At 31.8% G+C, this 65817-nt stretch overlaps 1 protein-coding gene across 2 annotated transcripts; it reads left to right on the top strand.

Moving 5' to 3' along the window:
* Positions 1-9030: 9030 nt before the first annotated feature.
* Positions 9031-39826, top strand: LOC148629526 (QRFP-like peptide receptor). Of its 2 annotated transcripts, XM_088552996.1 has the most exons (7): positions 9049-9164; positions 10332-10361; positions 12780-13316; positions 15363-15973; positions 37213-37308; positions 37896-38608; positions 39017-39826. In XM_088552996.1, exons 4-7 carry the CDS (start codon positions 15586-15588, stop codon positions 39311-39313), a joined length of 1494 nt encoding a protein of 497 aa, XP_088409122.1. In that variant the 5' UTR covers positions 9049-9164; positions 10332-10361; positions 12780-13316; positions 15363-15585; the 3' UTR covers positions 39314-39826. The 2 variants fall into 2 exon arrangements, with proteins under 2 accessions (XP_088409115.1, XP_088409122.1); XM_088552989.1 differs by lacking the exon at positions 10332-10361 and having other exon boundaries at positions 9031-9164.
* The last annotated feature ends 25991 nt before the right edge of the window (positions 39827-65817 follow it).

The following is a 65817-nucleotide window of genomic DNA, read 5'->3' as shown; positions in this document are numbered from 1 at the left end:
AAAATGGTATGAAATAACTCGTTAAGTTGTAATTTACAGAAAATAATACACTTTCTGAGAAGTGTACACCTTACAGAATAACCCACTTACACAATAACGAAATTCAATATATTGATTACTTCAAAATACAATACAGTTTTCTTTATTGAAGTTAATAGTTTTGAAATGTATCTATTTGAGCAAAAATAATGAAGTAAAATAAATTGGATAAGAAAGGATTTTATTCTTACGATGGATATCATTAAGATTGGACGTTTTAAAACCCACCAGCTTGACATTTACAGGATTTACTCACTTGCAAGGTTATGGGTACCCCTAGTGAAACAAGAAATTATGACCTTCAGGAGAACCTGATTTAACTCATGGTTTTCTATGATAGCTCACATTGAAATTGCAAGTGTTATGTGTGCTTTCTTCATATTCTTATCTTTACTTCTCATTTGTAAAGGCATCTCTGTTTCCTATTTTTTTGTCGATTTTGATGTTGGCGTTGGAATCTGATGTCTCTTAATTGTCGTTTTGTTTGGACGCTTAAGTATTTTCTGCCGATATCCTGAAGTTATATAGTGCAACAAATCAATCTAAACAGGATAAAATAGTTTATTTTTCTATTTAGATTTAAACGGATTTTACATAGCAAACACTATTTCTCAAGAAACCAACGTTTGGTCTTGATCAACCAATGCTCCTTAAGAACACTGGAAGTTTATCATGTATCAATAACTCACAATGAGAGATCTTTTAAAATGTAAAAGCACCACACATTCTGTAATGACTACATATAAAAGTGTATTTTTCAATCATTCATTAAATTTTAATAGCCACGAGGTTTGTTAGCGATGCTACAGGTTAACGAACCATTGTCGGCAAGCGATATTTTTTTGAAAATAAAAAATGGCGCGAAAATAAACCAGGTTCGAAGTCCATACTTAGCAGAACAATATAAAATTGGCAAGTAACAAAAGAACCAGTAATAACCTTGGTAGGTGTTTCTGGAAAAGCACAAGATTTACCTGGCTCATGTTCTAGTTGCATCCGGGTTGTTGATTTACTTTTGTTCATTGTTCGTTTAATTTTTTTTATTTCATTTTTTGTTGTTTATGTATTTTCCTTGTCCATTCTTAATCTTTGGACTATCTTTCTTGATTACTCAGACATTCAAGAAAAAATATGATTAAATAATATCAAATAGAGGAATAAGCTAGAGGGCGAAATAAAAATGGAATTGTCTGAAATAGTTATATCGTTATCGATGGCACAATTTAATAAGACATAAGACATTTTTGTTTTTTAGATACATACACAATAAAAACGTTTGAAAAATATGACATATTATTCATGCCTTGTAACTTTAATAAGCATTTATCATGCTTTACATGAATTAACAATTGCAGATTTTTTTTTTTCTCATATGACAATTTTTAAAATCTGAACAGAAATTATTACAGGCATTTTTTAAATCAAAGTTATTCCTCATAACGAACCATTTATTTTTATTTATAGAAACCATGTTTTTTTTATTTTTTCCCTTGATGACAAGAAATATGACTTGGCTTACTTTGAAATGAATAATCCATTAAATAGGCTAATTTGTATATCATTTGTATAAGATAGTGAAAATGCTTGTTTATAAAAGTCATCAATTCTGGCAAGAGGTACTCTAGGTTTAATGTTGTAAAATATTTAGATTTCTACACGTGATTCTTTATGTCGATTTTAGAGGACAGGTGTTCCAACAGATTATTGAAACATCTTTTGGAACGAATTGCGCGCCACTCTTGGACAATGTTGTCTAATGTTATTATTCCTACTCTTTGCAGGGGCTACTACAGGGATGAAAAATTATTGATAAGCTCAGTCCATCGATTTCCATTCCCGTTGTACTGGTAACTTATGATCTCTTGATACTCCTAACTTCAACAATAAGTAATAAATTCAAATTCACTTGAAATTAACCTCAAGTGGGCCGATTTGATAATATCACCGTTCAGCGCTAAGAATCGACCATTGACCTTTCAAAATCAAAGACAAAACAATGACTCTTGACGTCACAATTTTCTTACCGAACGTTCCCCAAAGACAAATCTGATGAGTAAAAATCGTTTACTTTAGACGAAAGTGTTACGATAGCAGCAACAAATGTAACACCTCATAATAGGGGGGGGGATTGTTTAACAAAGATATCTTAATTTCTTTTAAAAGTATTAACGTTGGGTTAACAAATAATCTGACTTAAACTGATCAGTCTGAACAAAAAATATATATTTAAAAAGGCATAATATATACATAGATCGCATATATTAAACAATTTCGTGGTAGTGTATCACCTTTGACAACCGAGTGATATCAAAAGCGAATTTATCTGTTAAGATTTAAAATCATCTATAAATAAAATGGATTCCTTTGCTTGCACATGCCGAACATATGAATTTACCATCAATAACTAAAGTTCCATTTTATATAACTACAACACGTAGTTCAGTCAAGATAACTTAAAAGAAATACGTTACGAAGTTCAGTTAAGAATTACTTATAAGTCCATTCATTTACTTCACATTATGATACTATTCTGTACTGTGAAAGTACTTTTATTCCTGGGTACCAGTTTTCGTTGTGACGGGAAAAGGTATCAGTTCGTAGATTCTTGAACTCGTGTATTTGAGAACTGTCACACAAAGAGTAATTAGGGGAACCAGGATTCTAGCGGCAATCAAAAGCATGTTATCGGGGACAAAGACCAGACACGGAAAACAGACATACACAACAACGAACATAAAGTTACTGAAATATTACATACAAAGGAACAAAAGTAAATGAGCTACTCGGACTCTACTAAAAACTGGGAGCATGGTCCAGGTGCACCGGTAGGGTAAGCGTTCTCTGTTTATATTAAAAAAAAACCCGCCGAGTTGTCCATAAAAAGTCAAGCCCATGCCCTCTTTCGTCTGAAAGAGGAAAGGAAATTGTTAAACGTTGAACAAATCAGTTTTCATGGTCCAGATGGATACGCCATAACGATCCTTGAGTTTATGATGACGACCTTAAAACTTATGTAGTGATGACTTCAATCTTGTGGTATAACTCCGTTCAAGAAGCCTAATTGTAAGAAGTCTAGCGCGATACAAAAAGTCGTATGAAAGAGTAATCAAGGGAACCAAGGTTCTAGCGGAAATAAAAAAAAAGTAATCCAAAGACAAAGACCAAACATAGAAAACTGACATATACAACAAAGAACATTACTAAAATAATACATGCTAAGTAACAAAAACAAATGAGCAACTCGCATTCCACTAAAAACTGGGAGCATGAACCAGGTGCACTGGTAGGGTTAGCGTCCTCTGTTTTTTTTCTTCTAAAAACACCCGCCAAGTTGCTCAAAAGTCAAGTCGGGGTTGTATGAGTTGTGATATAAAAACTCCATAGGGATGTTGCCACCGACAAATGGAAAGTTGGGAATTCTGAATGACGTTTGTCGTAAAGTTTTTCTTTATCATCGATCTCTAAGTGGAGGTCAAGATATGAGACTGACTTAACAGTGTATGTAGTATTCTTTATCTCAAACTCTTTGGGGTAGATGCAATGTATCAAATTCCCGAAACTGGGGATGTTTAAAGATAATAACGAGTTCATGATGACGACCATTAAACTTCTGTAATGATGACTTCAAAGGAATGGAATATTTCCTTTTCGTTGGGAAAAAATTTCGTAGTTTACCAAACCTATGAAAACCACCAAAATTGGAACCTAACGAACAATAATACATTCGCAGTACGTTGTATACATTGGGTAACTCGTGTACATGTATCGGGTAATAAAGTTATTTCTAAATATCTTCACACAAACGAAAAGTTCAGAATAATAAAAAAAATAATGAACTACCGTATGTTAGGTAATTATGCATGTATGTACCTGAAAACTTTTCTTATATACACGGTATCACCAAGTTAAATAATAATGATTTAATTACAATCATGTAATTGGAAAAAAACCCGATTTTAGTCAAAACAATAAAAACTTCGACCTTGCTCATTTAAAATTCTACTCAGCGAAGCAAACATTTTGGGCAAGCGATGATACGCACATTTAACTAAAGTATACCACATCAGCAAAATATGATGGATACATTCCTTGTGGTATGACCAAAAAGGATTTTATTTCTTAAAATGAATTCAAAGTCAAAAACGTGCACCGACTTGGAACGAACAAAAAAAAAGATGGTCATATAAAGAGTTTAACAGTGCTCGACTTGCACAAACATAGACAAAAAGAATTTATTTTGTTAAGAATTCGAAATATAAACATGAGTAGTAAGATAATGAACTTTAATAGTCGCAAAGCGTCGTCCTATTAATGTAGAAGTATGAAATAAAAATAGTTCATGATGAACCGCTATAATTTAACAGTAAAAAAACATTTATATTACAGACTTTAAAAAGCTTATTACCACAAATTGCGTGTATCTGCTTGTAGTGATGTCTTTGACATTGTTTTAAAGTTTCGTGAATATACGTTTTTGTAGCACGCTCCAAAACCGAACTTTTATTTGCTTACATTGATTTTTTGTAATTTCTTTAATTAAGTTGAAAGTCAATAACGTTTACTGACTCGAAACAAACAGAAAAAAATCAAGACTTATACAAAACATAGACAAAAAACATTTTAATTTATTAAGAATTTACAACAAAAACATGAGTAGTAAGATAAGGAAATTTAATAGAAGCAGAACTTAGCGACGTCCTATTAATGTAGGATTGTGAAATTTGAACGATTCAATAAAACCTTTTTTTCGGATGTAAAGAACGTAAATCGGAAGTGACTTTTGGTCACCCGAATCAAGGAAATTATGAACATCATCGAAATATGCATTCATCCATCTGTAAGAAAGAGTCATTAAAGTACGAATAGTACTTATAATAATTAGAGAAGTAGCAAATCCTAAGTAAATATTGGACATAATCTCGCCATCGGTCTTTATATAAACGTGTTGAACAATAGATTGAAAAAGAATCATATGGTTTTTATCTATTTATTTTAACCAAAGAGGCATAACTCCAAGCGTAAGATTTTGTGGGATATTTTGAAAAGTAGTCATGGATGATACAAATTTAAAAGATGAAATTAATAACAGTACCAGATGAAATCATCGCTCTTCCTTTTTATTTGAATGCTTATATTTTGGGTAGTGTTCAGAACGATGTAAAATATCGAAAATATAACGAAAAAGGGAATGTATGGTGAATGTGAAAAAGAAAACAACACCTCCTGGATTTTGCAATGGTTTTCACGGTACTGTAATTTAAACACTTTTACGGTTGTCCAGTAGAAATCATGCATACTAGATTTGTTTATTAAAGTTTCAAAATGACCGTTTATTTTACATTTTGACGAAATGTTTAGTGTTAAAATTTAATTTTCATCTGAGTAAGTTTACTTTTTTCAAACGCAAACTTTCCCTGTTGGCATATTCATATACTTTGCCATTTAGATATATAGGCAGATTACCGCGCTATATCTATTGATCTGAACACAAAACCCAGTCTTAACAAACATGTTTTTTGACTGTTAACGATAAGAATAACTTTTTTAATATGAAAAAAAGTATCTGTAGCATATTTCGAAATAGGGTAATGTATTTATTCAAGCATTACGTATTCAGTTTACAAACCTGCATCTAAAAATGTAGCAACGTAGCATTCCTTTGTTAAAATATTTATTTGCGTAGAGCGAGTAGGTTTTCAGGATGTCAATAAAATTTTTCTATATTTATAACAGGTTTATACTATTGGTTATCAGATGATTCCAAATCATCCAATTTTTTCCAACATAATAAAAAAAGTCGGCATTCCATTGGGAAACAACTGTGCACCTCTACTAGCTGAACTATTCTTTTAATCATATGAGGCTGACCTCATAGCTGATCTGATCCAAAGAATAGATCACCCTATCCTTTTATCTCAGTATTATCGTTAAATAGTCTTAGATGCGGGGATTTTATTCATCGCATCTACATCAAAAACTTTTTATAAAGGATACTACAGACACTGTATGGTGGACCTCATATATACACTGAGAAACTATTGACCAAATATACAACAAATGCGATGACTTTGTATTTTGTATTGTCAATTTTCCATTCATCTACGGCAGCATCCCTTTAGTATTCAGTACCTGAATATGGAGTCTTCATATCACAACTCATACGTTATGCCAGAGCTTACTGTAACTATGCAGACTTTGTTCCGGACTAGACTTCTTACAATAAGGCTTCTGGAACAAGTTGCTACAAGATTGAAGTCATCACTACAGAAGTTTTATTGTCGTCATTGTAAACCTGTGGATCGTTACTGTACATCCATCTGCAACATGAGAACCGATTTGTTCAAAGTGTCATAGTTTTCCTTTCCTCTTTCGTGTACCCCGGACTTGACTTCTGGGCAACTCGGCGAGTGTTTCTAGAAAAGCAGAGGACGCTTATCCTACCAGTCCACCTGGTCCATGCTCCCAGCTTTTCGTGGAATTGAAGTTTCTCATATACTTTTTGTTTAGCTTGTACAGAATTCTTTGATTATTTTATATTCTTTGTTTTGTTTGTCTGTTTTCCATGTCTGGTCTTTATCCCTAGACTACATTCTGTCGATTTCCACTTCAATCTTGGTTCCCTTGAGTACTTATTCATGATAATAGTAATTTTATTGAGCCAAACACTATGAAGGCGTTTAACATGTTAGTGACATATGTATAGACAAGTATTTTTACATCTCATACATTGTTATTTTCCTGGAGTCGTGATGTTAATTTTCCTTCTTGAAAACGAATTTCAAAAGAACATTATGACTTGACTGACTTTATAGGTGATTTGATCCGAAAGAAAGAATATTGTTTGGCTAGATCCTTTAATCTCAGTTTCCGCTATATAACTGACGAATTATCTTTAAACAATCCTAATTTCGGGGATTTGATACATCGCATATACCCCCAAAGAACTTGAAATAAAGGATACTACAGATACTGTAAAGTCAGCCTCATATCTTGACCTACACTTAGAAATCGATGATAAAATAAAACTATTGACCAAATTTTACGACAAACGTGATGACTTTTCACCCAGAATTGTTAACTTTCCTTTCATCTGTGACAACATCCCTTCAGCACCTGCGTATGGAGTGTTCATATCACAACTCATACGTTATGTCAGAGCTTGCCGAAACTACGCAGACTTTTTGTATCGCGCTAGAACTCTAACAAATAGGCTATTGGAACAGGGTTATGTTGCTACAAAATTGAAGTCATCACAACAGAAGTTTTATGGCCGTGGATCGTTATGGTGTATCCATTAGCATCATGAAAACTGATTTATTCAACGGTTCATAGTTTTCCTTCCCTCGTTTGTCTACCCCGGACTTGACTTTTTATGAGCAACCCGGCGGGTATTTCTAGAAAAGCAGAGGACGCTTACCCTACCGGTGCACCTGGTCCATGCTCCCTTTTATAGTGGAAGAGTAATCAAGTGAACCAAGGTAAGAGCGGTAATCAAAAGAATTTAATCCAGGGACAAAGACCAGACATGGAAAGAAAACAGACATACACAACAAAGAACATAAAGTAACTAAAATCATACATACAAAGTAACAAAAGTAAATGAGTCCGAGTTGCTCATTTACTTTTGTTACTTTGTATGAAATTCGTTTCTTTTAACAACACGCGCAATTTTAAATTAATTAAATAAACAAATCAAACCATAAAGAGTGCCGACAAATTATTTCTAATAGCCACGCTAATTGTTGTTAAAGACACTTCGATCATGGATTGTAATAAAACAATCAGTTTTCTGACTGATTAGTTGACTTCGAGACATTAGGGTTAATTAACCTCGAAGTCGTATCGAGGGGACTGATTGATTACCTCGTGTTATCCGAGGTTTCGATTCATCCGAGTTCGAGTCATCCGAGGTAAAATTGTATTGGAGTAAGGGGAGTTTTGTTGGGACTTCGTAATTAGTTCGAGTTATCCGAGATTTCGACTAATCCGAGTTCGACACATCGAGGTTCGACTGTACTTTTTCGATTTTACATACATGTACCATATCATTATTGTTTTTCACTTAAAAGATTAAAAAATCAATCACCTTAAGCGGTTGAGACCGAAAGCTGAAAATTTAATTAGATGATTATCAAACGATTATCAAATGTTTGATCTGATAAATATCCGTTTTTTTTATTTAGCATCCCGTCATTTCACATCATAAAGATAACCAACCAATATCGTTTTTTTCCCTAGGTTGTAAACTTAGATAAGTTAAAATCGTTCCATCTTTTTATATAACAATTGTAAACTTTTCACAAGATAAATTGGTTCATGCATAAAATTGATTTGGATGCATTAACGCAAGTTATATTAAACCAATTCCTGAGAATTCTATAATGCATTTGTTTATGTGTTGTTTAGGTGTTATGTATCAAAATTAAAACTGAGTTATCTATCTTTAGTAAGATTGTCACAAATATCACATTTAAGCTGAAGATATTCATCAAAAGTTGTCTTGTTACTTAAAATAGATAAAATAGTGATCTGGTAAATTTATTTTTCAGAAATCATTTCGTACATATGCATTTGTGATTTTTGAATAATTTGTATTATTTCTGTTACAGCACAGCCTCATTGTATGAACATTGCAATGGTTTCTGTGTACTTTAAAAGGAGGGCAGTGAGTCAAACTTGATATTTACAAATGATTATACCTTTACCGATTGTGTTTGTTATGATTATTATGTGTAAGGTGTATTTAAAAAAATATAACCAGTATAGACGATGAAAAACAGAATTCCAATACACATGATATAGTTACAATTCAGGATGATTTTGAAAACAAAAGGATCGATATTTTATTGTTCACTTTATATTCATATTTTAATAACTTCATCTATGAATTGTTACACGATAAGCGATCTTCAAGCCAAGAAAATTACTGTATTACTGATAAAAATTTCTGATAAGTGCATTGAGTATGCTATAAATAAGACTAATAACGTTTACGTGATTTATTAAGTATTTCTTTTTTTAGGATTTGTTTAGGATTATTCGTATTATGTTGACAAAACGTATGCCTTTTTATTTCAATTTCAGTGAGTATTACAACGCAACTGCAGTAAGATGTCGTCTGACCTGTAAGTATAATGAATTGTTACCTATGTGCACCTTTTAATGGGCACAATGATTTGTGAGAATTGCAAAAACGACTGTTTATGTCTTTTCTAAAGTAAGAATTTTATACCTATAATTTATTTGGACGACTTACCTATTGACATATAATACTATAGTCATAATCGTGTTATATAGATGACTGGATCAAATATGTTCCCTGGGTCGATACATACAGGAGATATGTCGCGCCTTAACTCCTCACTGGTGAATTTAACGTAAGATTCAATAAACAAGATTTATTCAATGACTTTACTTTAGAATAAGAAAAAGAGCATCTGTGTGCACTTGATTGCAAAATGTACTTTTGCATATACGTAGTTTGAAGCATATAATTTCCTACACATTGATGTTCATGTTTAAATTTATTAATTCTGAAAGAAATAATCTAAATGGAAATCCTAATGACTGTTTCATAAAGATACATATTGCTTCGAATTTAGAATTTTAAGGCAACGACTGTATTTCAAAATGACACCTTTGGAACTACTCCTCCATCTGACATGTAAAAATGTCTACCAGACTCGCCAAAATGATTAAGTTTTGCTCAAAGTAGACGTCTTTGTATGAAATACAATCGTTATCAAATTTGGCATAAGATATAAAACCGTCAAATGACGAAGGCAGATGTGATAAATATCTGTTCCTAGCTTGATATTATGTAATATCCCGCAACGAGTTTGACAAACAATCCTTTCAGATTGATATAAATGCATGGCACCAGGTGGTGATGTCATCAGCATTAAAAATAAAATCGGAACTGACTTGTGATAATTTTATGATGTCATGTCAGTTGCTTAAAACAGACGTTATAAGACATTGATCACAAAAGAATGTTTTTTTTTTCATTAACTACTGTCCATACAATGAATTTGAAAAAAATAATGTACAATTCTTCTCTTTTCAATCGAATTATTCACATTCTTCAAATTTTCAAATTTTATGCTACCGTTGCACCTGATCAAAACTACAAGAGCTGTCCCAGTTACGCTCTCAAGAGCATTTTTCGTGTTTTTTTTTTTGTTTTTTTTTTTATATATATCTATATATTGTCTTTTGGCCTTAAACTTAAAAAAAAACTTAAACTTTGTCAACATTCCAGCTACGAAACTTAAATGCATTTTATTGTACAGAGTTCTGAGATTTAGAGACTGCCAAACTGCGTAAGTTAACATATTAAAAGTTAAGTGAAAGCTAGAATAATGCTAACATTCCAAATATTTAAAGAAGCATAAATCAGTGCATTAAGTGCAGATGGTTTTTGTGATAGATATTATAAAAACGAAATTGTTTAAACGTCCTTGACAATACCATGAAATATATAGAGGTAAATGCTCTATGTATTTACAAAAGCAAAGTCGTTATATCTACGCTTTTGTACTTTAAACGCCCCAGGTGGAATATAAATATAGGTACGAAATAATTTTATATTCATAAACAAACATAAATAAATAATTAAGCATAACCGCAAGAAATGAAACGTTAATCGACTTTTGATGAGGACACACTTATTAAATATTGTTTGCAGTCACTTCCTTACACACTAATCTGTCTATTTGTATATTAATTTTTGATGGATATAATGCTTGAACAAATTCCGATATTTCAAGATTTTATACATGTTTCAACATTTTACTTTCATAAATGTTTAGCTCTTCGGAACTTGTTCATCTTTGTTCATATATATAATAATCCTATATTTGAATCCTACGTAAGAATCCTACATAATAAGACCTAAATGAGCTGTCCCGTACTACCATACATCGTATACTAAGTAACAACCCTAGATTAATTCTACGAGAAATTACCTGGTCAGCGAAAGCTATATTTTTTTAAAATCCTAGCCGAGTGGTCTAGGGCCCTGGATTTAGTACAGGCGTTGTTGCCATAGATACCACAGCGGTACGAGTTCGAGTTCCGCGGAGGGAACGAACAAAACTTTACTTCGCAAATTTGAAAGTTCTGACATCGTTGGGAATGTTTCAGACCCGGCAACGCTTACATTATCTTTCCTCTCTATTTGCGACACTGCTCCATCGGATCAAATTGATACAGGGAAGATATATAAACGTATAGAAAGGTCTGAACAATTCCCAACGATGTTAGAACTGTCAAATTTGCGATGCAAATTTTTGGTCGTTCCCTCCGCGGGACTCGAACTCGTACTGCTGTGACATACGTAGGATAGAGGATCAAATTAATGATGCATGTCACAAAATTTGATCCTCTATCCTACATATTAACATCTAAATGAACTGTCCCGTACCAACATACATCGTGTACTAAGTTACAGCCCTAGATTAATCCTACGAGGAGGAATGACTCGGCCAGCGGAAACTATTTTTTATATAGCCTAGTTGGCCGAGTGGTCTAGGTCGCTGGACTTTGTGCAGGCGGTGTTGCCATAGATGTCACAGCAGTACGAGTTCGAGTCCCGCGGAGGGAACGACCAAAAATTTGCATCGCAAAATTGACAGTTCTAACATCGTTGGGAATTTTTCAGACCTATATATATACTCACTGATTTTAGAATAAATATGATTGATAAATTGAAAAGATTGATTGATAAATAATGGGGAAAAAACTCTGCATTATGTCTTATACACATAATTGCATACCTTTTTAAGACTTTAAACGAGAATTGTTATTACAGTACATGCAAAGATTGTGTTCAGGGGATAGAGATAATCTTGGAAATATAACAATCCTGATGAACTTCTCTTTAAGTAGTTTACTCGACAATTGAGGAGAAGGTGAATTGTTTCTATCAATGTCTGATAGCAATCGAACTTAAAAAGGTCGAAAACCAACTCTATCTTCTGAATATGATTATTATATGCGCTAAAAAAAACGAACGACTGTTTCATTAGTCAGTCCTTTATTTTCTTCTTTCGTACAGTGCGTGTATTGGTAAACTTCTATTCTGTGATATATGAAGATTGAGGAAGGGGGATGGGGATAATGTTAAGAGGGTTGGCGGAGAATGAGTTAATTGGTTTAAAACGTATTTATTTACTTCATATAATTTCAAAGCAAAAGTTTCAATGTTGACAATTTAAATTTTAAAATCAAAGTTAATAATGTAATAATTAGATAAAGATATGCAATGGGGGTTCTTTGAGGGATGGCGATATTTTATTGGAAATGTGAACGATTAGAAATGGAAGTTGGTGTTGTATATGGTGCTAATGAAACAATGAAAAAACTAAACCATTGAAGAATTGCATAATGCCATACATGTCCCGAACAACACTTCGGAAATCAAATGAAAGTTGCGATTCGAACTTTTAAAGTATGTATACCCCTTATTCGGCAAAGTTCATGACTCTTACTCCTAAGAATTTACATGACAAAAACTTAAATAAAGCATCAGTATTAAGACTTTCTATTACATTATTAGATTATTATTCTCATCATTATATATGTACATGTACTAATATCTTTATGACAATTTCTTTACATTTATCAATTCGTTTTTTTATCAATTCATTTATTTTATGTACTCATTGAAACAAATTTAATTCGGTCTGCATAGTGCACAATTCAACCCTTTTGAAATCTGTGTACCACTTTACTTACAGCATTGAAAGATTGACTCTACAGTAACTATAATAGCGTTTCTACAAATGGCGTTAAACAGATGTGGATTCTCAAAAGTGTAAAAAAACCCTAAAGAAGTGTCATTCCTTTAGAAGCGTTATGACAAGTTTTGATTTTGCTACCTTGTATTCCACACTTACTTGCGAGGAAATAAAATTTGGAGAACAAGTGATTCTCCTGGCCATTGGAATACCTATGGAAATAAAGCAGATCTACTAAGAAAGATTTTTTATCCAATCACCAAATTTAAGTGTAATGAAAATTAACATCACCAAAAAGACATTCAGTTAAACTCTCAGTGTAAAAAATGATTATGGAATCGGTGGTAATCATATCCATCTGATGTTTGTCGGCAAATATTATACCAATTTATATGAGACAAGTAATTATTTTGATTGAATTCATGTTCTTCGGATTTTTTAGCGTGACAAATGTGTCGCTCATTTAATGAATATAGAAGGGTTGGAAGCTACTAGGTGGAATACTTGCACTTTCTGTACCAGTTATTATGAACAAAGGTTGGTACAATTAACTGAAGAATTTGTATTTAGCCCTCATATTTCTCTTTTGAGTTTTGCCTTTTGTATAATATCGTATAGTATAACGGACGCTTTGTAAACCAAATCAATCAGAAGAAAAGGTTTTTGAATTATACAAAATAAAAAAAAAGAACATTTTGAGTTTTCAGTCGATGGGAGTTTTTGAATTTGTCTCAAAACATGAAATACGTAACGATATTAAAGACGTACAGACAAAAATAATGTACCCTTCATGTATAAAAATAACCAAGAATAGAAACTTTTGACACGTGATGTCAGTTAACATGCATAGTAAGGTCACATTGGACAAATTAGCCTATTATTAAATAGGCATGTTCATATTTAGCAGCAATAAAATCTAAAACAACTCAGATTGTACAAAGGTGTGACATAAGTCTCTCTTTGATTTAAAATTTACTTAGCTTAGTATATAGTGCATGTTGGCACGCTATTTGCTTCCAATGTCGTTATATAAAGTTGATCTTTACGTAAAGGGCTGCAGCTTAAAGCAAAAGTGTCTTTGACTCGATCAAATGTATCTTGAAACTTTAATTCATTATATGACTTTTATTTTTTATCTCACGTACAAATCAGTGCTTCTTATTGCAATGAAATTTCTAAATTTCTGTATAGAATTGAAACCATGATACATTTCAAAACCAGAAGTTCTTAGAAATATCTACAATTTTGCAATTTAAAAATACAAAATAAGACTGCTTAGTATGACAATACCGTTGTTATTGAGTTGCCAGTATCGCAGTAAGTCATCGTGAATCGAAGAAATAACAACACATTCGCATTCCTCATGTAGTGATTTTTTTTCAAAATGTTGATTAACTAATGTCAAACTTACAATATTCAAATATTCAAAAACCTACCATGACATTTTATGCATACACACATTAATATCTTTACATTAATGTTCAATCTGGTAGAAAACAAAACCGGTTATAACACAAATTTCTTTAAAAGGGGAAGACAGCAAGCAAAAGCACTGCCTGACTCTTGATAGTCTTTTCTTAAACTAAATCTAAACAAGTTTTCATAGACCAAACGCTCCCAAATAAAGTTCGTTTGGTATTCTTGTAAATACTGTCACTACCTATCTATGTGGGTTGAAATGGCATTAAGAGCCTGTGTGTCAGCTCTTATCACTTGTCCATATAATTGAGTGTAATTGTCATAACCCTAGAGACCAATAATACTGTCTCAATCTGTACCACCGTAAAAAACTATATACTGTTAGAAAGGAAATTGAATTGTATGACTTTATTACGACAGGGGTGTAATTCTAAAGACTCACTTATTCGTAGAGTTGAGGAAGAATGATAAGACTTGACACTTTATAAAAAAAATTCAATCTTTATTAAGTACAATTTAATTTATCTGCCAAAACCAAACAAGAAACATGAAATGAATTGTTGAAATTCCCTAAGATGTCTTGGTCAAAACGGAGTATCACATTATTATTTATTAGGAAATAATTTTGTGCATAGAAAAAAGCTAGGGAACTTAATTCAACCAATCAACACCCTAGAAAAAAAAAGCATCTATGCAAGAAAATGTTACTACACCGGGTTGTGAAAAATCGTATTTTACTTCTCTGGTCTTATTATTAAAATAATATGACGAAGCAAACTAAAAAACATATTGCAATAAATATACAACAACAACAGCAACAACAAAAATAAAACCAAACCAATCCACTAATTAGAAAAAAAGCTGCAGTTGTTCTTAGGATTTCACTACATTTAGAAGTTTGTACTTGGCGTACCTATAGCATATAAAATCACTGTTTTCTCTAATAGAAACAATCGTCTATCGTCATCATTCATCGATAAGATACTAGTGCATGAATATAACGTGCTTTCAAATTACGTACATAATTATTTAACAAATTACATGCAGGGCCGCACAGACTAACGATAAAAATATCATGTACTAAATCAAAAACTCTTTACGGACGGCTTGGCAATATTTACCAAGTTCAATACATTTATAAGGAATATCGCATTCATTTTTCAGGTCGTAGTAGCTACATATGACAACTATACGTTTGATCTTTGACACAACGTCTACGTACATAGTATCTCAGGTGAAATGCCGTTATTATTAAACTAGTTGATTAGCTTTGTTGGGAGATTTCTCCTTCACTTCTCCAATAAAATATAAAAAGTACGAATCGTTGGTTTTTCATATCGATCTGTGACAGTTGACGGATGATTAACTATCTTATAAACAGTATATAATGTTAACAACTGCTGACAAAACTCTCCAAAATGTCACTGGAGAAGATGTTGGGAAAAGTTTATATACGTTTATGATGGAAAATAAAACAATGATTTTCAACGCCGATGAAAGTCTTCTTGGTGCAGAATCTACGACATTTTGGACTCATGATATGAATAATTCAGATTTTCTTATATCGGATTTAAATGGAGTTATCGAAGCTTGGAAAAGGAGTTTGATAACTTTAAACCAGCCCAACACAATAGTTCTTATATCTCTTTATGTGCCTATTCTATTAACAGCAATCATAGGAAACTTAACAGTGCTACTTGTTATTATTCCAAATCGGCGGATGTGGAGTGTTACGAATAATTTTCTGCTTAACTTGGCCATATCAGATTTACTAAGTAAGTAATGTACTGATATTACAAAAATGCATACTGAATATTGTTTCAATTTCGAAATGTTATCTGTTCATAGCACTCCATCAATTAATAGTTTAAGACATTGAGGGTCATATATCAGTATTTTGACCAGTTAGTTGCCAAAAAGACTATAAAAAAATATGCAGCTGAGGTCTATACATATTTGGCAATGAACTTCTTCATATATTGACATTTGACCCGAATTCTTATGGAAGTTTTCTTAAACCGTACATTGAAAAAGTTTTATCTAACGTTCCTAAATTCAGTAGAGTACGTGTAAATAAATAGCATATTGAAAACCATGTAAAATTCCACAAAGACGTCACGTTTCAGGTTTGAGGAGGTCAATTTTCTACCGGTCAATGTAACATTATATGGACCGACTGAGAGTATCGAACAAATGAAGAAATAAAACTTCTTTATGATGTTTAATTAATCTAATGCAATGCTTTTCTTCATTCCATTGAAAAATAAAAAATAAAAACTATGATAATTTATTAACTACATAGCAAACTACGAACGTTAAGTGATAAATACATCCAATGGTGTCTATCATTTTCACAAAGTAATTAGGTCTCGAAAGTACAACATATAATATTACTATAAGAAGTCTTCTCTTTTTGTTAAGTAATATATCCTGTTCTCTACAAAAGAATAAGTTGTCTACAACCTGTTGCAAGATGTTATCTTATTATTTCACAATATTTGTGCTTTGACATATGCATGTTAAGACCAATTACCGCACATTCTTTTTTTCTTAAGAGGATTTTATTGTAATAATCAGAGTTCCATAAGAAAGAAGGTTATTTCACATAAAGGAAATTTTTGAAACCTGGCCGTTGCCATTTTGTAATACTTCCCCATTTCATAGCCTTCATCGACCAAATACTTTGGTGGTGCTTTAAAAGAGGTGAGGTGTTCGTAGTTCTTCTGTTACTATTGTGTATAAGTTGCAATGAATTCGTTATTTGAACACTTAATTTAGTAACTATTTCGGTCTGCTTAAAAGAGTTCTCGGATTCTTCATTATAAGTGTAAGAAAATAAACGCTTATGAAAAACTCTTTCAATTAAAAAAAAAGCTTCATTATTTTAACTATTTTCAAAAATTGCAAATAGACTGATTTTCACTATTTCTTACTACGTCGAACGATTTTTAGAGAATTCATTTCAGTTTGAAATTGCACAAATGATTAGCCAAATTGTTGTCACAACTATTATTCATGATACATTGATTAATACAATTTTATACCTTTTCTTCATTGGAATATTTATTGTACGTTTAATACCATTAATAGATGCATATCTTATGCGACTTACAATTTCTGACAAATTGACTTCACAATATTTACACTAACCATGGAACGTGCACCGTTATTCTACAGAAATAATGTTCTTTCTCAATTTTCTAAGCCGAGAAAAGGAAATGTCATTATATAAGATAAAAATAATCTTTAAAAAAAGTGTCTACAGTTTAGAAACAAAGTAGAAATTTCAAAGCTGTAATTGTTTACTACTTACATAAAACGTATATTTTAAAACGTGTCTACCAGTTCTCGGATAGCAATAATTAAGAAAATATCACATTTTAGTGATAGTTTCAGGGCTTTCTTAAAGATGTGTTTACACTTGTTGACAGAGTAATCTAGAGAACCAAGATTCTAGGATACTATAGTAGAGATGTGTTACATTGCATGTCTATTAAGTATACATCAGAATTGATAAGTTAAATCAAAAGAATGAAATCCAGGGACAAGACCAGACATGGAAAACAGACGCACACAGCAAAGAACATGAAATAACCAAAATAATACATACAAAGTAACAAAAGTAAATGAGCAACTCGGACTCCACTAAAACTTTGGAGCATGGACCAGGTGCACCAGTAGGTTTAGCGTCCTCTCGCTTTTCTAGAAACAAACGCCAAGTTGCTCATAAAAAGGTAGACGAAAGAGGAATGTAAAACTATGACACGTTTAACAAATCAGTTTTCATGGTGCAGATGGAAAGCTTTTGGAAATCTCTGAAGGTATTTTCTGTTTTGTGTTTAGGTTTTACGTTGATATATGTGTTGCGTTTCATATTTGGTGCCATATCCGTTCGTTTTTTTTTCTAATTGGCTTTTTCATTCCCATTCACCTTACAAGCTGATTCAAAGGTTTTATAAAATGGTAGCTTCTTGCTCATTTGAATTTACATACCTACTGCATCAAATTGCGCAAAATTATCCTTAGGTATATGCCAGCACTAGTTTGACTCAAACTTTCAATGAATACGAATGATAATTATTTTACTCAATTTATCTTGTAACCTGTCGAAATAGAGTTGCTCATACCGACTCTATCAACAACCCAGGCATATGTACACTGCATATGATGTATATTTATCACAAGTCTTTTTTAAGGTGTCATTATTTAATTCAGTAATGAAAGACATCTCCGGTCGTTTGTCGGTGTTTCAATTCCCATATCTTGACTTGGGAAGAACCTATAGAGAACAGATTAAAAATTAAAAAACAAAAACAAAAAATAAAACAAAAAATATATACTGATCATATTCAACTTATCATTTCATGATTTCTTTGTAACATTTATTTAAAAGATCATCGAGTGAAATATAGAATGTAGAAAAAGTAGAAAAAGAAAGCGAAACAAAAAAAAACAAAAAAAACAAAAAAACAAAACAAAAAAAAAAAAAACAAAAAAAAACCAAATATTTTTTGTTGTACCTGATGGAAAATTCAATTGTCAATATATTTCATCCATGTCTATTGAATATGCATAAAAATGATAAGTCGAAAAAAAATAGCGGTAAAGGTTGCTCGGCAGTTAAATTGAACAGACACATATGAATTATGACATTCTTCCATTTTTACACTACGTTGTATGTAAGTCGTTTGTGGACAAACGATATGATATAGATCTATTATATAAATCTTTCATATTTTCATTACATAACATATTTATATCAACACTTTGTTGTCGTAGTATTAATCGATACTTTTATTGATTGTAACGTCTACAATCTTATTAAGTCGAGAGAAGATTATTAATTTTAATTAACTATAGCATAGAAAATAATTGAATTTCCCATTACACACTCGATTGTTGAATCCTCAAAGTTTGAATTTAGCGTGTGTGTGTGTGTGTGACTTTTTATTTTTTATATTAAGATTTAATATTTTTCACATTTGCACAAACATGGATAATGGCCAAACGCACTGAGTCACATGATGTCTAAATATGCTTGGTTAAGAACTAAAGTGATTGTCAAAGCCCTATAAAACAATTTCTTTGGTAAATGCATGCCAATTTGTTTCGAATAGATTTGGTAAATAACACACACACACAAACACATGAATGGGTTCCCGCAACTTACGGATAGATGATATTTTGTACTTGATAGTTTATTATGAATAAATGTTTGAATCAATATCCGAATCTCGAATGCCATTGAAAAAGACAATATTAGCCCATATTAAAACTTCAACAATCGTCTGCGCTTCACATTTAAACCGGAAATTTAACGAGTACACTGAAAGCATTTTTTTTCTTTTTTACGTTGATAACTCATGGTACCACAACAGCCCCCGAACACGAATTGACCCCCGAACGACTCATTTAAAATTAAAAAAAAATAAGGAGAAGGACAGTAAGTCTTTACCGCTAGCCTTGTGGTGAGTCAAGATCAATGCATATCTGGCATAAACAAGCAAGTTGAAACGGAAAATTTATTTTATAATAAAAATATACATCATATAATGAAATTAAGATTTATTTTTCTTTGTAAAGAGGAGTTCATCAAATATATGGTTACGATTGAGACTTAAGTTCAATATATTAGTTATAAAGTGGAACACGTTTCTAAATTACGTTTCCAAAGTCAAACAAAAGTCAAACTCTTTCACTACGTACTGTTAAAAAATGTGTTCCTTCCATATTTAAAAGCGAATATTAAAACAAATTCAAAACATTGATATTGAAGAAAACCGAAATACATTGCGTTTACCTTAGAGTTAAGCAGTTAGTATCAAGTAATATAAACATGTTGACTATGTTTCTAATGCAAGAATATAAATCGTTCTAGCATGTATTATTTATAGTTTTGCACTCTTGCTGTATTCGGCATGTGACCAACTGACCTTACAATAATTAATCCTTTAAATTTTATTTCAAGAAAGGTTTTACATAAGCCAGCTGGTTGCAAACGACTTTATAAGACATTATTGTTTTTGTCAGATTTATTAAAAATACGAACGAATACTTCGATATACGACAAACGCAAAAGAAAAAGTAAGCTACAATGCTGAATTGATTTCATTTTGTCTTAACATTCAGTTTGCTGTAGCACACATAAGCCTAATATTTGTCTACCCGGACAAACATGTTTCTTCCTCAGTTGAAGTTTACATAATTAATTTCATAATGATAGAAGTAACTTACGATGGAGATAATACGGTAATAAGGCGTATCATGATCATTGTTGGTTGCAAAAAATATGTAGAAGTATACTATTATTAGTAAAAACACGGAAATAAGCAAACGAAAAATAGCAGAATAATAATTTCGAAATCGTCATCTATCCAAGTTAAAATCCGTGAAAAAACAGTATAATGAACAATACAATTACGCAGAACGAGGAACAGAGCTGGGAAAAAACACAGATGACAAACATTCAAGCCTAATAATAAGAAACAATAATGGAAAGGAAGTCTTTTTTTAAAATGTCATCCCATGGTGTATTTATTTGACTGTTTTTTGTCATTAATATACCGAAAACAACTGCTCCTTTTGAAAATTTGAGAATAAAAAAAAAAATGATTGAACTATTGGAGGGACAATACTGTTATTAAAGTCTCTGAACACCAGCAATTAAAATGTTGGCACAGTCTTCAAAGTCCAAATAAAACCACTTTCAAGTAACTTTTAGATATTTTTTGCGCGACTTTACATGTAATATAACATATGTTGTGACTCCCTGTCTTGATGTATGATTAGATGATCTATTACTACAGGTCTTATGGTTGCAATACTATTACTTTTCTTACACAAACGTACAGTCCTGATAGATATGTATTTGTGTTACTTGTTTGAATAATTACTTTTTTCTCCTTGGTAGTTGTGGTTTTGATTATGTCGTGTGATTAAGCTTCTAACTCCATAACTAATAGTCATCACACAATTATGAATCAAGTCACTAGATAAACAAGAGAACAATAACAGCAGCATTTCATTCATTTCTTCATTATACGGTATATATACAATCCGTCATCTTTGTCAATACAATGGGAATCGATTGGTATATCTTAAATACATATTTCTTTAAACATTGTTAATGTCTTTTAGAGGAAAGCTACGAAAACGTGGTAAAAGGGAAAAAATCCAAGAATTCCACATGCTGGACTGACAATTTGTTTTACTATTGATAATATTTTTTGCGTTTCTTGCAATTTATTACCAGTTAACTTAGAAAAAAATGATAAACACAGAAGTTTGCAACAAATGTGTAGCACCCTGTAAGTCTTTCTTGTCATAGTCGGTCCATATTTGTGATTAGAATCGCTTGTTTACTTTTATGTTACCTTGAAATAAAACAACATGACTGAGATGGACACGCCATATTGAACCAAAACAGTTCATTTTAGCTGTAGCCATGAACAATCATGACCCTTCTTTTAAATATCTGTTTCAATAGGAGGTGGGCAACACCACAAATAAGCAAAACGAAATCCTACAGATTGAAAAATAAATTTGAGTGCCATAGAAATTAAATAATTAGTTTGCAGCTTGACTTCTAAGAGAAGGCATTGATATTACGAGCCGCGTTGTTTGAGTCACGATGTTGTTAAATTTAGACAGGTCATATTTAGAATAGATAACTATTGTACTATTGTAATTATGATGTAATGAATGTTAAGTATGAGAACAAAGAATAATGTTGAAAACTCAGTGGTCCTCGCCAGTATAGTTTATCATTAACAATAATTCGTCAACATAATATTTATTATCATACCGAATATAGTGCATTACCAAATGTTTTCCGTGTTATAATTTTTGATAACTTACATATATAACTAATTCTGTATCTGTATTTTTTTTCTCTCGGAACAAATCTCTTATTAACATATTTCTTTCGTAACGTTTACTTATTTTACATCTCCGATGATTTGATATATTCGTAGATCACAAAATGATCTATGAATATAATATTTTATAATTTGTCTATTTTTCGTAACATAAGCGCTATCGGTGTTGCCCTGAATAGTCCGCCCTTTGAGTAAAGTTTTACATGTTTACACTAACGTGAAAGTACTTCAATGTAAATGATCTACGTAGTTGATGAAAGGGGAATCAAGAAAAATACGATTAAAGTGGTACTTAAAAAGAACTCAATCCAGTGATAACAACGAAAACAATATCAACTTTCGATGGTCTTAAATCTCATGAATTGCATCATACCTGATAAAAGTATACAAATACCGTATGATATATATACATATATAACTTCAGATAAGCATGAGAAGTAATTGTCTTTAATCTCACATATACTAGTATATTCAATTGCCGGTATTTTATTCAATTAACAAGCGTCCAGTAACGCTTCAGTCGATAAGAATATTAATAAAAAAAAAAAAAAAAAAAAAAAAATCACCATTTACGTTCAGTGAAGTGGGATATATCTGTTAGAATGTTTTCTCGTTATTTTTTAAGGAAAGATGACATTTTCGTCTAACAAATATGTCCCACATGATGGATTATCGATAAATATTCTAATCGACTGAAGCATTACTGACCGATTGTTAATTGAATAAAATACTGACAATTGAATATATATATAGTTAGATGATAGGCAAAAGTCATTGACATCATAACTAACTTTAGAATAGTTATAGATGACTAGTTCACTTAATTGTTTGACATAGTTATATTCTGCACCATGAAAACTGATTTGTTCATCATGTCACAGTTTGCCTTTCTTCTTTCGTCTACCCCGTAAATGATATTTTATGAGCAACTCTAGAAAAGCAGAGGAAGCTACCGGTTCACTTTGTACATTCTTCCAGTTTTTAGTGGAGTCCAATTTACTCATTTGCTTTGTTACTTTGTATGTATTGTTTTAGTTACTTTATGTTTTTTGTTGTGATTGTCTGTTTTCCATGTCTGGTCTTAGTCCCTGAATCCGGACAATTGCATTATGCCAGTAGCTGACACAGGTAGTTCTTATTGTATCAAAAGTCTTTAATAAAAGGTACATGACATGATCAATGCCCTAACTAGCAGAAAATGATGATATTTTGCAAAGTGTGGCAATAGGGTCATATTTTTAAAATCATATTCTATCTAAAAAAAATAAAAAAAAAACTTATCGATCTGAATGGTAAGTGGTACTCTAAAATATATTGCCTGATTATCAATACCTAAGTTCAAATAAGTTATTTTTTTTCGTAATCAATTTAAAAAAAACAGATGTCACGTATCTGCATTGTATCGTTTTCGTTAGCAAAGTCTTGATCAATGCGTTTTGTCAGATTTGTACCAAAATATAATCAATCTTCATCTACGTATTTTTTTTAATTGTAGTAGTATTCATAGCATTAGTAAAAAAAAAGAACTGGAACAATAAAGCAAATTATTTATAAATGCATTTTCAATACGAAGTCGTCTGACTAGATTTGTTTTTAATTTCTTCATGTCATCTTGCTCTGGAATCTAAAAAGGTTATATACACAATACTAATACTTTTTAGGTATTATACGCTTAGGTATGTGTGTCTTGTTTTGTAAAATATGACACCATTAATTATTGCAACTGTGACGTTTAACATTCGAGTGTTTTTACACATACATCAATTGTGTAGTTAAGCGTTTACCCATAGTATGTCTGATTTGAAACCTGTGTAAATTTAAGTACCAATATAATGAAAGAGTAATCAAGGTAAACAAGATTCAAGCAGCAACCAAAAGAACGTAATCCAGGGACAAATTACAGACATGGAGTAAAAAAAAGAAACCAAAATAATACCTAAAAAGTAACAAAAGTAAATGATCAACTCAGACTTCACTAACAATTTTGAGTGTGAACCATGCAGATATGTCAGTAGGTTAAGTGTCCTCTGCTTTCTAGAAACACTCACCTAGTGGCTCATAAAAAGTCAAGTCCGGTGTAACTATGAGACGAACTATGACACGTTAAACAAATCTCATGGTGCAGATGGTTACACCGTTACGATCCACGAGTTCACGATGACGACCATAAAACATCTGTAGTGATGATTTCAATCTTGTAGCAACATAACCCTGTCCCGGAAGCCTAATTGTAAGAGGTATAGCGCGGTATCATAACTTCGCTTACTGTTGGAAAGCTCCGGCATAACGTATGAAGTTGTTATTTAATCACAGGAACTGAGTAAAACAGCCACATGAAAAAGGATATGTTGATGACATATTGTGATAGTGACTAAAAAAATTGTGTCTTGGGCCCGTTTCAAACATAAAGAATATTCTTCTTTCGCTGGCATTGATATAACATTAAAACAGAGTCTTGTAGGAAACAGGACAATCCATACAGAGCGCTTGAGTGGTAGTCTTGCTGGTTATTTCGTTTTTTTTTTTGTGTACATACTTTTTAAAGTTCGCTTGTGATGTGAAACTTTTCATTATCTACTGTTCTTTTTGTTTTCCGGCATATTGCATTTTTTTCATTCATTCTCTTTGTTTACCACTTTATTATTTCTATTTTTTCGAAATCTTATCCATTTATTTTAAGGAGACAACAGCCACAATACCTCTAAAAGTATATGAGTAAACAGTATATCATTTTCACAGAACTTTTTATCGATGGTGCATTTTCGTTTTTATTAATTACGTAAGCTGAAGCCAGGTTTGCTACTTATATGACTTTGTCTTAATGCTTTAATCATGTCCGGTAATATGTTTTTCAAAATATTTCAAATAATGCAATCTTTGTTGAAAAAAAATCTTTCAGTATTTATAATTTTTTTTTTAAGTTGTCTTTCTTAAGGTGCTCTTCCCTGATTTAAACTGATGTATGTAGACCGTTACAAGTCGTTCTAAATTGCCTGTTATTGTTTTATAAATGTAGAGTTATTCCCGATAAGAAATTGTTTATTTTGAGTGTATGAATTGCGTAGTCTAAGAGATCTCGACCACCTAAAATGAAGGCTTAATAAAGAAAACGAAAAAAAAAAGACCTATTCTATTAAGTGATTGCTTACAATCTAATTCTATATGCTAACTGACTTTTTCATAGTTATCAAAGACTTCAAATTAAGCTTAAAGTAGATCATACTTAATACTTTTAGTAGATGGATTTTCTCCAAGATGACCTTGAACAAACATGCTGTAAAATTTTAAGATAAAAACATAGGTCACCGAACTTAATTTCAAGATAATTGAGCTGTAATAGAGGCAATTTTTTATAACTAAAATTCTTTTTTTTTTTTAAATTTTACCATATAATGGTTTATGCCAAATTATTTTTTGGAATAATTTAAAGACATTTTTTGGATCATTTCAAGCACAATTTGCTCACTGAAAATACTGACTTTTGTATAATTTTGTAAGATGACAGAAAAGAACATTTCGTGTTACAAGTTTGATATACCTTAAATATGATGTACTGAGGGGATGTCTGCAATAAATATAGAATAATTTTTACTTTCGATTTGAAAATATCATGTGGAATATCTCGACGAGTGCTTGAGTGTGATATTTTCAGTATCAAAATCGAAAGTAACTGTTACTTTGACTATCTATATGGAATCAATTGTATCGAATATTATCTTTCTGGTTGAAACTCATTTGTTTCTGCTATCGCTTTGATCTATAAAAGAATTTGTCTTTTCATGATATTGAGTTTTTAAACAAAGGTCAACATGAAGCTAGATTTTATCGGATGTTATCAGACGTCTCTGTTATTCGAAGTAGTCAGAAATCTTGGTGTAACTAATCATTACCTTTTGAGGATGACTGAACAAAGTAAGGAAGCTTATATGGAATATCAATTTACAGTTCCTCTTTACTTTGGATTTTGAAGTATACCACTTACTTTAATTTTTACAATATACCCTTGTATGTTAAAAATCACATTAGACCTAAATTACCATTGAACACCAAAAAAAAAAAAAAAAATAAATGGTAGTTTTGTTACTTTGTTTGTAATATTTTTGTTGAACTTAAAATAGTAAAAAAAAAATCTCATATGCATTTTCACTACATGATATTTCTTTAATAATTGACATTGCAAAGACTTGTTTCAATGACAAAAAAAAACATCATCGGAACATCTATGTTTTGTTTTCTGTGGTAAATAATTGCCTTTGCTCTTTGAGTGTTATGTATTTGATTACTTTTTGTGTTTTTGTTCCACTAATTACCTAGCTCTCATCCAAAACTCGGTTGTAAATTAACCTACTAGATAAACAGTGCAAAGATAACACACATTATTCATACAGTTCTTCATTACGTTGCGTCAAAGTAGCATTAGCATTCAGGAAAATATGATACTGCTATGATTGTGACATCATGGGTAAGAATGACATAAAAAAAAAACTCTGGGGTTAAGGACGTCGGAGAAAAATGGAGGCTGAAACAAATGGGAGGCAGACCGAATACGAAACAATCTTGGGTATTTTGATAATATGAGCGTTTTGCCTAATGTCGTATATTTGCTCTTTTTTATAACGTTAAATGCAATGTTAAAATTACAAAAAAGTCATAGTCCAATGCAAGAAAATTTAGTCTAATAGATCCATGAAATTACAGTTCCAGAAAAATAAAATGATAACTAAAATACACACGGTACCTATGTAGGGAAGACTGTTTAATTGTGAATATCATGTGTTTAGGAAGTATAACACGACAATATCCTTTGATTGAAAATGAATAACAAGTTAACTTCACGGCATAATCATTTCATTTTAATTCCATATGTGGTCGTATCGACCCCTGATTTTATTAGCGAGTGACTTTATATGAACTTAAATATCTGTTCACTTCTTTGTTGTGCCTGATTGTTTTAAATGTTTAAATGTTTAAAACCAAGTAATAGCCTGAAGATTTATAATGAAAAAAAAAAAGACTATTTTAAATATGTACTTACTTGAACAAGTTTGAGGGTTCATTAATCATAAAACATATGTTTTGAAATTTAACAGATGTACTTTATGGGTACTAACTTATTTTTGTTGATTTGCTTACGGCTATGAATTGTGTTACATACGTGATAAGAACATATTTTTTTTTGGTTTTGTAACTAATTGTGTGAATGTAGTTTAATTCATTTCTTGCATTTGTTGTTTAAATTATTTAAAGTAATTACTTCGTAATTCCAATGTTATAAAAAGGTTTCAGATATTAACACAAAATCTACTAGATACAAGCTGAAAGAGTAATCAAGGGAACTATGAATCCTTCTCGAAAATAAAACAAAGTAATCCAGGGACAAACACCAGACATAAAAAACAGACACACACAACAAAGAACATAAAATAACCAAAATAATACTTACAAAGCAAAAAAGTAAATGACTTCGACTACACTAAAAACTGGCAGCATGGACTAGGCGCATGGGTAGGGCATGCGTCCTCGGGGTTTCTAGAAACAACCGTCGAGTTGCTTATAAAAAGTCAAGTCCAGAGTAGACGAAAAAAGGGAAGGAAATCTATGACACACTGAACACATCAGTTCCCAGGGTGCGGACGGATTCACAATAACTGTCAACGAGTTCATGATGACGACAATAAAACTTCTGTAGGATGACTTCAACCTTGTAGCAACATAACCCTGTTCCAGAATCTACCTGTAAGAAGTCTGGTGGCAATTATACTTATGAATTTGTGTTTACTATCCAAAAATGTTCTTTTCCGATTATCCCCCCCCCCAAAAAAAAAACCTAACTAACTTTTATTAGAGAGTAATCAAGAGAACCAAGGTTATAGCGGTAATCAAAAGAATGTAATCCAGGGACAAAGACCCGACATGGAAAACAGACATACACAACAAAGAAATCACAGTAACTAAAAGCATACATACAAAGTAACAAAAGCAAATGAGCAACTCGGACTCCACTAAATTAGGAGCATGGACCAGGTATTAGACACAGAAATGTCATAAATGTTTGAAATCTTAAATTACCAAAACTTTGCTAAAAGGCAAGTTATGATAAAAAAGACAAAAATATTCCAAATACTGCATCGTGTTATTTAAATGTGAATGTGATTGTAACGCAACTGTAAACGCTATACAAGTATGCATATTATAAGCATAACTATTTTATTCAATTTCCAAAGTGTAGCTTATAAGAACTGAGTATGTAACTGTTTGTTAGACTATTTTGTTTGCGTGATTTTGTTTTTTTTTATTTTGCGTGCAGTTATTGATAAGGTTTATATAGCTTGTTGCATTCTCAGACAAAGAAAACGCAATAAAAACATCACGACAGAAACAGAGCACCAATAAAAGAACTAAATCATTAATCTCCGCAAATGTTTCAGTCATTGTATAATTTCTTGCAGACAGTTTGTGATTATCTTTAAGACGGAAAGCACTTATATAAACGATATGAACTGTATATCCGTACATCGTAAAATATCTTTATCATTTCTCTTCCTGCTTTGTGAAAAGATTTAGTATTTCTTACATTTACACTTCATTATAGTGTCAATCACTTTTACGGTTGAAATTTTATCACTCATGAAACATAAAAAAACTGTTTAGAAGTCGTCTTCATCCTGTATTGTAAGCAATTTAGACATTACTATGCTTCTGCAACCAGTCTTTGAAGCCAATACTTTATATCGTAGTACCTTAAAAACAGGAAGAAAATTGTTGAGCAAGTAATCAAGATCAATAGTAAATTTCATGATACTTGACTTGACTTTACACATACATGAGATAGTAGTACTACATGTCACTCCATAAAAAATGTTAATAAATTCGAAAGATAACAAGTGTCAAATTAAGAAGACTTTGAAATAAAATAAATGAATTGTATGAGAAAACTTTCGTTCAAAAGTCTTATTCAAGTTCCAAATTTCAACTTATTTGCTTCACACATTGCAACTACAATAAAATGTGCAACCTATTATTATGCATCTTCATATTTCATATTTTCTGAAAATGTTTACATCTATCTAAAGTGTTTATATCTCTCATCTCTATTATGAACAAGCTCTAGAATAAGAGGGTAGAGCAGGTGATTAAAAATGCATGTGAAATGTTAACAACCGAGCTGTGATTAAATTTCTGCAAGAGTTTTCCCGCCATTTTATATTTCCGAGTTTTCTACGGATTTAATGGGAGAAACTATTTTTCGTCAGCATATCCTTGATTTAAATTGTGTCTCCACTATCTATGGAAAAATTAAGATTTTGTCATGCTTGCTAAGGCTAGCATGTCGAAAAATGTTGCATGTTTTTAAATCTAAGTGGAGAAATAAAAAGAAAGAAAAAAAATTGAAAATATATATAAAGATATACTTTTTTTCCTGGAACATTATTGGCATCACACTTTTGTGTTAGATTATATTTGGATAAAGGACCCTATAATAATAGAAACGTTTAATTTGATTATGTTGGTGTATTTGAAATAAGATTACCAGAAATGATTTGTTTTTTACTTTTCGTGACCTATAAAATCAAATGTTGTTTTAAAAAGGTTCAAAAAATTAAGCGTATTCTTAGCCTGTTCCATGATGCAAAAAAATCTTAAAAACAAATACAAGACAATTTTCAGGAATTTGGAATAAAGCAATTATATAGAGAAAAGGCATCAACAAAATTCGAAGCCAAATAAACCAATAAAGTTGAATTATATCAGTATTCATTTTAATAACATTATTTGGACATTACAATTTTCTGGTACAGACTTTCTTTGTTGTGAATAAATAAATATTGATAAAAAGCAATTATATATAGCAAGCTATGGCATATAATTATCATCTATACCACTGTTTTACATTCACGTAAACCATGTCTGTCACTCAAACGTCTGTCTGAAAATCTTTTGATTCTAGATTAATTGATTAATGGTAAAGTAAAATCAGGTGTAATATAGCAAAAAATCATGTTTGCATTGTGTTCGAATAAACTTATCCAAATCTTATAAAAGGGGTAAAGTCGTTATTTCTAGACTTCATAAACCATTGACCGTTCTTTGCTGCATCTTGATCCAAAATTAATGGATGCTGTCTTAACATATTTTCTCTACAGGAATATGATTTTGTAGACTAACCAAAAAAAAAAAAAAAAAAAAAAAAAAAAAAATGGCAAAGGATAATTTATCCTTCATTTTTAGATTGAAAGATCTAGTAACATAGTTACTAATTACGGTTACATTATTTTTCCTAATTCAAACAGATTTATCCAGCTCGTTTATTTTGTTATTATCAATCATTTAATCAATTGGTTGATACATATGAAGATTATGTCTAAACTGTGTTGTTATTTGAATGGGCAAAAACATATTATTAGGAATTAAGTATTAATTAGGTCTGTGAATCAGTTCTATTTTCTCTTTATCATCGATTAGGAGTCCAGTATTAATGAAAACGCCACTATTTATTTAAAAGGATTAAGTGAAGACATTTTCAACCCCATTATACTGATAAAGCGTCCCATTTTATGTAAACTTCACATAAACCAAATAATCAGTCTCCAGAATGTAAAAAAATTCAGATTGTCATTTTTTTTAGCTTTGTCTTAAAACGTAACTAAGTGGAACACAAAGGTGTCAAGCTGGATACCAATTTCACGTTTGAGGTGTAGGTAAAAATTCTTTATCAAGAACACAATACATACTCAATGTTAATAACAGATGTTGCATCACAAAATAATTGTTTTGGAATCAATAGTCATTCATAAACGTCATACATCAGAATTTCTGTCAATACTTTCCTATATATATATATTTGTATATGTACTAATAAAACACATATATTTATATTTAACATGTCCACCTACGTTGGCATAGAATTAAGAATAAAAACATATCATATTGAAGATATAAAACATGTCTTATTTATACAATCGAATTAGCACTGCAAAAAGCGTGAATAGGCTCGGAAACAACTGATTAATCATATTGAACTTGCGATTACCATGATCAAAGACACACCCTGCCACATATCTTGACATATTATTAAAATAGAAATTGAAAAAGATATCGCGAACTTAACTATGATAACCTCTTAAGTCAATCATTATAGGAACCAATTTACTTAACGTTATACATTGCATTTGTTATGCTAAAGCAATATACACACCAGAATATTTTAGCTAACTTATACGCGAGATGACTTCACACTGTTTCGTCAACTTTTCCACTATCTGTGGTGACCTGCGTTTGCGTATTAAGATTTTACTCTAAACTTAAATGCTTCTTGCTTCTTAAGAGCTTTAATCGTCTCTTGGGCTTTTGTTGCCAGGTTATGTTGTTAAATTGCAGAGTTCAGTTGAAAAAACTCAAAACCAGCCACCGAAAACCTGTTTAGTGATGTGGTGCTTCCATCTCCACCATTAGGGCTTTTTTGTCAATTTTTTTTAGTTGTCGTCAACCGATAATATATACAACATTAGGAACACGACACAGTGTAAAAGGTAAGCGGAAGACGCGACACTTTTTGTACCTGTTCAAGAAGTCTATGATCTCAGTCAGTTCTTTGTCGTATGTGCATTACTTATTTATTTATAGTTTCTTTTTTGTTTGATTATTGGTTGATTTTTGTTTGGTATCCTTGTTAATGAATTATTTTGCTTCAATTTTGATTTCCCATTTATCTTACCCAATGCTGGCCAATAAATACTCATGTGCATGGAAGACACAGATCATTGCGGATATCGATCGGTTTTGTTTCTTGTTTTCTCGTTTTCTATTTAAATTTGATGTTCCATTATTTTTTGCCGATATCAACGAAATGATTTCGTATCAAGGAGACTGTAATTACATCTTAATGACGTATGCATTTGAATATCTGTTTTAAATCACCTTTTATTGTTGTTTCGGAAGCTTTTAAATAAAACGTGTATCCGTTTTTAATATAAGACAGCAAGTTTAGTTATCAATTATACTTTATAGATACCCACATAAGTCGTGACGTCCAAGTTCTTAAAGGGCTAAATGTTATATGTTCATCCATGACTCATTTGTCTACTGTCTATGGAACTCCTACGTGCACAATTAAATGAGGTCTTGTCTATACTGCATTTTTGATTTTGTTTTTTATTTCAATGAGATAAAGACGGAGAAATATGATACCAATCTGAATATCTCCTAAAGATAACTTGTATTGACACAGTCTAATTTATTTTACCAATATGTGGCGAGTTAAGATTTGATTCAAGCCCTGCAGAATTCACAAAATTAATCACCTACTTTGCCAAATATGATACTTGACCTAAAAAGAATTATTGTCATGAGCGAATACGCGGAGTTGGTTTGAAGCTAAAATCATGAATCGTAAACTGGTATAAATTTTAATTGGTTCATAACTATAGCACAACAGAAAAAATCCCTTCTTTAAAAATTCGATAACAACGCATATTTCAATACCTTTAAAACAATCTTCCAAAATAGCGATGCCGTTCTATTAACATTCAAGTACAAGCCCATGTAAAAATAGGCATCCAGGTGTTGCATCGTGTATTTTGCTTTGTTAAACTTTGCTTTTTAACTAACGTTGGAAAATACTCTTAATTAAAACACAAAGTAACAACGAAGCGAAGATAACAGGATGCTATTTACTGGTTTTGATGGTAAAAACGTTGCGGTGCATTTCAGCCTTGTATTTCAGGCCACAAACTTTGAAAATCTAATAACTGCAGTATTAAGTGTATAAATATTGTTTCTTAGACACAATTATATTGAAAGCTGGTGTTATATATGGCATTCCTTGGTTTTAATGCTAAATAATACTGATTGTACATTTGACATCAGGGTTAAGCATTTGGTACCTAACTATACAAGTCAGTAAGTAAAGTAAAATAACTTCAAACTATATTGTAAATACAATTATGATTATTGATCATTTATATTTCATTCCTTTAATTTGAACTCAAGATTCACTTTTTTGATTTTTTACTAAGCTTCAGCTTCAATGCATTCTACAATGGCTTTCATGTAAGTACATATTGGCATATTGTCAAATGTCAGGCATTAATGACACGACTTTGGGCTTTCCATTTATATGTAAGTTTGTTAATTAAGAAAACACCACACTGTTCAACATGATGAATGGCACCATAGCTTATTTCATTTGTGTCCTTCAATGAATTATTGCTTTTAATGCTACGAAGATATAAGCGTTCAGGACAACGTGGGTGTAAATCAATATTTTCTGAAAATAGATGACGTTTAGTTAAAGGTATATTGAATCTTCCTCGAGTTAACTCAAATTCACTGCGTCTTGTTATGATGCAATTATTATGCAATATGAACACAAGTATCAGTCTAAAATCTAAAGTTATACAATTAGTATTAAATTTTGAAAAACAAAAGATGAACATTCAAAATCTCCTACAATAACCTTCTACGTTCAATTTATTGTAGACCAATTTCTAAACCAAAACAAAAATTACATAAAATGACTGCAGTAGAAGTAGTTCATCGGTGGCACTGGCATTCATTTATCTAAAGATAATTTTCACTATCGATAAGGACGAAAAAGAAACTCTATTCAACATTTCGAAAACGACTAAATTTAACGTATTTTCATATTAAGTTATTGTTTTATTCTGTAGTGTCCTAACAATTAGGCGGTACGGTATGTTGTGTTTCGCATTTGTTTTTGTTTTCTTTTTTGTGGGATCAATAGATAAACTGATCCTTTTCAACGGATTACACATATCCCTTTGCCCCTTCTTACCATCATAATCGACGCTTTGCTTATACTTTCAAATAACTAAATTGAATGCTAAATTATCCATTCTTTTAATTCGTTTTCAACTGCAAAACTAGTTAACTTTTGATATTTCAAGTCTTCAAGTGAACATTATTTATCTACAGATAAAAATTCACATTTTCGCCTGACACCCGACTGAAGATGCCACAAAAATAGAGATATGTCTCGAGGACCAATTTTACAATACCGTATACACCAACGAAAGCTGTATCCTACAATAATAAGTTTACAGGATGGTAGACATGTACAGTTTTCTGTAAAAAAAACGTTATAAATGCCAACGTTATATTCAATCAATTTTGTTATATTGCAACACATGTCTTGGAAATCATCTTGGTTATCCTGTCAGTCATGTCGATTAATTTGATTAAGTAATGTGATTGCTCTGATTGCTTTATATAAATATTTTATTTGATTTAATTACACAAAATCATGTGTGTAGGGTAAGATGATGAAATTATTAAGTTGAACATATGTTGTGGAGGGGTAATGTCATAAAAAGATCCAAAAGTGTGCGATCAATCTTGCACACAGCCACTCTCATTGAGGCAATTAGAATATGAACACATTTGATGTTTCATTTGATAAAAAGACTTCCATGTTCCGGATGGTGTTTTAATTAAAAGTATTATCAGAGTCAGTGGTAAATAGTGTGAAACGTGAATTCAGCAAGAAATAAAAGGACATTCAGTATGATGAAATAATGATAGAGTATAATTTTCTGTAGTTGTTACTGCATTATAATATCTGTATAAGGATACTGCAGTAATACACAAAATGACGGCAACTTACAATGGCAACATTACGGCCTGTGTTAAACTTCTTACAGTTATGCTTTTGGTACAAGGATGCGTTGCTATTTGATCAAAGCCATCGTTTTAAAAGATTTTGAAGGTCGTTGTAAAGAACTCGTGGATCTTTTTGATGCATATCCATCCGCACCATGAAAACAAATTTCGTCGTCGTGTCATAGTTATAATTTCCTCTTTCGTCTACACTGGACCCGACATATAATGAGCAACTCGGCGGGTGTTTCTAAAAAACAGAGGATGCTTATCCTTTCGGTGCATCTGGTCCATGTTCATACTTTTCAATGAAGTCTGAGTTGCTAATTTATTTTTGTTTTTCTTTGAATGTGTTATTTTGGTTATTTTAAATGTTATTTGTTGTGTGTGTTTGTTTTCCCTTTCTAATCTTTATCAATGATAATTGCTCGAATCTTGGATTCCCTGATTTGCCATTTCCTAATTGAGATATTGGTAAAGGAGACATAGTCCTATTAGGTATTCCCCCCAAAAATAAAAAAAAATAAATAAATTAGTATTAAATAACTTCATAATATCAATTTTATAACTTTGTTTATACTATTCAATAAAGTAAATTTTGATTTGCAATGCACTGAAAGGTACATTTTAGTACCTCTTTTCACAAAGCATCAGTTTATCGATTGTGCTTTATTACCATCATTAAACAGTAGAAATTAACGTAAAAATACTTTTGAGTGAAATTAATTTTGATGAGAATTTGACATCATCAATGCGATTCGTATTCTACACGATAATAGAAATCGACACAATGTGGATCCGCCAAAATGTCGTAATATATCTTCATTGGTGTAAAAACATAAGAATATGATTGACAGCATGAAGATTTATATTTTGAAAGAAAATACAAACCGAACACATTCAAAGAATAACAAAATAAGATTAAATGATAAACATTATTCAAAACATAAATAAACAAACGAACATTGTTGCCATGTTTCACTTAAAACCTGGATTTGACCCGCCATTTCGTTTAAAATGCTTGTATCAAGTCAATACCATTGCGGTACCTATTTACTCCGGTGGTGTAATATCTATTTTGCCAGATTTATTTTGGACTTGACTTAATTAAGAATCTGACTAGTGTTTGTTGTTACCCTTATTTACACGTTTCGTGCGATACAAGTAAAAGTGAAAAATGTTAACTTCAAGTTACAAAAAATACCAATCATATAAAATGCAAATTTCGATGAGGTTATATCATTTATTGCAAATACCTGCATAAAATAGTATCTATCGTAACAACCACTGATGAAAGAATAACTTTATTCGAATCTGTTTCAAGTGTCATAGATAAAAACTTTGAGTTTGTAAATTAAGATACAAGTTTGTGTGCCTGATGCTAGATATTGGTTTTATCGCTCTATTTCACTCTTTAATTTCTTACATCACTGCATTACATAGAAACTTTCCACACTGTTTCATTTTAATTAAATATGTCATTATACATATTTGAATGCAAATATCATTTAAGGTCTGGATAATCATTCCAGGTTGAAAAGTCTATTAAGAACGCAGTAACAAGTGTTTAAACACTTCCCGACATGATCCGGAAGTGTATGATATTGTATGAAACGAATCTCAGAGAGTAACTGGCTTAGTTTTAATCACAACATAATGAAGATTTTTTCTACAAAGATAAGAAATTGAATAATAAAATAACAGCTATCGATTGATAATGAAAGGCTTAAGTAAGATCATTTATTATAGATCTGGATTTTTTAATATCCGTCTCCATTGAAGTAAAATATTAGTTATCAGTAGGAATTAATAAATCTTCTGGGACAAAGAGAGTTATTTTAAACTTCTTGACATTACAGAAAACCTTATCATCAAAATATAATTCGGAGGTCCACCTCCGAATTATATTTTGATGACAAGGTTTTCTGTAATGTCAAGAAGTTTAAAATAACTCTCTTTGTTATATATATATCTATCTTAAGGGTATAACATTGAATGGCGATTAGGCATTAGTCTTGAATTTTCACAAAATTATAAATGAACCCCTTCTGACGTAACGTAAAAGTGTTATGCAATGTAAATGAAAAAAAAAATCAATTATAATAAACGAAAAAAAAATCATTGATTGTAAATATAATTCATCAATTCATAAACATATGGCTCGGACGACAGTTGACAAGTAAAAGTAATATATACAATCGGCCATTGTATCAGCACGAAACTTCCATAGCCCAAAAGCTCCAGGGCTGATATGGGTCGAGGGTTGATCCAAGGGAAGGTTAGAGATATGGCAATGTCATAATTTTTTATCACATATCTGAACCATAACAAATAATTCCAGATTAAAATAGGTATAATTTATTTTTTTTCAATTTAACGGTAGGCCAATAACCAGTTATCAACCGAAGCTGATATCCGCTTGGTACTTTCGGCATTATTAAAGGGGGCATAAATGTCAATATCACGTCCAACTATTTGATTATAATCCATATTTAAGGGTTTTTATTATTTTTTTTTTGTAGTTGCTTTCATCTGTGTACCAATGACAGTTGCTGAGAAGATTTATCAACTTTGGATATACGGTGACGCTCTATGTAAACTTGTACCTTATTTACAAGGTAAAATTCTTTTTATGTCTTAACAAAGTTAATTATAACTAAAAAAGATGTATTAAGACATTATTATTATGACTTGACAAATATGTTGTTCTGTTGTTTGATTTTACGTCAGATTACTGTATAAAAAACCAGTATTAGTTTTTGCTAGGACAAATATCATACTGATTGTATGATGTAAATCGAGGAGTTCGTTGTGCGAACGAGGGGAACAGAACGGGTATCTGCAAATCACTTTCACATATGTATTTATCAAAGACTATACTTATAAAATATAATATACTTACAACTGATTTTTAGGCGAAAGTAACGCAAATAAATGAATAACTAAAAATAAAAAAGTAAATAGAATAGTACAATAAGGAAATAGCAATATAAGTAAATACATATTAATCAGACAAAATTTAAAAAAAAGTAAAAAATGATGAGATCCGGTTTTGGTATACATTCTGCTTTCCTGTACTCATATATAAGTATTTCGTGTACAGTAAGGCTCAAATCGAATTATGCATTCATTATATATCTAAATTGATTACCATATATAAATGAATTAACAAAATGATGCGAAATGTGGATTTTTCTAATTGTAGGTGTTGCAATATTTGCTAGTATACTTACAATAACGAGTATGAGTATGGACAGATGTCTAGCTATACGTCGTCCTGTCAAATACAGAAATATTCGGTCAACAAAATATGTTCGCATTGTCCTTATCAGTATATGGCTTATATCGTTTTTATTAGCTATTCCATTGTTATTTGTTCGTACAACGATGACTACAGAGATAATTGGAGAATTCGTGACGTATTGTTCCGAAAATTGGGAGAATAATTTGCATAGACAGATCTATGATATAATATTGCTTATCCTTATTTTTATCATACCTGGAACAACATTACTAGTTGCTTATTTATTGATGGGAAAGAGACTGTGGGTACCTGATAGGAAGTTAAGTGCCGAGAGACCCATTACTAGGAGAAATGGTAGAACGTATAGTGAACGTGAGATAAGTCTAAGAAACCTGACCTTAAATAGAAGACGGTTAGCCAAACTATGTATTGCAATAGCCGTCGTATTTATTTTATGTTGGACGCCTTATTTCATCCTCAGTACTTACATAGACTTTAGGCCTGATGACGTCAGTGACATTAACGTGCTGAGTTACACCTTGTTGGTTGGTCATATGCACTGCGCAACCAATCCAATTCTTTATTGCTTTCTACACAAGACATTTCGACATTACGTGTTTCGATGTTTCTCTGGGCGTGTTAACAAACAAACAATTGCGGGGGCTTATGGTGCTGTAAGTATGAGAAATAATTACATAACAAATACGAACCTTACATAAAATGGTTTTTCAACCGGCGACAACAATAAAACTTTAGAATTAAAAAAAAAGGCGTTTGGCAGAATTTTACCTAATACATGTTCTAGAAACACCAATTCGCTCATTTCTTTTGGTTGGTAAAACAAATGCATTCGCGAATTGTAAGGCTGATATTCAATATATATATATCCACTTCTTATAAAAGCATGAGGGTTGAAAATTTGTATCAAGATTATATGCATTCTGGTGGTTAAGTAATTGAAAGTTTAGGAGTATATTTTGTAAATAGCAGTTTGCTTTAGATTCATACAATCAATTTAACTCTGATTTTATATAGAGTTCATCGGTCTGATGTATTTTACCAGAAATTTTCTTTTTTTAAAGCAATATGTTACATTAAATCGCGGAACACCGAATAATTCCAACAGAAGAGGATCAGTGAAGTCGGTAAGCTCTCAAAGACGGGCATCGTCGTCAACTTCTAGTACACATGGCAAAATGGAAGATAAAGGTTCACAGGAGTTAATGGATTCCATTAGAGGGAAGTTGCTTCAAAGAAACAATTTCACACACATTGATATTGAAAAGTATACGATGCCACGGAAAGTTGAAATTCCTTCAATAATACAAGAAGAATCCAAACTTTACTCAAGCCATTCCAGATCAAGATCTGATTTGTGATGATAATGTATCAACATGTAAAATAGTACAATCAAGTGCCATTTACCTGGCCCCGGTGAATATGTTCTAATTGTTAAATTACCGTTGTGTTGTATAAATCATGCTTCGTTAGTGTTTTTCAAATGTTATTTCAAACCACCAGAGCTGTTTGCTTTGACTCACGTGTTAATTCAAAAGATAAAAGAAGTACAATTATATCCTTATATCGTAAATTGTAAGCAAACAATTACCGTTAGAACAACTAAGTATATATGGTATCGAAAACAGTATTACTGACCTGAACTTATATTAACAATACATGTACTATCTTAAATAAGAGAACTAATTGCTCAAGTATGATTTTAGCCGTTATAATACCCTCATTGTTAACATGTTATAAAATAAAATGTCAAAATACATGTAGTTACTTATTGATTTACAAACAAAACACACACACGCGTGCACAGTGACAACTATTACAATTACTTTTTTGTTACAACGAAAGGGCACATATGAGCTTTTACTGGGTGGCTTGTTTCAAATTGAGTGAACAAGTTAATCCTTTATAAGACAGTCAATCATTAAAAGAATAACAATATCAAAACATAACACACACACACACACACACACACACACACACACACACACACACGTAAGGTAAATATAAAGTTAAATGGTTATCTTTTATATTTAACCATGAACTGTTATTTCAATTCTATAACAACTGAAGGATATAACGATTGAATGAAAAAGTGAGAACAAAATATCATTTAATTTGAGACCCTTTTTACCATGTCAATCTTCCTAGGTAAAGCTTCTGATGCCTGTTTTATGAGTTTACAATTGGTTTTCTTTATGCTTTGTATACTCTCAGGAACATGATACACACCTTCCCAAATGGGCTCTTAACCATGAATTTCATTGGAGGAACACTTCCTAAGGTGCTCATTTATGCAAGTTTAGCACATATCAATCTTCTGTCACATCTTTTCCATCATTTTAGCGTGTGTGCAACAACACCTCTGTGTAAGTTTCATGAAATTAAAAAAAAAAACCACATGTAGTAAATACATGTATCGTACATCTGGTCTTAATGTACATTCGTATCTTACAAATTGACAAGTTGTTGAGTGTATAAAGTCAAAACCTACAACTGTAAATGCAAACACATAAAGTTAATAAATCTATTAAAATAACTACATTTAATCTAAAACATCAGTACAAAATATTTACATTAACACAATATTCAATCATAAAAAACATAAGACACAATTTGGCAATCTGGGGACTGCTCGAAGAAAACAAACTTATTTTAGAAATTAGTATTGGGGGGGTGGGGGGGCAGCTGATACATGAATGTTGTAAAAATGGACAATACATTAGAACTTAAAAATGGAAGAAAACAAAAGTATATTGTACCTGGGGGAGCCCAGCAGATACTGTATAAATTTGTCTAATATTTGTACCTGGGGGTGCCCGGCAGGCACGCCTATATCCTAAATCTTAGTGTCGGGGGGGGGGGGGGAAGCCCGGCAGACACGTCTACATCCTTAATCTTAGTGTACGGGGGAACCCGACAGACACGCCTATAACCTAAATCTTTGTATCTGGGGGAGGCACACCTACTGACGTTTGGAAGCTATGGACTATAGTCGGCGTCACATAAATAACATACTGTTAAAATTTGAATAAAAATATTTTCTACGACTTTATTGACACCTACCGTCGTTTAAATTGTCTTAAATGACTTGCTCATTCGTTTAGCCAAACGGCTTCTCCCTAAACATTGAATCGTTAAATTCCGGTCAGATTTTAATTCTAGGTGGCAATATTTACATTGTAAAAAGTCGGCCATGTTTACAGTGATCGGGTTGCTAGGAGATGTTGTTTACGTTTAAATGGTTTGTCCAAAAACCGAAGAACCCAGAATGCAATTCGGCGTTATTTCGGATATCTCGGATTTATTTTACGCGAACAACGTATAATACCGAGAAGTTGATCAAGCAGACGATTGTCACCGGAGTTCGACGGGAACTTACGCACTTCGTTTGTAAACAAATCGTCCCGTAAAAACCAACATGGCGGATATTAGTATGGGATTTTCCCGTAAGGATTTGTTACGCATGATTTAAGCTAATAAGCGACTTGTTTTTGAGAAGCTGTTTGGCTAAACGAATGAGCAAGTCATTTAAGACAATTTAAACGACGGTTGGTGTCAATAAAGTCGTAGAAAATATTTTTATTCAAATTTTAACAGTATGTTATTTATGTGACGCCGAGTATAGATATCTGGGGGGAGCCCAGCAGATGCCACAACTGATTTCTAACCATTGAAAGATAACCTAGGGGAGCCCAGCAGGTCATTAACATAAAAGCATTTGTGCAATCTGAATAGGGGATTATAATTCCAGAAAAATTGAATTGAAAACGCCAAAAGGAGTACAACGAGTGCCCCCAAGAAGATTGCTCCACTGTTAATATGAGTTGTACATTTTAATATAGGTACTATAACCCACTATAGTCAACAATAAACATTTGATTGAAATATTCAATTGATTTGTGCATGTTTTATTGTATCTACTGTACCTAGTATAACAGTTTGATGACCATCGACCTGAAGTTTGAATCAAATGATCTTCGATTCCTGCAGCTGCTGAAGTAGTAGCTGCCCCTATACGAAAGGAATGACCACTGTATTTGGAATCATCAATGTCTAATGAAGAAAATGCATGTCTAAAAAGTCAATAAACTTGTTTCTACTCAATGGTGCTCCCTTACAGTCTATAAAACACTGATGAACTAAATGCACTTGTCTCTCCCTGAGTTCAATGAACTGTTTCATACATTGTACAGGTTTGATATTTTCACATTCAAAACAGTTATCATGACCCATTTACTAGTAACAGTAAATTCCACACAACGTAAAAGCAAAAACAAAACACGCTAATTGAAAAAGTGCTAAGATCATAGAGTCTAGAAAAGGGGACAAAACCATTTTTTAGATAATTTACAGGAATTCTTTTCTTTAAAGCTAAATCAGAACCTTGAATTCTTTTGATACCTCTCAATATACATTCTAACCTATTATACTTGAGTGAATTTTTTCTACCTTTCCTTAAGTAAAAAAGCCTAACTCCAGATAGATGAATCTTAATAGTGGCTAATTTGAGATCTAAGGCTTGATAACAGTATGTAACAAAGTTAATTAATAACTCTTTGTCTAGAGTAGGCAGGTCTCCTGGTTGGTTAGCCATACCATACAAGGTGACAAATTGGCAGAAGCGTTCAAAACCAGTCTTGTAAGATGCTGCGGTATTTGCACCAATAACCGTTCCTTCACATCATCAAATCTTTCCCATGGTACTAGCTGTCGAAACTATACAGTCTTTGTTTATAATCACTACTGTAGACATGAAATGAAACAATTCTATGCCTGGCCCAAGTAACACCGCACAAGCCTATAGCCATAGCTGTAGGATATAACTCAAATAAGGCCTTAGGAGCTTCTTTGTTGTGCAAATCTGTGAAGGAAACCTCCCTTGAAACCACATGGTACCACAAAGACCCCCAAAAGCGCAGTCTGTAGTGAATAAATGCAAATCAGATGCCGGAGTAAGATTATAATTTAGAAAGGAAGAAACGCCATTCCATCCACACAGGAATTTCAGCCACATTTGTAAATCCAATCTACATTCTTTGGTAAGATAAACGTGGTAATGCAGTTTTTAATAGTTGTGGAAAGCTTACTTAAATACGAAATTAATGAACTTCCAGGATAATTTACTCTGCACTAATTTGAGATGACCCAATAAACTGACTAATTGTCTCTTTGTACATAATTTTAATGTCAGAAATTTCTCTATGATTTCACAAATCCTTTCAATTTTTCTTGGATAACCGAGCTTCCATATATTTCGTATCTAATATTACACCTAAATATTCCAAACAATGAGTCGGTCCAACAGTCTAATGGGGTGTAATTAGAATGTTCAACTTCCTGAATAACAAAGTTAATATTGCCATAATTCTATCAGCTTCGTAATTTGGTGGGCTAATTGTAAGGACGCCATCTAAAAAATGTAAAATGTTATTCTCATTGAATATATTCTCAGTTATCCAGAAATATTTGGTCAAATATTTTTGGTCTTGACCCACTACCAAAGACTAATCTAGAATGAAAGTTATATTTATCCCCCAATGAATACCGTGAAATGGCCATAAATGTTCTGCTATTGGCACTAATTTGAATGCATCAGAAATATCGGTTTTGCATACATTTTTGGGATGGCATGGTCAGTAGTAACATACTGCAGAGAAGTCTTTTTTATCAATTAGGCAATTTAAACTAGGGTTATCTAAACCATCATGGGGTGCCGATAAATCCACTATAATTCTTTTCTTTTTTGAATATTTCCCTTCGACAATGCCTGTTGGATCAATGCGGTATAAGTCGTACAGTGTATTAATAAATAGACCATAGATGAACCCTTTGTCTAGTTCAGACTGAGAACATTTTGAAGTGACATCCGGTTGACGTCTAGATGATAACAAATTTTTACATATAACCGAGGAAGACGTTAATGGAGAAATACCTGTATCAAAGCCATGTTTTAGACCTGTCACTAAGTTTTGCACAAATTTCCTGTCTTGATGGTTGCATAATAGTTTTTGAAAATTGTCAATATTTATAGCAGTAGTCACTGGGCTTTTTGTGTCTAAGCTTTGTATGGGACTTTGGGGGCTATCAAGTTTTTTTAATGAAGACATTGTGATTTTCCGTGTTCTGCTTTCTTGCATATAGCACATACATTTAAATTGTTACATCTTGGTCGGGTACATCCTTACTCTGCATTAAAGTTATTGCAAATTTCTAAATCACCATAAAAATTCCAAAGTCTCCCATAAGCATCGGTATGCCTATTGTCATTCAGAACTTTGTTGGAATCTCTATAAATATGCTGTGCGTTACTCCTTTAATGCGTTGACGTTGGCAGACAATTCTCGAAATATTCAGAGAAGTTCATTGTTTATATTATGATGCATTTCATGCACTACCGGAAGTTCCGTTTCGGCCATGATTATCTCAGCTGTTCCATCTGACGGCCTCACAGATATAGTTTCAGCCGTTCCAATATCTGACTCTTCAGTGTTACGGTTACCTCCCGTGTATGACCATATGATTTATACAATGACATCAAGTGGGATGGGCGCGCGTTCCCAGGAAAACTTATTCCAAGTTTTGAAAGTTCAGTTTTAAGCTGATCAGCAGTCCAATTTGCTGGCAAGTGAAATTCACTGAAAATTCCATGACATCATGCATAGGTCATGTGACTTGTGCATGTCTATCTGAAATAACTGTGAAGTTAGGGGAACCAGGAAGGGTAGAGCAAACGTTTATAAACCTACATTAAAATTTTATTTCGGTTTCCGTATATTATTTATAGCTGTTTCATTCACAGATTCCATGTTTTGGAAGTTCTTTTAACAGTCATTAAACTAAACGTTTTCTTAATTAATCCCCTTTACTTTATACAATATAATGTGCAAGCATAACTTATTCATATTACCTGTTGCAGGATGAATACGAACAAGGTATGTCTGCAATATTTACCGAGAAAAAACTGCGTTTATTCAAATATTAATTCAACCATTAAAATTAACCTGTTACACGATTGAAAGCATATCTTCTTATTTGACCTTCTTATCCCAAAAGATTTGATGATGTTATACATCAATGGAGTTTCGAGCAGGTCAGGTAGGTGTCGAAAGATATTGCAAGATTATCGCCGCCCTAATAAGCAGCATAAAGATAGCATTGAAAAAGATTGAAATATTCATTTTGGATCGAGATATATCATTATAATGTGTTTTTACACCGCCATTTTACAACTCGTAATTATTTAAATATCTTAATACAATATACATGCTGTGTGTACAAAGTTAATTGGGTGACCTCCCAAAATAAAATGTTTTCTAAAATATAAATCATTTTACTTCTATAAAAAATATATTAAAAAAGAAAAAAAGTAAAAAAAAAATAAACTAAAATTGAAATGAAATAAAATAATAATAATAATAATAATAATTCTAATCAATAATTATCGATTTTTCTTTCGATTTGGGAAATTTCTGGTACAGAGGAGAATTAAAATGGTTCTGAACAAAAAGGAACCTTGCGAAAAATGATTTTTTTACCTGTGTATTCAAAGTAATCAAAATACCAAATTTATTGAAATTCAACAATAGATACTTATTCTGTAGACCTTCGTCACAAATTGAAGTTAATTTTACCTTACAGCTGACAACACTGAAGGTATTTTAAAAATCTTTATTATTTGTCTACAAAGAAAACATGATCGTAGAATGTGGTACCTTATTAGTACTATAAATTATAGGTTAATCGATAGGGAATCTGAAACACTGGCCGATCTGCCAAACAAATACCAATGCCATCAAAGTATGTATATGAATTCATCAACTGATACAATTAGGTTTGTAAGTCTCGTTTTAGTTTTATTTTCCTTACGGAATTTACATTGTAGAACGTACTGGAGACCGAACTGTATTTTTGCTTCTTCTTTGATCCCAACACTTCATTACAATGCAAAATCTTTATTTTATTTACTTTTATTTATGTTTTTCTTTATATTTTCATCATGCATAACTATATTTGTTTTTATCGATATTTTTACATGAACAGAGATTTTGCTTTTAACGCTAACCTTAACGGTAAGTAAATGACAAATCATCATGTATATGAATGGTAGACAAGGACCTTAGTCTCATGAAACCTTAAAGTCACGTGAATAGATCTACAAATCAATGTAGGTGATTGATTTAAACATTAAGGTACGATACAACAGGAATGGTATGGTAAATAATTCCATGACAATTCATATATATATATAATGATAACAAAGTTTAACAAAGAAAGCAAAATAATTTATATTGCTATATATAGAAGATCATTAAAATTAAAACTGAAAAATGCATTTATAACTCTTGGCATGAAAAATTGAAGCAACGAAAATATAATAAAATATTTTGATACATCTCGGCACTAATCTTTAACATATGTATAAATATCATGTTGGTCAGTTTTGTGCACTATTAGAATTTGTAAAGGTCCTACGTAAATGTGCAGACTTAAAAAAAAAACACCGGCAGCTGTTAAAGAAAAGGTAACTTCATCCTGAACTGACCTAATTACTTTCCACTAACTCAAAACATACACTTTACACTTCTTTTCTATTGACATATTGCCAAATTTCAAAGTCAACTATATTAAATCTTTCATTGTTTGTATGAACTGCAAGTTTTACTTAAGTAAAATGGATCAGTTATGAATGCAAAACTGTGGATTTGAATTTCATTTCTGTTGAGTGCAACCTAAGAGTGTCTACCCTTGCTGAAACAGCGGTATAGTCTTCTAATGAACATAAATTAAGGTTACTTACTGTGAATTGGTTGTCACGAGTCTTTCGGAGTGATTTAATTATTTATTTCTGCTTAACTTTTTCAGTAGAAAATGGTTAACCGTTAAAAAGCGAGTTATCGTAAACAAAAATACTTTAATAGGTCAGTTGGTTACCTCTAGTGCTTTGGTTGTGTTTATTGATAAATTCTTTCTGATTTTTTATTATATCATTATCCGTGTTTTCAGTCAGCTGAACTATTTGTCTAAATGGATTTCATTCGTATTCAATAAACTTTACCTTGTAAAAGTACTATTTATTATATCTTATTTTTGAACATTTGTTTATCCTTTGCAATCAATTAATGTCGAAATTATTTAAGCCAGATTCACTTTTTCTTGCTATCGAATTATAAGTGATACAAGGTAGACATAAAAACGTCACGAAAAAGGCAATTAGACGGAAACAATGTACCACTGTTAAAGTTAATCATTTTCAACTACAAAGAGGGTCTGGTTTCTTCTGTCAGTACAATAACACAAGAAAAAACAAGTTTTGAAGTTTAACAAAATATTCATAAATTGTCTTTAATATAAATGTGAAGGACTCTATCTCTGATTCTGTCCTATAGACTTTGTCTCTTGTAATGAATCCAAACAGGTGAAGAAGCAAGGAAGAAAAACCATGACCCGTTGAATAAATCAGTTCTCATTTACTTTTGTTACTTTGTATGTATGATTTTAGTTACTTTATGTTCTTTGTTGTGTTTGTCTGTTTTCCATGTCTGGTCTTTGTCCCTGGATTACATTCTTTTGATTACCGCTATAACCTTGGTTCCCTTGATTACTCTTTCATGATGCAGATGGATACACCATAACGATCCACGAGTTCATGATGACGACCATAAAACTTCTGTAGTGATAACTTGAATCAAGCAGCAACACAACCTTGCTCCAGAAGCCTACCCGCTAGAGCCCCAGCTCGATACAAAAAGTCCGCGCAGTTTCGGCAAGCCCCGGCATAACGCACGAGTTGTGATATGAACACTCCACATGCAGATGCTGAAAGGATGTTGCCACAGATGAAAGGAAAGTTGACAATTCTGAATGAAAAGTCATCACATTTGTCATAAATTTTGGCCAATAGCTTTCCTTTACCATCGATTTCTAAGTGTAGGTCAAGATATGTGTATGTAGTATCCTTTATCTCAGGTTCTTTGAGGTAGATGCGATGTATCAAATCCCCGAAATTAGGATTGTTAAAAAATAATACGTCATCTATATACCGGAAACTGAGATTATTAAAGGATCTAGCCAAACGATATTCTTTCTTAAGGATCAGATTAGCTATGAAGTCGGCCGCATAAGAGTGAAGTAATAGGTCAGCAAGAAAAGGAGCACAATTTGTTCCCATTGGAATGCCGACCGTTTGTTGAAAAACACGTCCACCACACTGGACAAACATTTTGTCGATTAAAAATTCCAGCATTTTGTAAACATCTTTCTCTGTATATCTGGAAGATGATTTCGAATTATTTCTTACAAAGTATGAGGAATCTTTACCAAGAAGTATGTATTCCATTCTTTAAATTTTTCATCCATGACCCCGCCGATGAAAATTAAAAAAAAACCGTTAAATTAAAGCGTATTTACGTATATTTACAAAGTGATCATCAGTTGGAAAAATCAAAATATAAATGCATCATATTTATGTAGGATAGTTATTTAACGATTTTACATCTTTTTGTGTCAAAAACATCATTTTCAATAAAATTTAAGTAATGCTTTTAAACACTAAAATACGCAAAAAATGTGATTCCGTAATTTTAAATTTAATAAATATTGAATGAACTCGATTTTCAACTTGTTTGTGTACATAAAAGCAGTATTTGAAGTGGCATAAAAATATCCTTAATTAACTAATTTCATAATCACGTTTTTTTTGTCATTGTTATTGTAAAGTTGGGAATGGTCCATGTTCAATGCTGACTTTTTTGGCTCTCATTTCATTTGTCTATGTTTGATAATTTTCCATCATTTCAGAATTATTTTCATTATTTACGTCATAATATTATGTTGAATTGAGGGATATCAACTAAATATAAATTGTTTTTAACGACACTCCTCAAGAGAGGGGCTTCATTATTATTGGTAGGCAATAACCAGATTGAACGCAGTTGCAATATGACGGGTGACGATGACAATGCAGGACATGCTGACTCTTCCGTAGCACCTGACGTAACTTCCGGTTTTCCTAGGATTTCATACTGATAGACGTTTTGTTTCACTGATTTCATTAGGTTTTATATGTAATTCGTTTTATTTGGTTCGTTGTATTGTGATTTTAGATCGTTTTTAATTCTTTTTTTTTACAGTCACGCCATGATTGACATGTTTGGGGTTATGTTGCTACAAGATTGAAGTCATCACTACAGAAATTGTATGGTCGTCATCACGAACTCGTGGATCGTTACGATGTATCCATCTGCGCCATGAAAACTGATTTGTTCAACGTGGCATAGTTTTCCTTTCCTCTTTCGTCTACCACGGACTTGACTTTTTATGAGCAACCAGACAAGCAGATGGTCCATGTTCCCTTTTTTTAGTGCAGTCCGAATTGCTCGTTTACTTTTGTTACTTTGTATGTAATATTTTGCTTACTTTATATTCTTTGTTGTGTTTTTCTGTTTTTCATGTCTGGTCTGTCCCTGAATTGCATTCCTTTGATTTCGGTTGACTTTGATCGTGCAGCAAGGTTGTGTATAATGTTAAAAAGTCAGAAGTTTGCAAGGAGTTAACATCAGCGAAGGGGCGAAATTTAAGATTATCTAAATAATCTTTAGAGCTTTTAGAATCCACATCATTAATTCCATTAAGCGAGTAAACAGTTTCATAGTATTCTTGTTGTCCTTTCTTCACTGCGGACAAAATTTTGGTGAGCCGTACAAACAGCTCTTTTGTAGATGATCCTACAATGTACTTTTGCTTGTATGGATTTTATGTAGTTTTGGAATCCAATACAAATAAGAAAAGTCCTCGCTTGAAGGAAAACTCAATGAGGCCATAAAGTACTTGTGGTCACCTAGGATATTATCCTTGTTGAACATACTGCCTTTGTAGGATTATACGATTTTTTTTAATTCCTACCTCTTTTATTAAGCACTCGTAGTTATGCGCTTTACATAAAAACAATGTTGTAAATTTCTCATGAAGGGGGAGAGATAATTGTCAGCTGCTTTGTATTTAAATACTGGTTTAGATTGATCATTCATGAATTTCTTTAGGTTGTCAAAGCGACGTTTTTAACTACTTTTACTCAATGTGCCAGTGAGACAAGTTCTGGTTTCTGTCCCTTCTCTCTTTTAATCCACGCTCTTGCATAATCTTCCACTGCGTTCATTATGATTTTAAAGTTATAGAACAACAACGGTTTTCCGAACTTCAAGTCGTGAGATATTACTTTTCGGAAATTCTCATTTTGAATAGTGCTCAGATCACCCGTGATGAAAATAGAAGTTATAAACAAAAGAAGAATAAGATAAAAAACACAGAACTGAGATTTCCAATAGAATATGACATTTATACTTCACATTCAGGATTCTCATTACATCTCTTAGAATTAAACGAAGAACACGAAACTGGGAATGACAAATAAAAAACCAATAAAAATACAAAACAAAAACAAAAAGAAATCAAATCAAAATAATACAAGACTAAGCAAACGAACAACTCACAAACCAAGAAAAATAAACAAAATCAACGACAGATATGGAGACCCCAAAGAAATCAGAGAACGACTGGTGAGTCAACCCCTACTGAGACGGTGACCAACGGAGATGTTTAAAAAGATAAATGTGTCTTTCTAGATTTTACCTGTCAGTTCGTTTGAAATGTCTGTACATAGTCATTATTATTGTGGTACCATTGTGGTACAAGCTTCTCCGGTGGTGTAATATCTATTTTTCAAGATCTATTTTGGACTTGATTATGGATCGGATTAGTGTTCGGTAATTTTGCTACCCTTATTTCCAAAACACACATCGAACCGTTAAATGCCATGTCCGGTGGAAAAGAAAAGGTATGACAGTTGGGAAGTGTTTTCATATTAGAAAATGACCGGTTAGATTATACTGATAGCGTTATCATGAGAAGAGCAACAATCTCAACGTATGGAAAATCAACCCTGTTTAGGTCAGTGACATAATATACACACCGTTGTCCTTAAATAATAGTTGTCAACCCCTTGATTTTGCAAAAATATGGAAATCTTCTTCACTTTCAATGTTCAATTCATTGAGCTTTTGTTCTAAAAAGTCGAATTTCAATTCATCTTGCACTCCTTGCTATGAGAATGTATATCCTAACGCATACGCTCTTAAAGAGCGTTCAATTTATGCTTTAGTCAATTTTCCTTAAATTTGTCTTATCCACAACTTTAAATTGTCTATGAAAATTGTTTATTATGAACTCGTGAGATTGTTGGGTCAAAATGGCCTTAATTCGCTTACTTAATGTTTATGCCGTTATTCAGAACGCAAACTTAAACAGCAATTTCTATGTTAATGTCGTCTTTTTTGTAAAACGTGATTTAATATCAACAAAACCACGAAACACACAATTATGTGAAAAACATAAAAGATTTTTGAAAGCGTCAATTGATCCTTTAGGACGATGATACGTCTGGTACATGATAGATCAGATGAAGATTTTTTTTCAAAAGAAAAATTAGTTTATAACATGTTAAATCATAATTCAAGATGCTGTAGAAATATCGAAGTACAGAAGTACTAAGAAAACTTAAGGGAACCAAGATTCTAGTGGAAATCCGAAGAATGTAATCCGGGGACAAACACGAGGCATGGAAAACAGACACACAACAACAAACATAAAATTACAAAAAAAAAATAACCTAAATGATACATACAAAGTAACAAAAGTAAACGAACGACTCGAACTTTACAAAAAGCTGGAAGTATGAACCATGTGCACCGGTAGGGTTTGATAAAAGAATAAGAACTAAAAGATTTTTGTTATTTTGAGAAATAGTGATGTTATTATTTTATCATTGTGATCCGTTCATTTGAGATTTGGAGCTTGCATGTCAGTAGATGTTAGTAGATATGATTTGTTTAATTGTTAATCATTCTGTGCTTTGTTTTTTTGTTACTCATACCACTTTTAAGTTAAGTTTTATTGTGTCTTATTGTGCATGTTGTTGTTTGCATTAGCACGAGGAAGGAGAGGATAAAGCCGCATTTAATTAAATCAACCCCGTCGCATTATTTCTGGGTCAATCGAAGACAGATTCAAAGTGTGGAAAATTTCTTACTCTTTACTGGGTTCTTGTAGGCTGTATTTTTATCTCTTCCACTTGCTGACCTACTCCTTCACTCTTATGAGGCTGACTTTATTGATGATCTGATCCAAAAGAAGGAACATCGTTTATCTAGGTTCTTTTATCTCAGTTTCCGCTTATAGCTTACGTATTATCTTTAAACTTTCGGGGATTTTTTTTTATCAAATCTACCCCAAGTAACATGAGATTAAGGATACTACAGACACTAAGTCAGCCTCATATCTTGACATACAATTAGAGATCGATGGTAAAGGAAAATTATTGACCAATCTATACGACAAACGCATACCATACTGTCAACTTTCCTTTCATCTGTGGCAATGTGTCCCTTCAGCCCCTTTGTTTGGATTTTTCATATCATAATTTATATGTTATGCCAGAGCTTGCCGTTACTACGCAGACTTTTTACAACTAGGCTTCTGGAACATGATTGAAGTCATCACTACAAACATTTTATATTAGTCATCATGAACTCGTGGATCGTTAGTGTAGCAGTTTTTTTTTGCATTCTCCGTCTTCACTATCTTCCTTCCTGTTTAAAATTCATTCAGAATGATGTTAAATAGAAATGTTATCTACAAGAATTTATTTACTTGAAACTATTTGTTCATTAAACTCCCGTCATATCGGTATGCTTTACTTATAAGAATTTTCTTTTTGTCATTTCTAAAGTTATGTATCTAATGAGGTAAGGACTAAGAAACAATGACACTTAGTATGCATATTGATTCTGTTTTAACAATGCAATTAATATAGAATTTGTAGGAGGAAAGGTCCATGTCATACTTTCATTTTGAAATATTAAAAATGTTTATTGAACACACATAATGACAAACTAGCAGTTGCAATAATAAAAAATTCATATATCTATATCAGAAGAAACAACAGGTCTCAACTTTTGAATTACAAAAAAAAATCCACATCATAAGAGTGTACTTAATTGCAAATGGACTCAACTACCAAAGTATAGGACGACATAACATATTTTTTCCAAGTCAACCAGTCGCACGTAAGCCGTACTTCACAGTGAATATTTCAGTATTCTTTCGCCTCCATGATATCGTATATGTTAGTTCATAATGTCACGAAAAATAACTACCATTACGGAAGAATATCAAATTGGTGCCACTAACCATTACTGTCTATACAAGATCAATAAATAAAAAAAAGAATTAAAAGAACCAACAGTTGACAGTGTAACGATATGGAGTATATATATTGTGAAATCATATATGACTACGTAGAAAAAGAAACTCACTGAAGCCCAACCTAAATGCAACAAGCCTATTTTATGATCAGCGGTGTGTAACATGTTTCTGAGTTAAAGTGTTTAACATAAAGATTATTTCTGTGTTTAAAAGAAACAAAATTCATACCAATATAAAAATAATTGTAAATGGTAAAAGTCAAATTTATTCGTTGTACTACACCACAGGCTGGCAGAGTGGTTTGTATTGGTTGTGTTTTTTTTCTTTTTCTCTTTTTAAAGTAATTTGCAAATTCAGAAAACAAAGTTTGCAACTATTTTTTATTTGAAAGTACCAGATATCATTCAACTTGATGTATTTAATCTCACACGCAGGTGAAATGAGGAATTTTCTCGTGGACAAAAATAGCTATGTCATTAACTCAAAAGTGAATAACGAGCACTTTACAAGCAGCTGCTTATTGATTAAGTATATTATAATGTGTACAATTGAATAAATCTATTAAAATATTACACTTACACTTGAATATATAAGATATCGGCAAGATAAACCGAAGCATTGAAACAAAAGGTCAGTTTAGATCCATCAAAATCCCAAAACATGACAACAATGTGATACCAGATAACATAGACAACTAGCATACACTTATACACAACATAATGGAAAAAAAACATTGTAAATAAAACCGAAGACAAGGCACAAATTAATAACATCTTAACTAAAAATACAAAACAAAACACAACAAAAACCTAGATATTCTTGTATAAATGTTGATTTTACCTTTGCACATATAAATATTATCGAGTTGGTCAAACAAGGTGAAATTAACAAATTAGTCATCAATGTAAAAATTGTTTTGTAATTTTTTATTTTGAAAGGGAAAACATGTAAGGCAAACACAATACACAAACATGTACAACAAGAAAGAAGTTCAGTTCATGACATGAAAATCATCATCATTATAAATTATATACTACAGAATTTAAAGTTCATGTATTAAAAGCTATATCGATTTAGTCTATTACCGCATCCAAAAGCATCCATTTTGTAATAATTTCCTCTTTTCGTATAGGGGATAGGTAACAAGTAGAATATTTATCAATCTTAATACAATGTTTTAAGTATTCTATTCCACCATTAACACACGGATTAACATTTTTACATCTGTACTTAAATATATAATACTTCAAAAACAAAAGCACATGGTTAATCATATTTTTAAAAGGTTGCTCCTCATCTACCCCAAAAATAATTTCTTTTGCATTGAAAGGCATTAAAATACCTCTCTCATCAAACCATTTTTTTTTAAGAAAGCCAATAGTTTTGAACCACATTACACTCCCATAAAATATGAACAAGTTTCTGTTTTGTCTATGAGCAAAAAGTACGGAGCTCAGTCTCTTTTAAGTTACATTTATATAAAAACGAATTACATTGAAGAATCCTATGAAGTAATTTGAACTGGAAATATTGTAAAAAGGATTTTTTTTGTGGCTAAAAAGGCCATGGAATAATAATTATGCCAATCGTCTAGCTCAGAATTCAAATCATTTTCCCATTTTTGTTGGGAATTAATATTATTGTTCTTTTTCTTCTCTAAATATAACTTATAAAAATATCTACATTTTTTGCATTTTTCTTGATAAAATCTATCGCTTTATCTTCAATGTTTGGTAATTCATTACACTTACCAATTAATGCTTTCCATCTGCCTGGTATGACACTAATAATTCCATAATATTCTAAAAAGTTAAGATTTACATTGTATTCCCTTTTAAATTCATCATAAGAATAAAAACTATTCTGATTAGATATCAGATCATTTATGAAAAATATACCATTCTCTGAGAACTTAGGTTTAATGCATAGTTTCCCTTCTTTTTTCATAAATAGATTTAGCCATAAGGATTGTTTTAGAAAGGAATCAACATCCATTTCATTTGGATCTTTTGTGTCTTTCAAAATAGAACAAAATGTTAAATACATCTCTCCAAAAAGAATTTAGTTTTTGTGCCACAAGACACAGATCCTCAGAGCTGACATACAACATCTTGTCACCACCCCATCTCTGTATATAATGTATCAAGAGAATTTTCCAAGGGGAGTAATTTCGACGATCTAATAGTTTATGAAACCAACTAAACTTTAGGCTGAAGCAGAATGATATGATATCTGGAAGTTTAAGACCTCCTTCCTCAAAATCATTAATAATGACAGATCTCTTTATCTTGTCTGATTTTCCATTCCAAAGAAAATATTTTGAATTTCCCTTAGGATGGTATCAGATGTATTTGGAAGCACTGTTAATACCTGTAATAAAATAGGAAAAGCTAAGGTCTTGATAACAGTTATTCTTTCAGTTCTCTATATGTCCATGTTTTAAGTAGAGACTTGATGCTCTGAATTTTATCATAAAATTGCAAATGGTTTTGTCAACCTTTGTGGATCATTATGGTGTATCCATCAGCACCATGAGAACTGATTTATTCAACGGGTCATGGTTTTCCTTCCCTCGTTTGTCTACCCCGGACTTGACTTTTTAGGAGCGACTCGGCGGGTGTTTCTAGAAAAGCAGAGGACGCTTATCCTACCGGTGCACCTGGTCCATGCTCCCAGTTTTTAGTGGAGTCCGAGTTGCTCATTTACTTTTGTTACTTTGTATGTATGATTTTAGTTACTTTATGTTCTTTGTTGTGTATATCTGTTTTCCATGTCTGGTCTTTGTCCCTGGATTACATTACTTTGATTACCGCTATAACCTTGGTTCCCTTAATTACTCTTTTGTTAATTCAAACCATATGCCCAGTAATTTAAACCTTCCCGCGTGATTCCATTTTAAAGTTTTGTGAGGAAGAATTTCCTCCCCACATCCCTTTCTTGAACCAACCCACGAAGAAATGTAGTAAAATTGTATTGTAAAATGCTGTACTGAACGACACATTGTCTATGACAGAACGTCTTGTATAAACAATTGATCCTTGGAAACAGGATAAACATACAAATCTGTTCTATTTTGTTTCCGCTTGAAATCAATTATTTATTTGCTGACAACAGCACATGATTAAGAACAGTGTTTCTTTTTTTCATTTTTGCTTTATCTTAACGGTAACAATTGGTGAAAGTTTCATGGCAGCAAATTAGTCATTTAACCTCAGTTTTATGGATCTATCTCTCAAATCAAGCACTTATATTAAAGAGTAATTAAGGGAACCAAGATTCTAGCGGAAATTAAAAGAATGCAATCCAAGGACAAAGACAGGAAAAACAGACACACAAACATAAAAAAAACCCATAAATAACCAAAAATATTACGCACAAGGAAACAAAAATTAAAAGCAACTCAAACTCCACTAACAACTGGGAGCATGGACCAGGTGCACCAGTAGGGTAAGCGTTCTCTGCTTTTCTAGGAAACCCACCGAGTTGCTCATAAAAAGTCAAGTCCGGAATAGACAAAGATTAAGAAATATCCTTATATTTATATATATATTGTTTAGTCTAATATATTGAATATGTTTAAGAATGTCAATACAAAAGCTAGGTGATTTATTGTGATATAATGAGATTTTACCTCAAACAAAACGATTCTGTCTTATGGTCATAGTTTTCAGTCTTAAGTTATCTTTTCTAATAAACTCTATGAGTGGTTTAATGTATGATGTATACAACAAACATTTCCATCCTTAAGGTGTTATCTCTTGTTGGCTTGTTTTTTATTCATAGACGTAACAAAGATAATTTTAAGGAAAATAAGTCTTAATCTCTTTATATGTGCAGTGTTACATTATCAATAATAACTATAAAATATATTTTTATTACAAATTAATAAATAATACTTGGTATGACTATAACACCATAGGTATATCAAGAATAAATTGTCAAATGTGCAGCTATAATGCCAAGCTTAACAAGTCCAGACTTCAAACATGTCTTTGTAATAAGTCCCCAAACATTCTGTATGATATGACCCTTTAGGTCCAAACACACAAGTCATTTGCGGCATTATCGTTTACTACCAAAACCAGATGTGCCATGAACAAGCTTTAAGGTCTAGGTCAAAACTGAACTTCATTTCAAAGTCTGGCATTGCACATTAATCATCAACACAACATGAAAGCTACAAATTGACACCACCTTCTAATAATATAGCTCAAACAGCTAACTTTACATTATTATAATATTAATAATCGTATACATATAGCATACATGACGAAAATAATATTCAACATCCAGAAAACAAAATTCCAAATCTTAACTGGAATTTTCATTGATATACTTCAAACATAAAAAAACTGCAAAGACGGCAAGCTTTTTAAAAAAGCTAAAATTGTACTACTAATATACATTAAGTATTCCCGAGAGATAAATCTAAAAAACCTACCTTTTCATATTTTTATATTTATTGTAGTTAATTAAGGAATAACTGTTTTATTTTTTATCGGACTATGAAAAATTAAACTCAATCACGTGATGCACACTAAATAATTTGTGTAGCAGGTTATTTTCAAGAGTGCACCACTGGCATTGAGGTTATTTCAAATAGACTGAAAAACATAGCAAACATTCCTTGTAATTTAAATTTAGAATCAAAATTCAACGAATAAACCAATAAAAGGTTGATGACATCATGGACACATTACAAAATTTGGTCTATGAGATAATGGACATTTATTATCCAATCAGAAAGCGTGTTACTTTTAAAATCAAATTATTTCAGGATAAAAATCCTTCGTCTGAAAATTACCGTTGTAAATAAATCATTGCAAAATCAATGGCTTATCGAATTCAACCATTTCCCACTGAGGATTAACTCAATATTCAAAAAAAAACTTTAATTGATACTTTGACTGATTTAACCTGCGCAGTCGATACGATATACATTTGATCTAATTGTGATTTAGGTCACTTAAAAAACAAAATCTACACGTGACAACTATGGCGCTTTAAACGAAATTAAAGAACAAAGGGCTTCTTCTAAATGTCAGAGTCTTACAGGCAAAATATCGCCTGACCAGATAAACTGATTTATATTTGTGCCTTTAATTTGATTGTTTGTTTCTTTAGAATGATTAAAGGTGGACGGGAAAATTTAGATGTGCTTCAATAAGATTAATGTGTCTTTATGTACCACTGATGGAAACCATTCCTTCGTAAAAAGTACTCAATAAGACATCTGTCTTCTAAATAGTACACTGGCATTATTTTTGAAGTTATAATCTACAGTTTCCACTGATTTCAGTGGTTTTGGAAATAAAGCACCTAGATGCATAAAGAGTCTCCAAACGTGATAGATTGAACCTGAAGGTTTACAAAGTTAAAATATTGGAAGTTTCTCTTTCTACAGTGTTTCAAAAATAGGACAATTGTGGAATGTAGGACATATGATGCGGCAGATAATTTTGATTGATTTGCAGTTTGTCGCGACATTTATGATTAATACATTTATTATGTTTCATATTAAGCCGTTCCCGGAATATAAAACTGCAGTTAGGATACGACATCTTGGCTATAAAATGTCTCGAAACATTTTTTTTTATAGAAAATGATACTTTTGTTTTGGAATTAAAAAGGTGACTATACAGTTCATGGATACATAAAATATTGCAACTTCATTTAGTCGATATCAACGTCTTTTGTCAAATAATGCTTGATGGGCATTTAGAAAAATGATCTGTTTATCTTGTTACTAAGAAATAAATTATTGAGACTACAAAAAATTCCATTGGGATCTTTTTTCTAAGAGTGAACGATTGCACGAGTAATCAAAGGAATCAAGATTCTAGCGCAAATCAAAAGAATGTAGTCCAGGGACAAAGACCAGACATGCAAACAGACAAACACAACAAAGAACACAAAATAACAAAACAAAAATGCATACAAAGTAACAAACGTAGATGAGCAACTCGGATTTCTATAAAAATAAATTACTAGGTGCATCGGTAGGGTAACATTTTCAAAATATCAAATTAATAAATAGTGGGCCTTCAGCTACTTACTTAAACCTTAAACATTTCTAATTTATTCAAACATCCTATAATTTCAGCAACCTTCATCGTTTGAAGGATTATTATACTTTGATTCAAATCTTACTAGCGCCCCCCACCTTTGACATGTTTTGTAAACTTCCATATTCATGCTCTTTTTAGCATTTAATCTGTCTAATCTGGAGACCAATTAAAATAGAATGCTACTTAGTACTATATTTGTAGTTATAACATGAACTCATGAAACTTGTACGAAGAGTGTTATTTTGATCAAACGTGTATGAAGGCGTTTTGTAGAGGAATAATATTATGTAACACAGAATTCATTTTCACCAACAAGTGTACAAAAACTTTATTGAATATCAGAAAAGAACGAAACGGTATGCGAAATTGTTTTCATTTTTTTTTGTTCAATTGTACTTAAAAGTAATTCATAAAATGAACACGTATGTCATTATGATATGCTCATTTGCCTCATCAGAACCGATGTGTTCAACGTGTCATACTTTTTCTCCTGTTTTGTCTACCGTGGGCGTGAATTTTTATGAGCTAATTAGTAGGTTTGTTCTAGAAAAACAAAGTATGTTTAGCATCCCGGTGCACATGGTCCATGCCGTTTTTTGTAAGTGGATATCGGTTTGTTTATTAACTTCTGTTTTATGTACGTGTTATTTTTAGTTATTTCATGTTCTTTGTTGTTTGTTTTCCTTTTTTAGTCTTTGTCCCTCGATTGTGTTCCGTTCGATCAATGTCCTGGGCTGGGTTTCTTTGATTTCCCTTTCTCAACCTGTCAATACACATACAAATATTTTCCTATGCTCCTTGAACACTGTGCAATATCAGTCAGTTCAATAAAAAATTAAGAAAAGTAATGTTTATCTAATGCACAAAATTAGGAAAAGGTGAAATAGTTTGGTAAATAAATTGCCAATTACAATATGAATTAAGTTCTCTCTGCAGTCCGGAAGACGAAATAACAAAATAAATTGTCGTTCGTTATGTTTGCATTCCTTGGTATTTGTTGAGCAATATAATATATCTTTGATTTATAATATAATTTTTAAGTGGTTTTTGCAGACATTAAAAATACACCATAACTATTTCTTAATCTGTATAGGCTAAAAACCACTAATTCCACTTCCCATAGGCTTCTATGCTAATTTCACAATATTCAATGGCTTCTCTGGACTTTACCTTAACTTTAACCTGCAGAGGACTATATATCAGCATGATTCTACATATGTCAGCTCACAATCCTCAGAATGGCATGTGGGGTTAGCAGACTTGCAGTGCAGTACTGGTCACCGGAAGTGAAGTGTCTATAAATAGCATGGGAAATCCCAGTGTTTTCACAAGATAGGGGTATATTTAGAAATCATTATGGAGATTAGGCTTCACATCACAAGAAGCAAAATGCACCTATAAAATGTACAGAAATGTTTTTCCTTTCAGAAACTGTTTAAATTTTTTAAATGAGATGAGAACTTTTTTCACAGCACTATGAGGAACAGGGGTAATTCCTGCGTAGGACTATTTTTGCGTACGTTCCAAATGCTCATTGGTTGAATTGGTGGTCTGTAACCTATATGCAAACGAATATAGCAAAGTCATCCATATTCTTTAATTTCTCAAATTGCACTGATATATTAAATTCCTCATATAGATGTGGTTCTTCCACATGAAAAATTGTGTAATCAAATAACTTGTTAGTTTTTTTGCATTTTTAATGAGTAGAGGCTAAAGTTCTGTTTGTGGTCTCGTTATTTTGTTTTCAGCCTATGATTTACCAAGTAATCTGCAATGTGAGTAATGTAAATAAAAATGGCTCGTTATTTGTATTTATTTAATTTCAAGTACCACACCGGAATGCAACGTGAGCATAGTATGCAAACCATATGCTAAAAAAATCGGATGGTATTTGTAAATTCCACAAATATTACTTTTCATTCTTATAATTGTATTTTAACTATTTTTTGACATGCATCATATGCTTAATATTATTTGGCATCACGTACATGAGTTATGTTGAAACCTGGCATATTTTTAATGGAAATTGAGTGGAATATACCTTTTTGCGGTATTATTTGCGTATCAAGTAATTTCTTGGTCTTTGTCCATAATGTCATGTTAGAACTTAATTTCTTAAGAAGCAGTCGTTGAATAATAACCATAAGAGATTGTGTTCTGTGTAGTAAAAAGAGTCTGATATGAATAAAATGCAACATAACGTTTTTACATACTTATAAAAAACTATTTCAAACCAGTTATCTGACGTTTTTAATTATTGCTAATAAGTGTTTACTGCTTTGGAGTTGAACCCGTTTTGATAGCAAGAAAGGGTTTTCTGTTTTAATATTTCTTATATAACCTAAAGGCTTTAGGTTTAGTTCTAAATGTTTTTTTTTTACAAAATAATAGTAGAGAAAACATGTCATATAATTAGAGTTTCAGACTTCATATAGGTTTTATGTGAAAATATTAGGCAAAAAAGCTATACAAAATGTACAAAAGAGTTGAACACATGAGAAATTAAAATAACACAAATCAAAGCACAATAAGAAGTCCAGTAAAATCCGGGGCAAATTCAGAATCTTGAGGACTATCACAAAATATAGCAGCATTTAGGCATTTGCTTACTTCAGTTACACACCAGTTGAAATCCAGACTCCAAAACATTAAACATAACTGCAATGCTAAGAAAGAAGAAACACATATGCACAAGTACACAGTAAGTGACATTCATTCCTTTAATTTCTTAGAATTAATGTAAATCATATTTCGAGTACACTGAAGGTGTTGACAAACTGCGGAATTGTTTTATCGAGGAAAGTTCTTATCTCTGATTTGTTTTAATAGATAATCAGTATACCAAAGGGAATTGATCGTATGCTTAGCTCTCCAAATTGTTATTTTATTTTTATTAGACCAGCATATCTGTTTGTGGAGTAAGAATGGCACCGGGCCAGGTCTTTTTTACCCTATACATAACGCTGTGTCGTAAACACAATTTTTATAGAATTAGTGATATCCTCAAAATGGCAGTGCTTGCCCGTTACAGGTTTGTTCACAATGTCGTAGTTGTAAAGTATCCTTTTCCGTTGGACACCATGTGAGCAACTTAGTGGGTGTTTCTACAGAATGGTGGACGATCGATCCCTTCCTTACCAGTGCACTTCGTCCTTTGTCATTTGGCTTAATATTCGTCCGCGCATAAAACATATCATCTTTCTAATCATCATTTAAGATGGAAATTATTTCAATGATTAGCTACCTATTTATGCCAATATGAAAAATTCATCCAGTTTCAAAATCTTTTGATCCAACATTTTAACAAAGAAAGTAACAGGCCATCGAATTGTCACAAGGACATACTACGTATTCATAATAAGGAGGAAGACTGATTCCAAATTAAGGAAAGCTGTTTTTATCTGCACTTTGTGTTGAATCCAGAGAAAAAACACCATTGTTTTCCAACTGTTTTCTTCTAAAAAAAAACATTCGATACACGATAATACAAGCGTTTCGAAATAAATTGTTTCTGTCTGTGCAGGGATGAAACTTCCTTTCTTTAAAAGATGAGCAGGAAGTAACCTCGGACTGAAATTTCTTGAAATCTAATTTTGGTTTCGTGCCTAATTAGGTGGTGTAATTCTCAATGGTTTTCTCATCAATCATATTACTGTTTTGTCTAATAGAAAGTTTCATGAAAGTCAGTGTGTGACAAAAGCGTGTTAGTGCTAGTTCTTAGACAACATTTCTTACAAAATAATTTCTTTTTATCCATTTCCGTCCATCATTAATTCTCTCGTTACACCTGCAAATAAATTGTGATTTAAAGGCGTTGAAATTAATTCAATCAAGACTGCATTTCTATCAAAGTAAGTAAAATCTAACGTACAACATCAAAGAATTATGTTGGTGTCTTCACACATTGCAAATGCTTGGCATCAAGGTAAAATACGGTGTAATCAAGTTGGCTATCATATTTCATACAAAATCCTTTGAACAATAAATTGGAAAATTTTTGGATTATCAATAAGTAGTGCTTATGCAATTTCAAAACATCCATATCCTGAACAGCAGAGCTAATTAGCTATCGGAATGGTGCGTAGTAATTCAGCGACGATCTACAGGAGATCGTTGTTTCAGTGAAAGAAAGATTACAATTTTTAACAGAAGTAAAATATTACTGCATTATGTTTGATGTGTTTTATTGTATATGCCACCAATTTTACGATTAAAATGAGTAGTAGATAAAGAGTATCATTTTTTTTTTATTAAGTTAAATTTATCTTTATCTATTTTCAATGATAATTAAGTGTTAATTCAAAATAAAACAATGTGAAAATTGTTATGCCTATAGGATGCACCTACATAATGAAGTTCAAAGATAAAACAACGACAAATATTTTTTTGAGTGATGAGTTAGAGACATACCTACTTCTTCAATTTGTAAAACTAGACTGATTTATAAGATACTAAAGCTTATGAAATAAGTTGCTTATCCGATGATAATCAAATAATACAGATTATGTAGTGAAACTTATTAAATGGAAATAACTGTAGGCTTGGATGTTTATTATTCTGTAGATGATTTGTGTACAGAAATAGACCTACAATTAGGTAAATAGCCAGTATGTCAAGAATACTTTATAACATCTAATCTTTAAGTCAAATTTATTCATATTTTGCCATTTGCGCTATGCTGATAAATGAGATTACGTCAGCTCAAGGTTTCTAAGATTGATTATTCTAGCAAATGCAAATCAATTTTCAAAATTAACTGCATGCAAGATTTATCTTTGTGCTAAGAGATTATAAGTGAAAAGAAGAATATTGGCAGAAGGTTTTTTTTATTTGACAATCAAGTAATGTAAACGAATTCCGTGTTAACATTTTAAAGCCACGAGAACTTAAATTATACGACAGAGAGATTCAACGTCGATAAAAAAGAAAAAAAATATGTATGGTCTTATGATGCTGATAACTTAGGCGAAAAATGGTTTGTATTATTAGTACATATGTAAGACGTTTTTTTCCAGTATCGCTCTTTGCTAGTTTTTTGTTATCGCTTGGCTTGTTAGACGGATTCCATCACAAATATCAACTCACCATAAAACATACACGAACACAAACTAAATCAGATTTTGTTTCCTTTCTCCACATCTTAATATTGATATATAAAAAAAGATATTCGATTAAATAACTGTGCGAATACTTCACACAATCTCTTAGTTTACGTGTAATTCTAAGAAATCAGATCAAAGTAGGGAGTAATTTGGATACTTAATTATAACATTCTTTAGTTTAGACAATTCCGATAAGGTCGTATTCGATAAAACCCTTAAACACTATAACAATTATGAGGGATGAAACAGCTATCTCGCTTAGAAGAATTGCTTAACGTATATGACTGCCAAAGCTACTTTTGTGAAATTTAGTATTTATAGTGTGACATTTATTTCAGATCACCAGTTGTTTTATTTTGGATTGCGAAAACTTATTGGAATCAAAAATTTGTTATTAATGTAGATGGACTCTACTTAACGTAGTATTGAACAAAACGTATCTGCTAAGTTACTAATATCATAACACTGAAATGATTGTGAATCCCTAGTGAATTAATATGAAATATTGACTACATGCTTCAAGGATAAGTTATTGCCTTTCCGATATACTTTGGCAAATAAAGTGCGGAAGATATGCACTATTTGAGTTAATACATTGTCAGTCTTCCTTTTAAAGGGAAATTTATAATGATGAATACGACGCCCAGTCCTTATTTCGTACTTAAATTAATGGTCTAAAGAGAGAAAATTGAAGATTGATAGTCATAAGTATGATACGTATTTTCAATTTCATACCTAATGTTGTAAGTAGAATTATAGTTCATGTTACATTTTTGTGTTCTTTGTTGCTCTTATATTCATTAGAGAATATAACAAAACATTACATGATGCTTGCTCTATAATATGTTTGGTAAATTTGAAATGAGTATCACAAATAAATAAATTTAACGGTACTTTTCACAATTTAGCTTTTCCCTTGGTACATTTGAAGTTCAAACGTATCCTAAAATGTACTTGATTTCTTATGTGGATCTTGGATCTTGAGGACAAGCTGATTATACAAGTTTATTTTAAGAACGAAAGAAATAAGCAAACTAAGCAGAGCGTCATTGATTGCTAATATGTCAATGATGTAATACTCTGCAGTAGTTTAAAGCTATTCCTCATACGGAAATACTTTCTGATAAAACCTAAGCCATAATCAGCTTTTTTTCAATTCAATTCCTTTTTTATTTAAACATGATGCTTAAATCTCTGCTTTTTAAAATCCTTTACTGATACTTTGTCTTATTACACAAAGGAGATAAAGAAAATATAACATTGTATAATCTATTCATTTTTTTTAAACATAAGATTACATAGGACGATGCGTTAAAACATGTGTCCACTAATTAGAAAGAATAATCGTTATAGGATAAATCACGTTGAGTTAAAGATTACATAGGACGATGGGTTAAAACATGTGTCCACTAATTAGAAAGGATAATCGTTATA

Source organism: Perna viridis, chromosome 1 (assembly GCF_037379345.1).
Source record: "Perna viridis isolate PV_CMFRI_1.1 ecotype Kerala chromosome 1, ASM3737934v1, whole genome shotgun sequence".
In the NCBI taxonomy this organism is placed as follows: Eukaryota; Metazoa; Mollusca; class Bivalvia; order Mytilida; family Mytilidae; genus Perna; species Perna viridis.
The sequence above is the reverse complement of the archived record's forward strand: the minus strand, read 5'-3'. Positions and strand labels throughout refer to the sequence as shown.

Coding starts and splice junctions, on each gene's coding strand:
- LOC148629526 (XM_088552989.1), top strand. CDS start 15,586: ATGTTAACAACTGCTGACAAAACTCTCCAAAATGTCACTGGAGAAGAT. Junction 37,309..37,895: donor ACTTGTACCTTATTTACAAG/GTAAAATTCTTT, acceptor TTCTAATTGTAG/GTGTTGCAATATTTGCTAGT. Junction 38,609..39,016: donor TTGCGGGGGCTTATGGTGCT/GTAAGTATGAGA, acceptor CTTTTTTTAAAG/CAATATGTTACATTAAATCG.